Source organism: Furipterus horrens, unplaced genomic scaffold (genome assembly GCF_987537825.1).
Source record: "Furipterus horrens unplaced genomic scaffold, mFurHor1.1.pri manual_scaffold_2, whole genome shotgun sequence".
Classification (NCBI taxonomy): domain Eukaryota; kingdom Metazoa; phylum Chordata; class Mammalia; order Chiroptera; family Furipteridae; genus Furipterus; species Furipterus horrens.
This window is the reverse complement of record NW_028327172.1, coordinates 168,723,393-168,784,340: the sequence shown is the minus strand read 5'-3', so window position 1 is coordinate 168,784,340 and position 60,948 is coordinate 168,723,393. Positions and strand designations below refer to the sequence as shown.

The 60,948-nt window shown below is 36.9% G+C and overlaps 1 protein-coding gene and 1 pseudogene across 1 annotated transcript; both read right to left on the bottom strand.

The window, feature by feature from the left end:
- Positions 1-943: 943 nt before the first annotated feature.
- Positions 944-33,677, bottom strand: CCNI (cyclin I). Its single transcript, XM_090266734.1, has 7 exons — positions 33,146-33,677; positions 27,044-27,200; positions 13,310-13,438; positions 8,479-8,553; positions 8,187-8,327; positions 7,707-7,937; positions 944-2,545 (listed from the first exon to the last, which is right to left on the bottom strand). Exons 2-7 carry the CDS (start codon positions 27,155-27,157, stop codon positions 2,102-2,104), a joined length of 1,134 nt encoding a protein of 377 aa, XP_090122860.1. The 5' UTR covers positions 27,158-27,200; positions 33,146-33,677; the 3' UTR covers positions 944-2,101.
- A 23,974-nt stretch (positions 33,678-57,651) lies between these two features.
- Positions 57,652-58,698, bottom strand: LOC150019922 (TATA box-binding protein-associated factor RNA polymerase I subunit D-like; annotated as a pseudogene).
- Positions 58,699-60,948: the final 2,250 nt, after the last annotated feature.

Genomic DNA, 60,948 nt, shown 5'->3' with positions numbered 1-60,948 from the left:
AGCCAATACTCTCCAAGAGCCCAGGTTTATGGGAAAGTGCTCAGGAGGATCTGGTCTCCAAAGTACTATCACTTAATTGAACTGTGGATTAAATAAGCTTTGAGTCTTAACAGCTATCAGCCCAACCATCCCACTTCAGTTATCCATGAAAACAATAGTATATTCCAAACTGATTTACTAGCAATTTTTTATAAGATTAGAAAACCTCAAGATCAAGTAATTAAATTCTTCCTGTCACTCTAATTTCTATTTAATGTAGCTACTGAACTATGAATAAAATATTCTGAACCTGACTCAATTTTATCACTAGCTGTTTACCTAACAAAAATGTTAACTCATCTGTTAAGTGGAGGTGGGGGGAATTTAAGTGCCATTTACTTTACAGAAATGGTGACCATAAGTATTTTGTAAACTTCTTGAAGCTGCTACAATTCAGGAGAATTAAGAAACAGAACCAGAGGAAGATTAGGGAAAGTGGGGTATTTTTATGTATACCATTATCTTCATCCAAAAATAGTTCATTCTTTCATCTTCTCTCCTCACGTTACTTGCATATTAAGTAAAAGTTTTTGCTTTGATTGGACTGTAAAATCCTAAGTAGGTAGGTAGTAACTCTACACCCCAAGAATTTCAAGGAAGTCAAGTGCTGACCTGAGAATACTCTTCTACTGCTAAACTGGAACAAAATCAATAGGTTAAAATGCTGTATTACCTAGATGACTGCCCTCACAAAGAGTTCTACTAAGATGAGAATTTTCTGTTTGGAAGGTCCACAGTTCACCAGTGAGAAAATAACATAAAAGAAAAATTCTTTGTCAAAAACCTATATCCTTCACATTTAAATCCCCTTTCCTTCATGTTTTATTTTCTGTAAAGCATATTCTTAAAGAGTTCCTAAGCAATGAGGAACTTGTACCTCTTCACAAGCAGAAAAGAGACACAATAGGGTTAAGGACAACGTTTATTGCTACCAGAGGCTTTTCTCATCAGTACACCGTTGGTTCTGACAGCAGTACCTTCTTCAGACTGCACAGGGAGCTCAGATTCCACAGTCATTAAGAGAAACATAGGTAGGCTTGGGAGGCAGAGAGAATAACTTTTATCGAGAAAATACTAATAGCTTAACAACATAAAACTAGGGTACTGAATTTAGTTATTACATGTTACAGATCCAAATCATAGAGCAGCCCCAATATCTAAATAGTCTCTCCTACTGATTATAGAGTGAAAAAGTTAATCAGTCCCCCTCTGCAAAAAAAAAAAAAAAAAATCTAAATTTTAGTTATTACATTTTTCTTTGGTGAGCACCTAGACATATTTATCACAAATTTCTTATCCAAATGTCAAAAATGCTTTCAACAAATCTAACAGTGTCCTAATTACATGTCACTTTTAAGCTTCAGTTTAAGATAATCAAAAACAATTTTGTTTCCAAATCTTAAAAACTGAAACGAGACAAACACAAACATCAACATAGTAATGTGAGTCCTTTTTCTATTACCACCTTGATTCATATGGGGCAATTCTGAAGTATGTTTTTCAGATTAATTTGAATTTGAATCACAGATTAAATATGGCTGTCGAGCTGAAATAATTTGTTCACTAAATCACTAAAAAATAATTTTGAGGATTTCCTAATTAGTGGGAATCAGGCTATAGATCCACATGCATAAAATTAATTAAGTACCAAAACAAAAGCAAGCAAAAGCAAGAGGAAAATTAAGCCAGGACACTGGGGATAGGGCTTGCTACTATGAATTTGGAACTTTGAAAAGAAACAAACACTGAATGTGAATTTTTGACATGGGGGCAACCTATATTACATTTTAGCAGAATAAAGGCTGATACTGACAAATACTACAAAGAAATGTTTTATTTGAAAAATACTGTTTGATCTCTTCAATTTTATACTTTTTTTGGTCTTTAAGTGCTTAAATAATGTTGAATTTTAATTAGCCTCAATAATATATATTTTTTTCTTCCTGGCTCACTTCCAATCAGCCTGATTAGGTATACACCTTTATATAGCCTGTCCCTGTTTCCAATGTTCCTGTTCCCAGAGTAGTATACCTCTGTTTGCACTTCAAGGTAACACCTGAAACTACATGACAGACACGGGCTGCAAAGGTGGGCAAGGGGAAGCATGTCCCTCTTGCCTCGATAAATCAGTGCCACACACAGAACCCACATTTTCTGAAGCACTATCTTCATTGTAGAGCCGTTTGATTCCATCATAGAAGTCATCCACTTCCATCTCCTCTACCTTGCGTTTAGCAGAGGTATGCTTGCACCCACTGGCAGCTGGGGGGTGATGATAGAAGGCTGCTGTACTTCTGGCTGGCACTTCTGGTTTGCTGTTGTCCTTGGAGAAATCTGGGCCTGGGACAGAGGAGGAATGTAATCTGAACACTCCTTTGTCACAGGGCACCAGGGTGTGCTTGAGGGGACGGTAGACATAAACGGAATTTAGAGGCAGGGAAGACTGCAGAGTAGAAAGGTGATGTGCCACGAGCTCCCGACAGTGGATCAACTGGGAGCTATCCATCTGGGGCAAGGATTTAAAAAAAAAAAAAAAAAAGAAGAAAAAAAAGATGGATAATTTAATTATTGTAGGCTGCTCTATTATCTTTGCCGGCCACTTTTCCATCCTGTGCCCTCTGCAGCCTCAGCTTCCTTTCCTCATCCTGCATCTTCTAACCTCAAACTCATCTATTCCTCCAGCTTATTTGTCATCTTAGGAATTAGGTCCAAATCTGTATTTCTAATATAAATCTCTTTGGAATTTAAATTCTGTATTTGCTGAACATCTGTATGCTGGACATCTTCATGAAAGCAGAAACAATTCTCTTTTGTTCACTGATATATATCCAACATCTGTTTTTTGTTTAGTTCATTCCCCCTGAGTAGAAGGACCTTCACCCTACCCCCTTTGTCTCTTCTAATCTCTTCAGTGAAGGCCAACATACAGATAAAATTCATTAAGAATTTAAGGAAGAAGCCAGAGGCAAGAACAAATTTAAATTAAGAGATGGGAAAGGCTTTTGGGCAATAGACTAATTTAAATATTTTGTTTTGTTAAACAGTAAAAAAGAACTTTCAGTAAGTAATATTTTTGTAGAAAATAGCAGGCTTGACAATACTAGAAAGAAATGTTCTTGTTTAATTTGGGAGATACACAAATTCTTTCTTATCTTTTACGACAATTCAAATATCAGTCCTTTCTGATGCCACTCTTGACTCCCTCCAGCCTCCTACACACCCAAATTCTAGAACCATCTGTTTCTGTATCAATTTGTCATCAAACTTAACCTCATGTATTAGCGCAATCTATTTAAACATTTAGGCTGTTCCATTACAGATGACAAGATCCCAAGAGGCCAGCATTATATCATGTTCATTTTTTTCCTTAAGTTTCTAGCATGGAAGGCCTTCAAAGTCTTACCTTTGCTAAAGAGTCTGATTAGTTTCTTGGCCCTCCCTTCTTTGTATTTATAACTATAGTCAAAATAGTATTCCTCTAGCAACATAAATACCTCCCCTAGCCAAATTTCTTTAGTGGCACCCCAATGCCCCAAGCAATAAGCTAACCTCTTTAGTTTGGTATTAATAATACTCTCTACAACCTGACCCCAAACTTCTTTTCCAGATGTATTTCCTAGCAATCCCAATTTGTGCTCTACATTGCTGCCAAATGGGACTGCTCTCTATTCTATACAAATCTTGCCCTTTCTTACTTTTTACCATTGCTCATCCTGTTTCTACTTGTTGAAATTATGTTAACCTAACCTACTACCTTCCAGGTCTGGCTAATTACCACCACCCTCCTGAAAGACTATCTTGATCATTCTCCAGTCTTGTGTATTTCATAAGCATTTTTAGACATATCTTAACCAAGTCTTATTCAGACCTATAACCTGTAGCACACAAGCCTGTTTGCAATACCACAGAAAAAATAAAGGAAAATAGCATACTCTGCAAGAACACATTCTGTCACAAGTTATATTCATCTCTAAATACATTCATTACTTGTTACCTAGGAAAACAGTGTAACAAAGCACACAGAAGAGAGATGGGATTTCAAAATTCTTTAAGGCAATTGATAACCCTTAGCCAATATTCAGGAAGCCTTCAAAAGAGAGGTAATAGAAATAAAAGAAATTGGGAAATGAAAAAAGGCTATAACATATAAATTATTTCTAAAAAGTAAGTACCCAGTTTAATAAACTGTGCTTTAGCAAATAAATACTTTGTGGCCTCGAGAAGTGAAAGAACAAATATTCTACTGCCTTGATCATTAGGCATAACACCACAGCAGAATCTTGAAGAGATGAATTTCAAGTAAAAGAAAGACTATATCACTATAATCTTTCTCCGTTGAAAAAGTAAGTAAATAGGTAAGTTGTATTGTAGAGGTGAGGACAAGCAGAAAATGGTAGAGCTAGAAAGACATTAGAGATTAAACATTGGAAGTTTACAGGGCAGACATCCCTGTAAATAGGTTACTGCTAGAAAGGGGAACAGAACAGCAGGACAAAAGTGATAGGTTGAGATGGACTCGGGTTCACTGCACAGCATGAAGCACTGAAAAATCCTGCCACAATAGTCTGACCTTAGACACCTTCAGGAGAACTGGAAGACTCTGGTAAGGAGGGTCTGCTTCTTTAACTCACTACTCTAATTTTAAACTACACCACAGCAGGGAACACCTACTTTGACTACTGTGTGGCTAGTGACAAGGGAGACCACCACACTAATTCGGGTGGAGTTTAACATCCTAAGATTATCAAGGAGGGGAGGAGCACATCAGTTAGAAAAGGGAGGACACTGAGTACAGCCACAGAATTAAGAGAAATGAGAGAAAGGGTAAGAAGAGAAAACGGTTTAGCCATCCCAGAATGGTGACCAACAGGTAGCATAAAGGCTCATCGGGGTGGGGGAACTAGTAGCAACAGAGGAAACTTGCCTCTCTAACCAGGAAACACTCACTGCACTTTGAAGTACAGAGGGAACCCAAAGACAGAGCTAGTGATGGTGGTCCCCACACAGCAAGAAATGTCTCTGACGGACCACTCGCAGCCCTCTCAAACCAGGACAGCGGGAAACATGTCAGAAGTAATTCTGGCATGATCTCGCCAATCTGATGCAAGAATTTCCTATACTAGAATCAGAACTCCAGGAAGAATACCTGATTTTACTATAGCCTTGTCATAGGTCTAATCACAAAAATTTTAGACCTAGTATTCCTACCTAAAAGGGGGTGAACATAGCAAAAACAGAACTGAGTCTTAAAGAACCAGAGCCATCGGGTTTGGGCCACAATGGTTGGCCACCAGTCCAAGATGGTTTTAGAAAACTGCTAAGACCAAATCCCAAAGTCTCTAAAGTTTTCTGATCTTACTTGTTTTTAACTATCTCCCCCATTATAACTTGAATACTACATGGAGCAGAAATTTCCTTTTTAGAATCACTGTATCTCCAGTGCCTAGATTACAGATTTTCAAACTGTCCAAACAGCTTACGGAAGAGAGGTCATGTTGAGGAAGACTCTGGACCCAACAGGTCTCTGTCCCAAACATATATTACAAAGTAATACTTTTCTATTTTATTATTCTGGAATTGTGTATCTACAGATTCTATTGGGGGCGAGGAAAGGGTTCCAGTTCTAAAAGAAACTGAAAACCACTGGACTAGACTCCTTTAAGGTTTGTGTGGTACTGAAAAAGCACTAGTTTTTTGTCTACTTTACCGCTAAGAAGTCCTGAGTGTCCCCGAGAGAGCGCCATGTTCCCTGGACTGCAGGTGTGAAATAAAAGAGTTGAACAAAATGATTTCTAAGATTCCTTCAATTCCACATTTTTAATACTTCTCCAATAAAGGGGGAAACAAGTTTCCGTGAACACTTACTTCTTCTAGAACCCGAAGACTTATGAAAGAGAATAAGCAGATTCTCCAGTGTTCTTCAGTAGAGAACAAGCCTTCAAAATTACAAAATACACATGCTAGTCACAATATTCTTACTATTTATGCTTCAAAGTCTGTCCTTTCATGTGACAATAACACTTCATATAGCAAATTCTATGTGTGCTGGCTTGGGAATAGGGACAGAGACCAAGCAGGTGGCATTTAGATGTCATTTGTTTCAATAAAAAACTAAAAAATATACTATAGGTTATCCATTTCTGTCCCCCACACCCACCGCCTAACATAATGAAATATAATGTAATGATTAATATTCAACTACATTTTTCTAACACTATAGGTAGGCAAAATAGATTTTCTGTGCTACATTATTCATGTATATGGTGGTTTATAATAGTTTCTCAAAATTCTCATGAAAGAGCAACTATTTCCTAGGATTTATTTTCATTACAGCATTTATTTCAATGGAAATAAACACTGCTCAATTATTTCAATCTAATATATGCTATTAAAAGAACATATCTTGCTTGTAAAGAAGAAACAGCCTGTGTTACACTAACATCACATGTCCCAGGAATATAGAACAAGCTGAGCCATCCTAAAAACAGTGAAACAAAACACAAGAGGGATGGTACTCTAGCTAATATGTTGCTCTGATTATCATCTTTTTAATAAAAAGATTCTCAGCCTTTCTCTGCTCACAAACTAGGGCCTGAAATTCTCAAAGCTCAGAGGGAGCACAAAGGTACTAACTTTTACAGCTCACATATGTAACATCACCAGTTATAACGATCTTATACAGAACACCAAATTCAAGTATTAGTCTCTTGTTTTTCTTTTATAGTATTCTTTTATAAGTTTTATTAACTCAATAACTATAGCTCTTTGCTAAAATTAGTGTTTATATTAAAAATGTTTTTAAGCTCAAAATTTAAGTCTTTTCTCTAAATAAAATCTAATAAAACAAATCAGAGTAACTACTGCCAAATGAGAACAGGGACATATAAAGAGAAAGCAAGTTCATAAGTCTTATGGATTCAGTTGGCAGAGGAGTAAAGTTTGCAGACCTAAACTCGTAAATTCTATTTGGTGACATGAAGAGAACTAATAAAAATGATCTCAAAGTAATTGCTAATATATAGCACTATTACTAACTTTCCATTGGAATGAGAATTTTCTCCACTAAAACCTTGCATTTTATATAGACAATTGGTAAAAATTTAACTGACCCATAACATTTTACACCAATTTGCAGATATAAGTTAGGGACTAATATCAGACAGTAACAGGAACTAGCAGGATAAAACCTGTTTCAGAAAGACAGCTTCTACCTGCCACACTTGAATACAAACACTTCACTTTCTAGCCAACACTAAATTATGTGCTTGTTTAAAAAAACAAATTGTTACAATTTATGTTTTTGACATAATATGAGTGAAGTACTATAGAAATACTATAATGAAACCTACAAATGCAGCTAGGAAGGTTCTTCATACAAAACTAAAGGAGAATATATTACTGAAAATTTTATTAAAATTTTCAAGATTCTTCACAATTTTAATCCAGAAGAAAGGTTGAAAAAGACCAAGAAAATACTATATAAACTTTACAGGAGAAAAAAAACTACCCTTAAAGTGTAAATTACTTCACCCTTGTCTACTCTTAAAAAGGCTTTGCCATTACAAGATTAGAAATGTCTCTTAGTTTTATAACCATCTGGTAACCCTATTTATCTGAGTTAAGAGATGTACTTAAAATGAACATCATTTAATTAGACTGACACTTACCTGTGCTTTCTGAAGCAGTTCAATTGTAAGGGGAAGCCAATCGGGAATGAGTTTCTCCATTTCCAAGCTAACCATGGCCAGAGCAAGCATGGATCCTTTGAATTGCAGAAACTGGTTGCAGGCCATACAATGAAGTAGCTGCTTGGTTAGGATTGCCAAATGTTGAGACGGGCTCAGTCTGGGCCAACTGAAAAGTAACTGAGGCCTAGTTGACACTGCAATGGCATGGAACTGGGGGGGGTGGGGGGGGATCACAAGATCATCATTCCAGTTTTGTTTAAAAGTCTAAGAAAATTATGAACAGAAACTGATGAAACATTGGGTACTATCCAATTTTTAACGTTTAAGTTCAAAAGTTTAACTTCAATGATTTGACATATATCCTAATAAAAACAAATTAGCAGGCAATCAATCTACTTTTCTTATTGAACTAGGACTACATGTTCAAACAAGAAACTAAAAGACTTCAGGTATATTTACAATGTGAAGAAAATCCAATGGTGTGGCTGTGTGAAGGTCCCAATTCAATTTATCCAGAATAATCCTCTCCATCCTCAGGATTTCAGATGAAGAACATCCACAGAAACTGTCTCTTGCCAACACCTTCAGTACTGGAATTCTCTATCCAGATCCAAAGCAAAGGGAATAGGGGAGGGAAAAGAGGACAGAAAATATTTCATTTCAATTTTTATTTTAGTAAATAAAGAGCAAGTGAATAAATGAGAAATATTCAAAAAAGAGACATAACTAATCTTTAAAGGAAAATATTTACCTCATCTTCCTCGACAGTCTTGGCAGCTAGGAAAAAACAGCTGATTGCAATACAACTCAAGTATTTTGGATGGGCCTAAAATTGTGAAGAGGGAAAAAGTAATTTCAGTGATTCCTCAAAAAGTTATGAGTATTTTTAAAAACTATATACACAGATGAGACAAGTATGTATATTTTCAATGGAATGCAATTAATCTGATTCTCACCAACTGTTTTCTAAGATCAGAGTTAACTTTTAATTTTAATTCTTCTACCCATATGATATTCTGCAGAAATACTAGGATCATTTCCATGGCTGGAAGTTCAACCAGTGCTAGCTAGCTAAAGTTCATTTCTATACAGCACAAAAGAGCTTTATTTTAGAAGACAATTTTTAATTTAATAAATAAAATTCCCCAAATTAAAAATATATATTTGTGTGTTTTTGTATTTTTTAAGCTAGTTTTATTCCCTACCTATCATACCAGTAAAATCAACATATTAAGTGTTAGGGGAATTTAACAGAAGATAATATAAAAAAGTTATTAATACTGTTCAAATGCTTTTAAAAATTATAGAATGATAGATGACTAGAAATTTTCTAATTACCAATATCTGCACACATAAATTATATATTCAAGTTCCATGATAAGAATGAAAGGCTCCTAAATATATACAGAACCAATTAGTAGGTAAAATAAAAGTTCTTGGGTTCAAGCCCATAGTAGGCCTCAAATCTGTTTTCATTATCTATAATAAAGTTGGTCAACTTTCTACCTTACTGGCAGAATAAGGGCTTGCCAATCCAGTATCAGAATCTAGTTTTAAATAACCAAAACAATTTATTCCAGCTATATTGAATGACACAGAGGTAAGCGATATAACACAAAGAAAACCTGCATCAACATGTATTTTATACTTAAATACCACATTCATTTCCATAAGATTGGGGACAACTTCTGATGACCAGAGCATGGCCCTGATTAATTAAAATATTTAACAAAGATGCCAATGACCATTGCCTCAGTATAAGTGACATATACTCTCTAGGGATCTTAGAATTCTCTGCCTGTATGACATAATAAAAACTGGTTCAGCCCCGGCTGGTGTGGCTCAGTGGATTGAGTGCCAGCTTGCAAACCAAGGGGTCATCGGTTCGATTCCCAGTCAGGGCACACGCCTGGGTTGTGGGCCAGGTCCCCAGTTGGGGGCACACAAGAGGCAACCACACACTGATGTTTCTCAACTTTTCTCTCTCCCTTCCCCTCTCTCTTTAAAAATAAATAAATAAAATCTTAAAAATAAAAGCTGGTTCAATACTATCAAAATTTTAACCCTTTGAGTGCCATGTGTAATTGCTAAAATTCATGAGAAATGCCAGGCTGAGAAATGCAGAATTTATGAAAAATGTCTATAAAAACATTATTATTCATAATAATTTGCTGAAAACTTCATGACATAAACATAACTTCTTTTGTAAGCAGTGTTCTTTGGCACAATTTAGCAAAAAAATTTTGAGTTAAAATTACCTTATAACAATTATTTTAGAAAAAATAAATTATTTCCTTCAATCTGGCTTTTGAAGTATATGGCATAATATAAAACCTATGTTATAATTTGAAAAAAACACATAACAACATAGATAACAAGCAAGTAGTATGTCAACTACTGCATACATTTTTGGAAAAAAAACCTTCATAATGTACAAAAAAAATTAACACAAATGGCATTCACACTAGAGACATACATCAATAGATAGCAACAGTGAAAAACAGCTTATAAACAAAATGCTAATGTTATACCATGAAGCAATGAAAATGTCCATTAGCAAAAGCTTCCTTATCATGCACACTGCAGTTTTGACGATTATTGCAAAGATAAATGAAATTAAAAGGACCGTTTAAAATGTAAGTAAAAATTGTAAGAGAATTAATATGTCAGTAGTTGAAAAAGCAAAAAAAAATTTGAAATTTGGATCAACATGAAAAGAAGTTACATCAATATATAACCTGAGGTACAAAAAAAGAAAACAAAAGAATTATTCCATTGTTATTTACATTTATAGCCATTGAAAAAAAGAGTGGCTAGGAGCAACACGGGCACTCAAAGGGTTAAAATAATCATTAACACTAATCAATTAATACACTTCAGAAAGTATTTCCATAAATATTGTCATGTCTACTAAGTCTTCTTTCTACAGATGAGAAAACAGTCTCATAGGGTTAGGGACACCACACAAGTGATCTAGAAAGTGACTAAGACTTTGTTGTTAAGATAGTTTTCCAGGTTCCCTTATTTCCCCATGTATACAACATATCACACTTACATCCCTGAGGTAATCAGAGTTCAGTACAAAGAAAAGAACCCAACAGTCAACAACTCTGGGTAGGCAATGCAACCCCTGTATCAAGGGCATCAATAATAAATTTAGTAATAAAAATAATCCCAGCAGCAAATGTCATTTTATTTTTAATAAACAAACAGTAGTTCTCAGACCTGGCTGTACATCAGGATGTATTCTTTAAATAAAAACAAACTACCAGAGATTCAGAATCAGTAAGTCTGGGAGAGGGCTCAGAGGCCACACTTTTAAAGCACCTTATTCTACACAGCTAGGATTAGGGCTCCATTCATTATTACAACCCTTGTACAGTGTGTTTTAAGTGCCTTTATTTAAACTATGAATACATTTTAGACCATTTCAATATAGACTAACCATCTCTAAACAGCAGTATCTGATGCTATTAACATCATAGGGCCCATTAAATAAGAAATATGAAAAAGTGAGATTATACTTGGCAAAACTCTCTTAATTGTTTTAGCAACTTGCCCAAATTTATTGAAAATTACACTTGATCTTAGCCAAAAGGCCAAGCAGCAATGTTTAAAATATTTAATAAGGTCAATAATAATCTTTTCTGTAACAAAGCTACAATAAGTTCACTAATAATTTTTGAAGAAAAGACATTGACCTTAAACAACCCTTTCTCTGTGAAAGAGAGGTCAGTTGTTGTAGGGAGTTAGGGTGAAGGGATGGGGGACCTGATACTGAGATAAAAGTAGGCATCTCAGATAACCCAGACTTCAGGCAATTGGTATTATTATAATTAAGGGTTTGTTTGTTTTTTTAAGTGTCTTAAGAGTAGAAATTTAAAACATAAAAAGGCAACTGAATAGTCATCCAAATTCTATGACTTCTATTTTTTATATTTAGTACAAAAGGAACCTCAGTAAATGAATTCATAGTTCCTGCAGGTTACATATTCTTAGGCATACGAATAGCAACAATTGGCCCTGGCTGGTGTGGCTCAGTGGATTGAGTGCCAGCCTGCAAGCTGAAAGGTCACTGGTTTGATTCCCATCAGGGCACATGCCTGGGTTTGGGGTCAGGTCCCCAGTTAGGGGTGTGGGAGAAGCAATTAATTGTTTCTCTCACAAATCAGTGTTTCTCCCTCTCTTTCTCCCCCCCCCCAACTAAAAAAAGTAATAAATAAAATCTTCAAATAGCAACAACTGAAGTGCTTTTTTACTTTTTCAGGCCTTGCCATTAAATACATGCTAACTTCCTGCTTTAATTCTGTTGAGGGCCTATATGACTGATTTTGCATTATATAACCAAAGATATAGCAACAAGGACAATATCTAAAACTTACATGTATATTTTTTTAATCCTAATCCAAGGATATGTTTATTGACTTCAGAGAAAGAGGAAGAGGAGAGAGAGAGACACATTCATCAGTTGCCTCCCATAAGCGCCCCAACCAGGGACCAAACCCACAATCCAAGTATATGCACTAACTGAGGAATCAAACCTGCAACCCTCTGATGTATACAGAATGACACTCCAACCAACTGAGCAACTCAGCCAGGGCTCACTCATACATTTGTATGATGACATTCAACAAAAATACACCGTTATTTTATGACAGTTCAGTTCATCTTGTTATGCTCCAAATGTATACTTTTAGAAAGTAAGTATTCAGAAAAACACTCAATATTCAATAAACAAAAAGTGATGGAGAAAAATTTGCAATATGCTTATACTTTCCTGGTTAGTTATGTCCACATTAGTATACCAATGTGTCAAAAGGTGACTAAACACTCTGTCAATGCTATATGGTACTAAAAGCAGATCAAAAATTTCATAGGTTAAATATAAGTTAGAAATACTCGTAGCAAAAAAACTACAGAATATACCCTGACTGGTGTGGCTCAGTTGGTTGGGTGTCATTAGCTGGATCAATTCCCAGTGAGGGCATATGTCTGGGTTGCGGGTTCAATCTCCAGATGTGGTGTGTATGAGAGTCAATCGACAAATGTTTCTCTCACACATTAATGTTTCTCTCCCTCTTTCTCCCTTCCTTCCCTCTCTCTTAAAATAAATAAATAAAATCATTTTTTTAAACTAGAGATTTTATTTATTTTTAAAGAGAGGGGGAAGGAGGAACAGAGAGGGAGAGAAACATCGATGTGACAGAGAAACATCAATCGATTGCTTCTCACATGCCCCCAGCTGGGGACCTGGACTGCAACCCAGGTATATGCCCTGACTGGGAATCTAACTGGGCAACCTTTTGGTTTGTGGGATGATGCCCAACCCAGCAAGCTACACCAGTCAGGGCTAAAAATAAATAAAATCTTTTACAAAGAAATTTACAGGATATAATTAGAAACATTTCCGAAACTTTAAAGCAATAGAAAACATCATGTCTTCTTACAGGTACACATATCATGTCCATGAAGATTTTCCCATTCCTTTCCAACTTACAGAATGTTTACTAATAGCCCCTGGTTTAGCATATAAACCCTCAAACAAGAAATGGGGTTTAAGTGTATCTAAAATAATTAATTACCTTTACAGTGGCTAAAAACCTGTCCAAAAGACTGCTAGCCAGAGCAAATGTTTCTGGGTAAAGGTTGAATTGGTACTTGAGTTCGGCCAGCCACTGAATCACTTCATCTCTCTGGGAAGGAGAAACATTCTGTAAGGGAACAATTAAGACAAAAATTAAAATAAAAGGAAGCAAGTTTCAAGTTATCATCAAGAATATGTTTAGAATTATCTTTTAAAAGGTTAGCAAATGCTATAGAATAGTATTTGTATGTTTTTAAGTTTATTCAAAATCTACCAAATGAGATAAATGAAGATAAAACTTTATGCACTGGTTATAGCATTTAACATCAATATCTAATATTCTCATTCCTTACTAAATAAAATCGTCACTTTGTCACCTTACCATTTATACTTTAATTAAGTTGAAGTGTTCAGGTAATATAACATTTTGCAGTTTAACTAACACTGTTATGAATTGGTAGTAATTTTGGAATTAAGTTTTTCCAATTCTTAAAAATAAAATATAGTGAATTTCTAAGATAGCAAATAGGCATTAAACTATCTTAGGAAATATAAATAAGATTATGGTAACAGAATGAAAACCCCTTAAAAAGAAAGCTAAAGCCAACAGGAATAAATAAAAGATATGAGGGACAACAGTCAAATTACACATTTAAAAAGGACAAAAGAACACTAAAGGGAAATTCACCTGAACTAACTTACCACTTGAGAGATTATTACATAGAAACAAAACATATTATTGTTTTAATCCTCCTACATATTATTTTTAACTGCGGAGTATAGGCTTAATTTTAGAAGGCACACACTTTAAAGCAGTAATGAAATCCCTTTACTCTTGAGTTTTGCGGGCACCATAAAAATAAAAAACAAACTTAGTAATACTTAATCTACTAATAATAAATAAAACAGATCCATCTGAGCACTACTTCTGCCAGATAAACACAACGAAGTACAGAAATGACTCTGTGACTAGTAGAAATGAGTATTTTCAGTAAATGAGGGTTCCAAACAAGTAAAGGGTTAATCCAAGCCCTGCACTCAGAAACATTTGTTATGGAAAACTCGTTTAAAACATATTACTTATATTATTCCTCAGAAAGTACAGAGACCACAGCTTAAACCTTTTCCCTGATCACTAAAGGTCTTTATGAAATTAGTTCCTTTATCAAGAGAAGGGCATTAAGAACTAGTAAACAATGAAGGGCTGTGTATCTTGATAATGTAGCTCCTCAAACAAGTATTTCAATTGGACTTTCTTCTCTTTTTTTGGATTTCTTTAGTGTTATGAGGAATACATGATTTGGTGCTTGTTATAATCTCAGCCATTCCACTGCCTAATTTCTCTTCTCTTATTCTATTCCAACTCCTCTTTCTGTCACTTTTCAGCTTTGGCATTACAAAGTAAACTTTTTCTGTATTGGCCAAACCAAAACTAATCACACATTTAATTGTTACATCTGGTTCTAAACTCAGTCATAACTGGTATTTTATAGAAGGTTACCCGCCATGTACTCACCTACTGGTCAATTTGTCAAATAAGGACTTATCTTAGAATACTGCACAATTAATACTGAAAATGAGATATAGTTCACAACCTCTTTTTTAAATTTATTTATTGTTTTTCTATTACAGTTATCCCACTTTTTCCCCCAGTGCTCCCCTCCAGCCCACCCCTTCTCCCACAGTCAATCCCCACCCCACTGTACATGTCCATGGGTCATTTATACTAGTTCCTTGATACAGCCTCTTATATTAACATTTCACCATCAAGCTATTGTTAAAACTATGAACAACAATATGAAAATATCCAACAATCAACATTTTATTAAGTCCATATTAATAAACATTAAGGTCTATTATAAGTCCTGGGTATACAATAGTAGATGAAAACTCCTTGTTTAAACTTCAAAACTTAAAAGTCTCACGGTAAGGCAAACAATCAGAAAATGTGGGGTTGAAGGGGACCTATGGTAAATGTTCTAAGTGGTACGCACCGGGTGCTAGGGGTATGGACTGGAAGGCCACCTGGCCCAATGTGGGAGTAGAGTGAAAGCTTTTTAGAGGAGAGAGCAACTAAATAGTATAGTAAAAGTAAAGAAGGGGAGGGAATGATCATCTTGTAAGGCAAGGAAAAGAGCCACATGAACTTTTCTCGAAAGGACTGGAATGTCAATCTGGAGGCAATAAGCTATTGTTAGACTCCTCCACTTCCAAATAAAAAGGTTGAAAAAGACTGCTAAAACCGGTACTCTGATATTCAGTGATACAATTCCATGAATCAAAAAGAAATATAAAGATGTTAATGGGACTGAAGCTGTGGGCTTAACAGGTTCTGGGTGCATAGAATAACAGGGAAATTTATGTCCTACAGAGACTATTGTCCAACATGACAGAAAAAACCGGAATTGAGCTATTACAGCCAAGAGTAGGATTCTCTCTCCACAAAGAGAGTTTGAAAAAGGTGGCAAAACCCTACTGTCTGAAGCCATGGCTTCTCCAGGAAGGTCAAAGGAAACTAACACAGTCCTACAGCTAGGTCCTGGTTCAAGTAGCTATTCAGTAACGTATTGGTTCTACAATATCCCATTTTATGTAGAGCCCTGAGGTGCCCGCTACTTTAAAATCTAGTTCTGCACTAGGGGGCCCTAAAGGTCCCTGGAACCAAGTGAAGAGAATCACAAAACTTCTAAGTGGAAAAGGTTAAGCATTCAAGAAAAATTAAATTCCTACCAAGATGAGTTTTTATCTAAAATTACAAAATAGTAAGAAAAGTAATGTTAACTAAGCCATCCAAACAAATCAATGATAAGGAAGTAAAGTCACACAAGGAGTGATATAGAGTGGTAACCTAATGAAAGCGAAGACACTTATAGGGAGGCAAAAGAAGAATCATCTAGAATAGCAATGGGGAACAAGAACACCATGAATTCCACCTTCAGGTCAGAGATACATGGGGGTATAGGATGACAAACATTCCTAAATGACAGATTGTATTAGATAATGAGACCACCTGGTGTCTGACATCAAACAACACAAACATATAATTGTAAGAAGCGCTACAAAAGATGGATATAATGTGCTATTAGTGTATAATACAAGGGAACAGTTATATAAATATCCATAACATGGTTATAACTGTTAAAACTTACATAAAGTGCAAACATAGAATATAAAAAGCACTCAAGTATTATTTTGTCCTTTCCCACCTCTAAATATACTTGATGCTCTAATGATGCTAGAAAAAACAAATTTACAAAATATTACATATAAATAATAATGCAATTATAATTATTTACAGTTATGAAAGTGATCATGACAATATCTTTGAACTTTAATATACCTTATATCAAAATTCAAGAGTAGGGCCAAATACTCCATAAATTCATATGGAACCAAAAAAGACCCCGAATAGCAAAAGCAATCTTGAGACAGAAGAACACAGCAGGAGGAATCACAACACCAGATATCAAACAATACTACAAAGCCACTGTAATCAAAACAGTATGGTACTGGCATAAGAACAGACATATAGATCAGTGGAACAGAATAGAGAGTCCAGAAATAAACCCAGGCCTCTATGGTCAACTAATCTTTGATAAAGGAGGAAGGAACATAAAATGGAGTGAGAAGAGCCTCTTTAACAAATGGTGCTGGGAGAACTGGATAGGGACCTGCAAAAAAATGAAACTAGACCACCAACTTACACCACACACAAGAATAAACTCAAGATGGATCAAAGACTTAAATGTAAGCCGTGACACCATAAAAGTCCTAGAGGAAAACATAGGCAAGAAAATATCAGATATCTCACGTAACAATCTCTTCACAGATACATCTCCTACAGCAAGAGAAATAAAGGAAAAAATAAATAAATGGGATTACATCAAACTGAAGAGTTTCTGCTCAGCAAAAGAAAACATCAGCAAGATGAAAAGGAAACCAACCATATGGGAAAACATATTTGCCAATGACATCACAGACAGGGGACTGATTTCCAAAATATATAGAGCTGATACGACTAAACATCAAGAAAACAAACAACCCAATTAAAAAATGGGCAAGGGACCTGAACAAACACTTCTCCGAAGAGGACATACAGAAGGTCCATAGACACATGAAAAAATGCTCAACATCATTAGCCATCAGGGAGATGCAAATAAAAACCACAATGAGATACCATTTTACACCAGTCAGAATGGCCATCATCAACAAATCAACAAGCAACAAGTGCTGGCGAGGATGTGGAGAAACGGGAACCCTACTGCACTGTTGGTGGGAACGCAGACTGGTGCACCCACTATGGAGAACAGTATGGAATTACCTCAAAAGATTAAAAATGGAACTGCCTTTTGAACCAGCGACTCCACTACTAGGATTATACCCGAAGAATCTTGAAACACCAATTCAAAAGAACTTATGCACTCCTATGTTCATTGCAGCACTGTTTACAATAGCTAAGTGCTGGAAACAACCTAAGTGCCCATCTGTAGATGAGTGGATCAAAAAACTGTGGTACATCTACACAATGGAATACTATGTAGCAGAAAGAAAGAAGGAACTCCTGCCATTTGCAACAACATGGATGGAACTTGAGAGAATTATGCTTAGTGAAATAAGCCAGGCAAAGAAAGAAAAATACCATATGATATCACCTAATACAGGAAACTAAAGAACAACACAAACAAAGGAACTAAATAGAACAAAGAGCAGAATAGCAGTCAATAGGGGGGAGGGGAGAGAGAGAGAAGGGGGATAAGTAAGGGAAGGGATTAGTCAAAGAACCCGTATAAAAGACTCATGGACAGGGACAACGGGGAGGGATATGATTGCAGGAGAGGGGGTGGGTTGGGTGGGGGAGAGAAATTAGGGGAAAAGGGGACAACTGTAATTGAAAAACCAAAATAAAAAAAAGAAAAAAAAAAAAAAAAAAAGAGTAGGGCCAAGAAAGCATTTCTGCATAGCTAAATGCAGAGATCATTACTCGCCAAAACTAACAACAAAAACACACACAAAAGCTAACAGTTTGAAAAGACTCCCTCTTGTTGGGGCTATTATGAATAGCATCACTTAATTTTTTTAAAATTTTTAATATGCTTGTTTCTATATTTGGTATATAGAAACAAAATAATTTTTATATATTGACCAGGCAAAATTAGCTTACTAATAGTTTGCAGTTTTCAATTTTCTGTATACTATGCACCAGCAGTCCCCAATGTTTTTGGCACCAGGGACCAGTTTTTCTATGAAGGTGGGGGCGGAGGGGTAGTCAGGAGGCAGAGCTCAGGGCAGTGCCCACAGCCCTGGAGTGGGGAACCCTGCTATACACAGTCAAGTGATAATGATTCTGAGATCACTTTTTCAGATCAATTCAAATATGTACTTAGCACTAGTACAGATATATCTGTAGTATCAGAATACATTTACAAAACTTAAACTCAGCCTGCCCACCCACCTACGCTCACCAGATACTATTTCCTGTTCAAGGGATCTGTTTCCTCTTATACCAATTGCTCAATAGGGTTAAGATGGGTCACTGAGTTGGTTCAACAACTATTCCCAAAGAGAACTGATTCAACATGGTAAAACACAGGGCTTTTTGTTCTACATGCTGCTATTCTGATCATTAAAAGACAAATCATCCCATCCCAAGCCTAAACTCTAAAATATTCACCAGATTAAGTAGAATCCCACAGGCATGGCAGGCATACAAATCCCTCTATGACCTCACTCTCTAGTCTCATTCACCGTCCATCACTTTCTACCTTAAAATCCAAACTGTAAGAGTAGTACTTGTATTTATGGTTCTTCCTTGCTCCTGCCATGTTTTTACACCACTGTTCCTTTGTTCATACTGTTTCCTATGGTGGAACACACTCCCTTCTCTCTTTCACCTGTCTTATTATTTATCCTTCAAGAGCCATTTCAGTGGTGACTCCCCATGAGACACTTCCTGATAATTGAAGTTGGTCCAAGGATGTTCCTGTGCTCCCACAGATCTCTTGTCACACCTCTGAAGTTCAACATTTTTTTTTTTCTTAAAATTACATTTCTGCTTTTGGCTATGATGTAGTAGATAGTAGCAAACCTACACTCAAGCTGAGAAGAACTAGAAAAACTATTAATAACAACAAAAATATAGGCATCAGAACTGCTAAGACGACCAGGCTTTAAGGAGCCAAGATTCTGGAGAAGAGTTAAGAGGAGACGACTCAACATTCTGTAGTAGCTTTTCCTTCAAAGCATTTGCCCATCCTTTGAGTAAGGCAAGAGGCTGAGTTCGGGCAAAGAAACCAATAGGGCTTTTGGGAGTCTTACAAAGCTAGAGACAAAACAGGGGGAAGGCCAGAGATCTGAATGTGACAGCTGATTTTCTCCTTAATACATTTTCTGAATGAAATTCTGCAGTTGGGAAAGACAGGGATCTGAGAAACTTCTGAAAAGCACAAAAGAGTGCAGGGGACAGTTCAGCACCCTTCAGGAGTAAGGGCCCTAGGGAACACTCCCAGCTCTCAGCTGGAACCCTTGGCTACACTCCAGGAGCTGGGGCAAACCAAAGGTAGATGAGGCCATACCAACTGCAACCCAGCCTCCCGTCAACAGTCTCTTCACTGGATTAGAGATTAAGCTGAACCCTCCTGAAGAAAGATAACATCTAAAGCCTCTACAATTTTTAATAATATTCAGTGTCCAATCAAGAATTACCAGGCATAACAAGAGGAAAAAAAACCACGAGACCAAAACCAAGAGAAGGGAGTGGGGTGCAGGCAGCAACATCAACAAAAAAGAGATCTTTTGAGTTATCAGAGAAGGACTTAATAAATCAGAAAACAGAGGAATAGAAGGAAAATAGTTGTTTAGTAAGATGAGAATTTCACTAGAGAAATTTACCCTATAAAAAAATCCAAAGGGAAATTCTAAAACTGAAAAATATAATAACAAATTAAGAACCTAGTACATATGTGGATCTAACAACAATCAGACATGGTTGCACAGCTATGCACTGAAGAAATTTTACAGTTTTAAATGCATATATTAAAAAAAGCTGAAAAATCAATTTTTAAGCATCTCTAGATAAAAAGTCAAGTACACAATGACAGAAGCAAATAATGAAACTAAGAGCAAAACTTAAAAAACAAATGTACTATAGGAAAAAAATCAACAGAACTAAAAGATTAATTGACAGACCTCCAGACAAACTGATTAAAAATGAAAAAGCACAAATCAACTAAGAAATGAAAAAGACAACATCACTATGGACCCTTTATATGTTAAAATGATATTATGAATAACTACACAATTTAAAAATTTAGATGAAATGAATCAATTCCTTGAAAAAAAAACAATTTCTGAAACCGAAATAAAGTTCATAAAGACCTGACTGGTTTTATAATTATCAAAGAAACTGGATTAAATACTTTCCCCAAAACATATCTCTAGATCCCAGTGGCTTCCCCCTGTGAAATCTTCCAACATTTAACAAAGATATAAGTCCTAGCCAAGTGGCTCAGTTGGTTGAAGTGTTGTCCCATACACCAAAAGGTTGCAGGTTCGATCCCATGTAGGGGTGTGTACGGGACAAAACAGATCAATGTTTCTCTATCACTTTCTCCCCTTTGCTCTTTAAAATCAATAAACATATCCTTTAGAGAGAATTTGAAAAATTAAAAAAGATATAATATCTAAAGAACCTGAGTAGATTTAAAAAAGAAAAAGCAGAAATACTTCCCAATTCATTTTACAAAGCCAGCATAAATTTATTATGAAAACCTGACAAAGGCATTACGAACCAATCTCACCCATAAAACATATACACAAAAATCCTAAGCAAAATATTAACAAAATCTCATGACATGTAAAAATTCAACACCTGTTCATGAAAAAATCTCTTAGCAAACTAAGGCAGAGAAAGGATTTCTTAATCTGATAAAGACTAAGAAATATTTAGCAAATATTATACATAATGTGAAATATGGAAAGCTCTCCCCTCATATCATCGTTTATATTCAAAAGTGTTCTGGAGGCCCAAACTACTTCTACAGAATAAGAAAAATAATTCAAAAGTATAGGGAATGGAAAAAAAGAATAAAACCATAATTATTACTATTATTCAATAGTTAACATGACTGTATGTAATATACAGGAAATCCAAAATACTGTGCAAACTATTAGTAAGCAAATTTAGTCTGGTCAACATACAAAAATCAATTTTATGTCTATATACCAACACAAAACAAGGATACTAAAAAATAAAAAAATTTAAATGATACCATTTGTAATAGCCTCAACAACTCAAATATCTAAGAATAAAACTATATTACCAAACGTTATTAAAAGTAACTGAAGACCACCTTTAAAAAAGAAATATTTTGTTAATTGACTGAAATACTCATTATAAACATGTCAACCCCCCCATTAACCTATAGATTCAATAAAACCAAAACCCTCAAAATTATTTTATTTTAAAATACATATGAAAAAGCAAAGGTTTAAGAAAAGGCAAGACACCCTTGAAAAAAAGAACAAAGTTTATGCCACCAAAGAGTTATTATAATGCTATCATAATTAAGGCAGTACAGTATTGAAGAGACGCAAAGAGACCAATGATGAGAAAACAGTCACGAAACAAACCCACTAACACATCAACACACACAGAGCAGTCAAGACTTGATTTGTGCAGGGCAGTGGAGGAGAAATGTTTCTTTTTAATAAATGGTGCTGTTTTCTATATGGAGAAAAATGATTTTGACTCCTACTTCACAGCACACCAAAACAACTACAAAATTCCAACTGGAATGTAGATCTAAATGTAAAAGATTTTTAAAAATCAAGTTTCCAGAAGAAAATGGAGGAGAGTATCTTTATTACTTTGGGTTAGGCAAATATTTACTTAAAAGGATTAAACAAAAAGGGAAACAAGTGATAATTTGTGTCATTTAAAATTAAGAACTTCTGCCCTGGCTAGTGTGGCTCAGTGGATTGAACCCAGGCCTGTGAACAAAAAGGTTGCCTGTTCAGTTCCCAGTCAGAACACATGCCCGGGTTGTAAGCCAGGTCTCCAGTTGGGGGTGAGGCAACAAAGGGTATGCCTCTCCCACAACGATGTTTCTTTCTCTCTCCCCCCCTCTCTTTCTCTCTCCCTTCCACTCTCTCTGAAGGTAAATAAATAAAATATTTTTTAAAAAACGGTCTAGCCCTGGCTGGTGTGGCTCAGTAGATTGAATGCCAGCCAGTAAACCAAAAGGTCACTGGTTCAATTCCCAGTCAGGGCACATGCCTGGGTTGTGGGCCAGGTCCCCAGTTGGGGGAGTGAGTAAGGCAACAGGGCAATGCCTCTCTCACATATCGATGTTTCTCTCTTTCTCCCTCCCTTCCCATCTCTCTAAAAATAAATAAAATAAAATCAATGTTTTCAAAAAATATGAACTTTAATTCGTCAAAATATAGTTAAAAGATATCTGTAATACACAGAGCCTGCAAAAGAAAGAATGCCTACAAAATAATTAACAACTAAAGACAATTCAATAAAAGCCAGGTAAAAGATATGAACTGACATTTCACCCCAAAATAGAATATCTAATGGTCAATAAGTGCATGAAAAACTGCTGAACTTCATTAGTTATCCAAGAAATACAAATTAAAATCCAATGTGATATCAGATTAACTAAAAAGAAAAAGACAGACAACGCTAAGTGTTGACAAGGATGTAGAACAACTTGGGACTTTCATCCTCTCCCAAAAGGGGTAAATAAAAAAGTCGTAAATAGTGGTATAACAACCTTGAAAATACAATTAGTGATACCTACTAAACCTGAATATGTCCATTTTCTAGGTTCCAGCAATTCTATCCCTAGGAACATACTCAACGGAAATGTACACATATGTTCCCTAAAAGACATAAGAAAACAACTCTAATGTCCATCAATGAGAATAACTTAATTTATGGCTACATGAAGTAATGTGGATGAATCTTAAACACACACACAGAGCTAAAGAGGCCAGTACATACTCTATGATTCCACATATATAAAAAATGAACTCAAACTCAGAAAAAACTAATGTGTGATACTAGGATAGTAGTTTCTTGGTGGAGAGTAGACAGACACTAGTAACTACAAAATGACACAGAGGTGCTTCTGAGCTGCTGGTAATGTAAAATTTTAGTTGTACACTCATGATCTATATAGTTTCTTCTATATTACATATCCAAAAAAAATGTTTAAGAAAAACAAAAAGACATCAAGCCAGGGAGGAAACAGATTTATTTATTTACCAAATCCACAGATGGTACAAAAATGACAGTCATATATTAAATAACAATCATAATTTTAAAGTCAGAAAAATGGACCAGAGTAAACAATTTTAAACTTAATAAGAATAAATAAGAAATGCTGGCACCTAAATTAAAAATTAAAAAATTATATCTAGCATAAGGGAAGCTTTGTTTAAAAATTGAGACAGAATCAACAAGGTTTTAAAACTAAGTTTAATATAAGCCAACATGACATTGCTGCCAAAACAACACCCCCCCCAAATATTAGTGTTTGATGAATGAAATAATCAATCCTAGATAAAGTGAGGTAATAATTTCACTTTACTGCTCATTAATGGCAACAACTGAAATGTCTCAATTTAAGAAGCACACTAAAAAGAATGTATCTAGAGAAAAAAACCCTGGGATGGTAAAAAGAATCTCATCAAACAAAAAATGGTTAAAGAGGTGACTTCATGGGTTTAACACGTCTTTAACTAAAGGGCTATTGTTTAAAATAAGAAATGGCTCTATTCTGTATTGCTCCAGTGGCCAAAACTAGAACCTACCCAAGTACTCCGTAGAAAAAAGCAGCTTTAAGATTCAGTTTAGGAAAAACTTACCAATAATTTATACAGTTTTTCCACAGTGGAATGAATAAGTATCCAAAGCAGAAGATCTCTTATCAGAGGTGTTAGAACTTTTAAATTTTGTGGTTAGATTGAATCCACGTTTCCCAAATTGAACACCTATTAATAAAACCATGAAGCTTTTAAAAATACAAATGTCCACAACTGCCACCAGAAGCTCAGTGGGTGTGGGTGGGGCCTGAAAGCTCTAAAAAGCCTCTTAATAATTCTTATTTGCCTATGGCCCAGGAGTTTGAGATCCTATTATTTGAAAACCACATAATTAGATGGCTTTCAAGATTCCTTAGTTTTAAAATTCTAATAAGAACCATCTTAATAATAAACAGCTTAAAGCTGTTTTATCTTTGAATATGAAAAGCGCTTTTGAAAAAATAAATCGAGAATATCAAAAAGTACATGTCACTTTGACCAATCTTCAATTTTCCCCCCAAAATTCATGTAACAAAAATCATATATTTGAAAGTGCTATTATTATATAAAAGAACATCTCTAACCTGGATGAATGATAAAGAAACTATAATCAATGTTCATTTAATTAATATTTACTGTGAGCCTGTTACATGCCAGTAAACAAAAATGATAAAGCTCTCCCCCAAGAGAATTCAGTCAAATCACCAGGAACTATAACAGTGTCTCATAAGGAGAGTAAAGTGCTATGGGAGCACACAGAAGAGGAGTATAAGTCTATAACACTCTTGCATGACCACTCTGTCCTAAACGGGGGATAGGGAATGTAAATTAAAGAGAACTGTGAGAGAAGTTTGAAGTAGAATTTAAGTGGAGGAAGAGTAAAGTAGAAGGGAACTGGAGGGCAAAGCATAAAAGGAAGCTTAAAAATATTTTCTTTTTACCAGCACTTAAAAAAAAATTAGGAAAGTTGGACAAAGACACATGTATGGTTTAGAGCAGGGGTCCCCAACCCTCAGACCACGGACCTGAATCGGGACCTGTATCTGTGCCTGGAAGGAACTAAGTGCACAGCACGAGGGGAGCAGCAGGCAAAGCTTCATCCCCAAACACTTGCGATACTGCTTAAAGCTCCATCCCTCCACCCTGTCCATGGAAAAAATCGTCTTCCACGAAATTCCTCAAAACCAGCCCCTGGTGCCAAAAAGGTTGGGGACTGTTGGTTTAGAGACAAGACTGTGTTTCTCTCTTGTAAGGAATCAAGAAGGAAAATAATGGTTAGAAGCAATAGTGTAAAGGGAGGTAGAAAAGCCAATTCCCAAGAATGGCACAAGAAAATAAAAGAATTAGAACTAGAATAGAGAAGTAACCTTGGAGGCTACTTTAGCAAGCAGTTCAAGCCCCTATAGCTCTTTACTCCCCTGCCTATTACTACTATATCTCCTGTCCACACCAGACCAAGCCTGCCTGCACTTCACAAGAATTAAGATGACTGCTACTTGGCATTATTAAAGGCAAATTCTTAAGTAGATCCTTCTTAGAAGTTCTGATACTATTTTCTGGTATCATCTCAGTAATATTTGTTAAATTTCCTATAGAAATAGACCAGGTCAAGTGACAACATAACAGTATACTACAATCTTTGTATAATATTACCTTCAAAGACCATGTTGTGAAAGTATGTCATCGTTAGTTACACGCTGACTCAAGGAGATAGCAGAAGGAAGAAAGGAATGGTTCTTAAGGCAGCTGTAATAAAGCTTTGAGGCTCACTAGAATGGGCAAGAATTTCTATTTATCTTACTGTTGTATATCCCCAATGCCTAGAATAGTGTTCACAATGTAGCAGATATGTAACAAGCTGAACCTCAAACTAAACTAAAAATCATACAAGCACACAGAAATGGAAAATGAAAAAAAGAGAAGGAAGAAAACTTCCTCAGGTCCAAAGTATAACTCTTACTAGTTATTAGCTTAAGTCTTGAACAAATTGGAACTACTGTCTATTTCAAAAGATTAAGTAAGATATTAAATGTGACAGCACATGTAAATGCTCCTAGCATAAAAGATACTGCTTCAAGTTAACAAACCTTCAATTTGCTAAACTATACATAAGTAACAGGAAATGTAAAACATATTTCTTCAGCCTGTGGAAAAGAATAATAGAAGTAGGTTGAACTTTTAAAAGCATATAGATTTTAATAACCTACGAGCAAAGGTTAACCTAAACCACTGATTTCAACAGGTGTGCCACAGCACAATTGCTGACCTAAATAAACCAACACAGGAGGAACTCAGATATTGGCTATTCATTCACATCAAAATATTCTTGGTCACTATTCTTTATCCCAAGCACAATGCTAGTTAGTAGGGGTAAAAAGATGAATGTGTAAGAACTTCATAGTTATTTGTAAAAAACAACTGATGTAATTATATGATAGAAGTACAGACTTTTTAAAAAGAAAGGGCATATAACCAACAGTAATTGAGAGCTGGCTATCTCCCTAGAAGCTTCCAACATTGTATTACTTTAGTAGTTTATTTGAACTCCTTATAAATATTCAAGAAATATAGTGCAATTTTTTGGTACCCTGAAGACAATGATATATGTTCAGCTTCCATGGTTACTTATAATCTAGAAATAAAGGCAGCTTACTACTGTTAGTATTAAGTATAAGGGAAAAAAACAGACATACCTATCTTCCTAAAGCTATAACTCAGATAAAAACAAAACAAACAAGCAAACAAAAACAGTTCATTATTATTTTGTTTCAGAATAAAACAAGAAGATGTTTCTTGAATAAAAAAAAGAGTATATCCTTCACTGGTACATATTTCTCCACTCATGTCAAGATACTACATAGGACAGTAGTACACTTATTTATAATAAAAGTCATCTATCTAGAGTGAAGAGAAAAATCATTACCTGGTTTGTAGGCATTTTCGGCACGTTTACTTTCCACATCTGGGCTTCCCTAGAGATTGCCTTTTCCAAAAGGAAAGACAATCTCTGGTTTTCCAAAGGCCCTGGAAACTTCATGATATCCTTTGGATCTGCCTGCCTCCCAGCTTGATGTAGCTACCTATAAAATCAAATATAAAACAATACTCTTTATGTAATTACAGAATAAATATAGCATTGTATAAATACATTGGCTCTTATTAAGCAGTTCATAAAACAAAGTAAGAATGTTATGAAGCAGTATAAGATTTTATAGCTCTTGAAAATATTATATTAAAATGTTACAATGATAGCTATCAAATAATTCTCACTTTAAATTAGAAACACAGTTATAAAGAAAATAAAAACATGGCTTTATAACTGACAAAAACCATTGGACTCTGGGTAAAATATATTGTTACTGTGTCAAATTGTGTCAAAAGATTTTAAGTCATGAGCTTTTTATACTAAGAATCCTTAGTTGTCCCAAATATTCTTCTTAAAAATCTAATCAAATGAGGGCTGCTAACCTTTTTCATTAAAAAGTTACACAACTACATTAAATCACACCCATTCCCACTTAATCCATCGCTTTAAGTATGTCACTATCTTTTTTCATTTTAAAACAATTAGTTTTATTTGATTTTTTCATGGTTCAAAAATACAAACAGTATAAAAGGGCAGTATGAAACCATGTTGAATTGAGCTTCCAATCCATTGTCCACTAGTTTCACAAGTGGATATTTTAAATCAGATATAACTCCTCAGTCTAGCCCCATTTCAAGTGCTCAATAACTACAAGAGACTAGTAAATACTGCACTAGACAGGGAACAGTACAGAAAGGGAACATTTGTATCAATGCAGTAAGTTCTATTGGACAGCAGCAAAGTGACTGACAATCTAAAACGAGCAGCAAGTCTGAAGAGCCACAGTCTAGATCAGTGCAGGGTAAATGAAAGTCAAGAGATATCTAAAAAAAGGGAAACTATAGATTTGAGAGGTATTACTATGTGTAGAAAACTGAATTGAAAATTGTTGGAGAATGTGAAAAGATATGATGAAAGCTAAGCAACTGAGAAAGTAACCTCAGGAAAAAAAAAGGTTATGCAAGAAGGTAATGTGATAGTCGGCGGCGGCAGCCGTCCGTCTCGAGAGACGATGGTGTAGCTTCTTAAGAGTCTATCTGCACCGCCGAGAATGGCTGTGCAGTCCGACTCGGGAGTGACATGGTATCTGTCTCCTCCCGTGTTGAATCGACATCATGCGATGACGCTGAAGCTACAGAGCCTGGGCAGGGTAATATGGAGGGTCTGCTGTTGCCCATGCAGCAGACCCCCCCTCTCTTCGCAGCTGAAGGATCCAAGGGAAAGACGGAGTCGATACAGCTTGGGTTCAGGTGCGCCGCAGGAGTTGCCGGTGTTGACTACAACGTCAAACCGCCTTAGGGACTCCGGCTCCGGATTTTCTGTCGGGGTTTACTCCCTTAGCCTTTCCCCTGAAGAGGTATGCCGCAAGGCAGCGGAGGTTTTTTGGAGTCAGAGTTTTCCTTCTCTGATGTACCCTGACTGGAAGATCGAACCAGCGACACTTAGTTCGCAGGCCGACACTCAATCCACTGAGCTAAACCAGCCAGGGCAGAATGTAATAGTATACCACAGTATTTAATACCACAGTATTCACATAGCAGTAAGATCAGGTTCTAGATTCCTGTTCTCCAATCTCCTACAATTAAGGCCCTCAGTAAGACTTTCAAATATTTAGATGCTTTTAACAACTTTTTTAATACAAAGAAATCTGAGTCAAAGAGGACATCACAAGTGAAATTAGAAAATACTTTCAGATGAATGAAAAATACTACCTAACATAACAAAGTTTATGGGATGCAATGGAAGTGGTGCTTAGAAAGAAATTAATTCTTGTAAATGCCTAAATTAAAAATAAATCTCAAATCAATATCCTAACCTTCCACCTTAAGACACTGGAAAAAGTAAACTGTAACTAAAGAAAGCCAGAAGAAAGGAAAGAGCAAATATTGAGTGGAAATCAATAGAGAACAGGGGGGGGAAAAATCAGTGAAACCAAAAATGGTTCTTTGAAAAGATCATCAAAATGAGCAAATCTTTAGCTACACTGACCAAGAAAAAACAAAGGATAAAGTACTAGATCAGGAATAAAGCAACGGCATTACTACCTACATTACAGAAAAAAAGTGCATAAAAAATTTTATAAACTGTATACAATTGAACAATTTAGATGAAACAAGTACCCAGAACCACAAACTATCAAAACTGACTTAAGAAGAAAGAGAAAAGCAAAATAGCCATATAACAAGAAACAGAATGAGTAAACAAACTATTGCCAAAGAAAAGCTTATGCTCAAATGGCTTCACTGGTAAATTGTATCCCACATTTACATTACATAAAAATTAATACAAATTCTTCACCTACAGAAAGTAAAGAGGAGCACTTCTCAACTCATTTTATGAGGCCAGTTATTATCCTGCTACCAAAATTGAAGACAATAAATAGCACTAAAAAACTACAGATCAGTGCTTCTTCTAAATATACATACAGAACTCAACAAAATAGTAGTAAACTGAATCTCCCAACATAAAGAAAGATTATACACTATAACCAAATGTGATTTAGCCCAGGAATGCCTAGTTAGTTTAACATTCAGAAAACAATTAATGTAATACACCATATCAAGAGAAGAAAAAGAAATCATTCTTTGCTCACACTAGGGTATCAACAAAGGAAAAGAAAAGAGTTCAAATTCTCCTAAAAAAAGGGATAAATAATCCAAGTGAAAAACAAAAAAGATGGATGACACCTGTGGGGATGTTCCAGATTAAATGAGGCTAGAGAAAAATCAGATTGCAGTATCTGACCTTACACTAGCTCTTGTAGTGGAAGAGAGATAAATGCTAAAAATGTCATTATTGGGTCAACTGACATAATGGGAACATGGACAGATTAAAGCAAATATAACAAACTTAAACTTATCCAAATTGTGAACTTACTGTGATTCTGTAAGAGAATATCCCTAGTCTTAGGAAATACACACTAAAAAATTTAGGAGTAAGGGGCCATCATTCAACTTACACACACATATGCAGGGGGTGACAAATGATAAAACAAGTAACATAAAATGTTAAGGTGAATCCAGGTAAAGGGTTCCTTTTTGAAATTACTTATAAGAATGTAAAAAGGAAAAGACAGTTCATAAAAGTGCTTATATTATCAGGCTATTATTTACATTCCATTTTTAAGTCTCCAGTAAGATATGATACATTGGAGAAAGCATTGGCTTGAGTTTTACTACTTTTACTGGCAGAACACCACCTCTTTTCTTTTTTTAGATTTTATTTATTTTTAGAGAAGGGGGAAAGGAGGGAGAAAGAATAAAAGAGAAACATCAGTTGGTTGCCTCTCACACATCCCTAATAGGGGATGGGGCCCAAATCCCAGGTGTGTGCCCTGACCAGGAATGCCCCACCCCAACTGGGAATCAAACTAGCGACCCTTTGCTATGCAGGATGATGCTCAACCAACTGAGCCATGCTGGTCAGGGCCTATTTTCTAATATGTAAAACAGGTTATTTGAGTTAGATTAATAATGAATCCTGCTAAGAAATACAAACACTTAAAATACAATTTTACTATTTTAAATAATAGAACGTTATAGTTGTATCTTATTTTATGCCCACTGTTGGATATAGCCAGAATTTTGAATGCTCAGATAGAAGTCTCTAGGAACTGAAAAACAAAGGCTGTATTTTGGTTGGCATACTCCACACACTTCTAACTTCATGAGTAGATTCTTTCACATTTCTCCTCCGATTCTTTAAATTGCTACGTCTGCTCCTTTCTCCAGGTTTATCAAATAGCTTAATGTCTAAGTGAAGTTTATAAAATCCTTATTGTACAGCATAAACTATACAGGAAAACGACTGCATAGTGCCGGCTAAACAACAGAAATAACTTCATTAATATGGAATTATTTTACTTATTATCATCATAACATCTCTTATTAATAATTCTGTACTGATGCTGACTTCTAGATCTTAAGTTCCTCTTCTAAATATGATGAGTTTATTAATGTGACCATACAAGAACCTCATGTTCTAATATGACCTCCTTGACTTTATGCTCCTAACTTAATGAGTAACTACAGGTAGTACTTTTAATTCCAAAATAGGATGCTCTCTTTCCCAATCTCCATGCTTTTCCACACAGTTCTAACCTGAAATGTCCTTCTGTAGCTCACACTCCCCTTCCTACAGTTTACATTTGCATCAATCTGTGACTGAACACCGCCTTCCTTCCTACATCTCTATTTGTACATAACTCTACTTTTGCATTTAATTGCTTTGTGATTATTTGCAGATTTGTCTCTGATACTGAGTTCCTTGAAGGCAAACAGTCTCCAGAGTTTAGCACTGTACCTAATACACAATATAGTTTACACTTCCTAAGGGATTAACAAGTAAAAGCAGTGCTAGTTGGCCAAATATTCTTCAAAGTATTATGCCATATTAACTGATTTAATCCTCACCTAACCTTATTAAATTGGTATTATTAAAGCCACTTTAAAGATAAAGAAACATGCAAAGAGTGAATACTTTCCATTTCTAAAGTATTATACAATCAGAATAAAACATGTATACACACTCTCAGCTTCCAATCTTGATCAAAAAACGTTTTCGAGTTCCATTCTACCTACTAGGATGTCACACTGACACACAAATTCAACTTTCTGCAACTGCAAATCATCTTTATTATACCTCCCAACACACACTAATTCTACTGGTTTGCTCATTAGTATTCAGATTTTCCTGGTCCAGAAACTCAGACTCTCCCATCCTTCTGGTCCCAGACTAGTGAATCTAAATCCTGTGCACTCTCTACTAATCTACTGGTATTCATCCATTCCCTTCTATTTGGTCTGCCACAAAAGACCCGAAAAGCTAGAAGCTGGTAACATTACCATTAACCTTTTCAACAGGAACCAAGACTATGTAGCATATTCAGATTGCTGGGATTTGAACTTGGCCACCAGGTTCTAGCTGTGTCATCTAAGGAGGAAACTACTGAATTTTGTGGAGCCTCAGTTTTTCTCATCTGTGAAGTGAGACTCCTCCCTGAAACCTGCCTCCCGGAGTACTTGAGGATTAAATGAGTTGCAAACCACTTAAAATAACTGTCTGATAATGAGCCTTGAAAAGTGTTAATGCGGTCATACTACTGTTCGAATGTTAAGTGACTCCCCAATAACAAAACAAAGGCTAAATAAATACTCGCGCTTGGCATTCAGAGATTTCCAGTCTGATTCTGTCCTGCCTCCAGAGATGCCTTCCCCTATGCTGCTACCCAATTCTCAACTCCTGCCAATCAGCAGTGGAACCTAAAGCGTAGCAGAGGCCCTTCTTCCCTTCAAAATTTCGCTATTTTTACCTGCCCTTCAGGGTGCAACTCCTATCTCCCCCGCTCCCCAATTTCCCCCACCCACACCCTGGATAACGTTCCCCTTCCCGGGTCCCGCAGCACCAGCGGTTCGCCCCACTCGTTTGGCCGGCACACTCACTGCTTGCCAACGTAAATCCCCTTCCTTTGGCTCCCGGGGGAGCATCGAAGTCTAACGGTGGGAGTGCGTCCCCTTTGTGTATTACCCAGGCTTGGGAAGCCTAGAAAATGCACTCCAGTGTAGGTAATCTGCAGTTCCCACGAAAAAAGTTACTCGGTGACAGAAAAAAAATGGCACGAAAGGGAACAGAGCAGAGCTGTTGGCACACTGGGCAGGTGCTGAGTTGTTCTTGTATGGAGGGGTGGAGGGGGCGAGGGAACGTCCGAAAAGGCCCCCTTGGAAGCGGAGGCGAAGGGGATGAGTGGAAGGGGATGTAGTAGAGGTGGGGGGATGTGGCTGGGGGAGGACTGGTGAAGGCGGAGGGGTGGGAGGTGACCAGGGACTGGGTGGGGGTGGGGGTCGGAGGCGCTTCGCGGGGAGTGCGGGTCCGGGTGCTTCTCTGTGGGCTGCGCGGGCGGGGCGGTGGAGACTCGTCGAACCCCCGCCCCCGTCCGCTCACCTTCTCCTCCTCTTCCTCCTCCCTGGCAGAGATATAGGTCTCACGGTGGTGACGCGGGGTCATCCGGGGGTCCGCTACCACCTCATTTTCCCCAGCGCGCGGCTGCGGGGCGCGCAAGACAAGGACTGGGCCGACTGAGGAGGGAGAAGAGGGGGAACCGGGCCGGAGGATTCGGGTACTGGCACTCGAACAGGACACACGGCTGCGGCCGTGGGTCGGTCAACGAATTAGTTCCATGACGATCCTGGACCTGAGGCTGCCACCGCCGGTCTCGCTCCTCCAACCGCCGCAGCTAGTGCCCGGGTGGGGAGGGGGCTCCCTCTCTCCATAGGGCGGCGGGGGCCGGGGAGAGGCGGGGGTTGAGACCGGCTCTGCCCCTGCCCGGGGGAAGCGCCTCCAAGGGGAAATGGTGAAAGGGAGGAAGGGGGAAAAAGAAGAAAAAAAAAGAAAAAAAAAAAGGAAGGGGAAGGGGGAAAATAAGAAAAAGCGAGACAGAGGCGCTGCCGCGTCCGCTCGCTGGGAAGGCACAGGAGGGAGGGGATGGAAAGAAGCGCCGGCCTCCTCGGCCCCGCCCTCGCGGACCGATACCTAAACAGATCACTCCTTGTAAACAACACCGAAATGATCTCTCACGCCAACCCCCTTCCTGGTTCAAAGAACATACAGAGAAATCCGGGGAAGAAAAGCTGTACCGCGGGGGAGGAGCTGGTAAAACAAGAAAGGAGGTTCTTTTTGTGGGGTAAGAAAAACCAAAGTGCGTGGACTCGTTTCCTTTGGAGGAGCGGAAGGGTCCTTTATGGACCGCACGGTGACGTAAGCGCCCCCTCCAGCTCGCCTGGAAGAGGCGTGTGGTGGCCAGAGAGTGCGCTGCGCATGCGTCCCGGCGAAGAAAGAAGCGGCTGAGCGCTCCGCTTGGGGGTGGGGTTCTGTTGGGATGCTACTGTGTCCCAATCTAGAGTTACCTAGACTTATCCAACCGAGCTTGTCTCTAGGACTGGTAGGAGAATATATATTGGGGAGGGACTGGTGCTCTGTTGTGGAAAGGCGCTGTATTTCTGTTGATCTCGGAAAAAATTGTGTTCTCATCGTTGAATTGCAGTGCCCCACCCCAACCCCGACACATCCTGGGTGGAGGTAGATTCTAAAGTGCTTTAGAAATCAGGAAATTTGAAGAATCATGTCCTTAAGCACCATTTTGCCTAAGGCCTCTTTTAAAACGGTGAATTGTATACTCCTGAAGGCCAGGAACCTGCTTGGTAACACGCCAAGGAAATTCCATCCACTTAACCAACACATCTGGGTATTGCAGACTAGATTTTATTGCCAAGTGTTTAAGGAGTGTGTGGTGACATATAAATGTGTTTTTTGGAGGGGTTCTTTTACGCACCTATAGTAATTTTTGCTCACCTTTTAATTATTTTAATTATAGAAATATGTAGAATTATAGAAAGTTTTGAAAAAGAAAAGGGGGAAAAAACCTCAAACTCAATTATCTACCGAAGTAGTCTCCTTGTGTTCTTCATATGTCGTTATATGTCTATTTTAAGTCATAGAAAAAAATTGTGTTGAGCTTATTCAGCAGGCCAGGCTCAACCTTAAGTTCTACCACAGTGGAAGTAACCAAGACAGAAATAGCTCCTGCCTTCGTGGTATTTACAATCCAGATGATAAACACTGAGATAATTATCATTATCTAAAATTACCCAGGACATTGATTTGTTTATTTGTACATTGTATTCCCTCTCTACAATAGAGAGAGGAAGGAAGGGAGAAAGAGATGGAGAGAAACACCATGTGTGAGAGGGACATTGATCGCACACCCCGACTGGGGACTGGCCCCCAACCCAGGCTTGTGCCCTGACCAGGAATCGAACTGGCAACCTTTTGGTTTGTGGGAGGATGCTCAACCCACTGAGGCACACCAGCCAGGGTGGAATCCTCCATGTGTTTGTTTCACTCTGTGTCCCTGCATGTAAAAGGCTCTCAGTATTTGATTACTGACTGAATAAAGGATTGCAAGTATCAAAAGTATTAAGATGGAAAATTGTAAGCTGCTATGGAAACACTTAACCCTAGCCTAGTTAGGGATATCAGAGAGGGTTTCTTTGAGGAAGTGACATTTAAGATGAGACTTGAAACCACTGGGCAAAGAAATGGGGAAAGAGTGATAGGAGCAGAGGACACTTGCAAAGACTCTGAAGCTGAGATAGTCTAAAAATCTCCAAAAGATGGTATGTAGCTGGCCCTCAGAGAACTGACGGGGAGAGAGCTGAGGTGCATAGGGCCATAGGGCAGAGCAAGGAATGGGAAGCCCAGGAAGGATTTTAAGTGGGTGGTGTCCTGCTTTTTTTCACACTGTGTGGCCTTTCTCCATATTAATGTGGATTTCCTTCTACAGAGCCAAGATTCTTCTACATAATTCTCTTGGGAATGTAGCATTTGTGCATAATACCTTTGAAAATGTAACATAATTACAGTGTTGGATCATGATTTTAACTGCAGTAAGTATAATATAAATTACACTTCTAGGTATGTAGCCAAGAGAAATGAAAACACGTGCACATAAAAAGTTGAACATGAGCGTTCACAACAGCATTATTCATAATAGTCAAAAGGTGAAACAACACAAATGTCTACCAGCTGATGAGTGTGTAAGTTAAATGTAGTATATCTATACAATTGAATATTATCTGACCATAAAAAGGAGATACTGATACGTGGTGTAACGTGGATGACCCTTGAAAACATATATATGCATTCTTTTGTGACTGGCTTCTTTTGCTTAGCTAGCATAATGATTCCATTTTTACGAAATGTCCAGAATAGGCAAACCTGTAGTGATAGAAACTAGGTAAGTACTTAGGACTGGGGACAGAAATGGGATGGGGAATGATAGCTAAAGGGTGATGTGTTTCTTTTTGAAGAAAATATTCTCAAGTCGATTGTGGTGATGGTTGCATGATTCTGAATATACCATACCATTGGGTTATACACTTTAAATGGGTGAATTGTATGAAATGTCAATTATATATCAATAATGCTTTTACCCCCAAAATGAAGAAAAAACAAAACAAAAATATGCAATTTATATCTTCACATATAACCTTTTTGGATTATTCCTGGGTCCAGTGGTATTTACAGTTTTAAGGCTTTTGATGACTACCAGTTTGCCAAATTGTTTGGCAGAAGGGTTGAACCAATCAAAATGTATCTGGGAACATTCAAGAGCTCCCACTTCATTATATGCTTATCCTTTTTGAAGTTTAGGTTTATTAAACTGTCTTACTGTCTGTGAGATTGCCAGTGAATATGTAATGTACAATACTATAAGTATAATTACAAGTAATTAATAGGTGGTAAGGAACAAGTTCCAGTTGTCCTAACAAAAAATATGGACATTCTTTTTCTTCACTAGTCATTCATAAGATCTTATTTTTAATAAACATCTTTTTTCTTAATAACTGTAATAGTGCTTTTACAATGAATTGTAGTTGTAAAAAAAACAGAAAGTCTGTGAAATTTCCTCAGAATATAAATGAGATATATAAAGAAAACATTAATATCCTATATCGGTAAGGAATTTATATTTTTTCACCTAAAAATATCTTTAGGCATATTTCCCTTATGTCCTGTATAGTAAAAATAGACTACATTTTTACATGGCATTTGAGAATAATAATAACTAAAAATATATTGATAACTCCCTATGCACCAGGCATCACACTTTTATTGCTTTCTCTCATTTTTATCCCCACAAAACTCCTCTACTGGAAGTATTTTTGTTGTCCCCACTTTACAGAAGATAAAGAGGTCGAGTAAATCCACAAGATGAGTCACACAGCTTGGAGAAGCACAGCCAGGATTCAAACCCAGCTTGTCTGATTCCAGACCCTGCTGTGCTCTCAATTTCTACCTACCCTTGACTGCCTCACCTTGTGGGTATTTCTGGCTTACATTAAATCTTCGAACAAAAATATTCACCCTATGGTTATTTAATCTTAGAACAAATATTAAAAAAAAAAACCTACATTTTTATCAAGTTAATATTTGTGTAGCTAGAGAGTTTATTTTTGCTTGAAAGGGGGTTATTAAAATTTTAGACATGTTTTTATTTCATGACTGAAATATTTAATATTGAAGTCTAAACATGCCTTCCTTCAACTGCAGAGTGGTAGAGTAAGGAAGCACCTAAGCTGTCATAATAAAGGCTCTGTTCTGAAATGCAAAACTGTAAAGTGAGACCCCTTCAGAAGTCTAGGACAGCTGAAGGGAATCAAGTTGTTGAGCACAAAGTGTTTTGCTAGCCTTAATCTTTCAAGAAACATTATTAGAAATGTACTCCTTACTTTTTTGTGATTATAGAAGACCAGGCTATTTAATCTTTAATAACAGAAATTTCTAGTCTTGTTGGTCTTAAATGAAATTTTCACAGTAGTGTTTCCAACAGACAATTTATGAAGGTACTGTCTTGTAGGATAAATAATAAGGCCTACAGGAACAAAGGAAATGACTTATTATCATTATAGTCACTTATCTTTAGCATCTGCCAACACTTAATGATCCTTCTTTCAGCTTTCAAAATATTTGTTTTCATTAATCTCTACAGAAATAGAATATAAGAGGAATAAGTCTCACAAATAGATATCAAGAGAAAAGGAGTCCCCATTCACCAAATAATATAAAGACCCACTACTTTCTATTAAGTGGGGAGGAAATTGCCAGAAAAAAACAAGTAAAAAATGATGAGATAGGAAATCTCAAACTGCTTTCCAGACTCTGGCCATCTCTGAATGTAATCTGGCTTTAGGCTTCTCATATTTAGATACTTATTTAGAAAGACCTCACAAGGAGGGATCCTTAGTCACATGTTTTATTAAGAGGCTCCCCAGAAGTGGAATAGCAGCCACCTGTTTGATATTTGTAAATCTAAGGGCTTCAGTAGAAACATTTCTCTTTTTTTTTTTTTTTTTTTTTTGGTGCTGTTAGAAGAAAAGTACACCATTAAAAGAACACTATTTACTCTTTCACAAACTGTTTTGCCTCTTGAACTACCAAATTTAGTATGTTAAGGAAAAAAAAAAAAAACCTTTTTTATACATTTTATGTAATCAAACTACCAACACTATTTCTTGTGAAGCATTTATGGAGAAGGTGTGGAGAGAAAGGTACACATCTTCCTAAGTGTAGTTTTAGTCTCTTCACAACTTATGTTTACTGTAACTGGTTTTTTATTCTTAGCAAAGGAAAAGAATTATGTTTTGGGAATCAATTTAAATTATCTACAATCAATGTTTCCAAGACTTCTTTCTAACATAATTAAGCTGCTTTTATCACCAGCCAGTTATTTAGTGAATATTTGAGTCCCGTTGGCATTCTGGGCTAGGCACAGTAAGATTCTAAGGTGAGTCATATGTGCTCCTGTTTATAGGAGACTTATTCATTCATTAATTCTTTAATTCAGCAACATTTACTAGTTGTGAGACCATAATCAAATTAACCAGCTTCTCTATAACTCGACCTCAGTTTCACCATCTGTAAAATGGGGGTAATATATGTGCTAGGTTTTTATGAGGATTAAATAGGTTAATACTTACAAAAAGCTTAGACCAACATTTAACATACAGGAAACACTAATTGTTACCTGAACTATTGTATGAGTTCTCTATGTGCCAGGCTTGAGATTTTTGTTTTGTTTTTCACTTAATACAGTTAACGATGGACCACCTTCAAGCAGCTCTCAGCCTTGCAAGGAAGACAAACACATAATAAAAAACATTGTTAGTATAACATGAAAAGTTTTATAATAGTTTTATGCAAAATGCTGTGGGGAAACCCAGAAAGGAGACATTCTGTGTGTTGGTGAGGAAAGTGTTTTATACACTTGAAATGAATGTGGCATTAATTATTTACTGTTCAATAAATTGCCAAAACTTAAGCTGTGGAAGAGAACAAATATTTACTATATCACAGTTCCCGAGGCTCAAGATCTGTACCTTAGCTGGGTGGTTCTTGTTTGGGATTTCTCATGAGGTTACAATGAAGTTGTTGGCTGGAGCTGAAGTCATGAAGGTTCTAGAGAATCTGCTTCCAGGTTCAGTCATGTGGCTGGATGCAGGAGGCTTCAGTTCCTTGCTGCTGGGACTCTCCATAGAGCTGCTTGTGACCAGGCAGCTGGCTCCTTCATAATAAGTGATGGAAGAGAGAGAGAATGGGAAATGATGATGTACTCTCACGTTGGCCATATATTATTCATTACAAGCAATTCACTAAGTCCAGCCTATATTGAAGGGAGGGCAATTCAACTTGAAAGAATGACTACCAAAGAACTTGTGAACATATTTTTAAAACCACCACAGCTATGAAAAAAAAGTAAAGTTTAGGTAGAAAGGACCAAATTTATGACCAGCAAAGGAATAACAGAAACAAATAAATAGAAATAGTAGATTAGATGGCATGCAATCTGACATGGCTGGAGAATTGTTATACACATTTGAAAGGTAAGGAAATGAAGGTTTAGAGAGAGAAAGTAACTTTTCCAACACTTATAGTTAGTAAAGGGCAGATCCAGGTCCTGACCCCATATTTCTGATTATAGAATCTATATTATGAATACCTATATTAGGCAGGGTTGTCCAGAGAAATACAATTAACAGGATGCATCTATATCTATATCCATATCTATTTGTGGAGAGAGGAGATTTACTATAAGGAATTGGCTCACATGATTATGGATGCTTGGTAAATCCAAAATCTTCAGAACAGGATGACAGACTGGAGACAAATGGAAGAGTTGCAGTTTGAGTCCAGATGCAGTCTGCTGACAGAATTCCTTCTCGTTTGTGGGAAGTCAGTCTTTGTTATATGAAGGTATTCAATTGATTGGGTGAGGCCAACCCACATTATGAAGTGTAATGAACTTTACTAAACAACCACCAACTTAAATCTCATTTATTTAAAAAAAGCCTTCACAGAAACATCCAAAGTAATTATTGACCAAATAGCTGAGCACCTGGCCTAGCCAAGCATAAGACACAAAATTAACCATTATACTACCCTATACAATAGTGATAAGTTGAGGGTCAGATTGCGGAGGACCATGAATGCAACATATTGGAGTTATGAAAATTAACCAGTGACCCTGGCTGGTGTAGTTCAGTGTACTGAGTGCCAGGCTGTGAACCAAAAGGTCGTTGCCAGTTTGATTCCCCATCAGGGCACATGCCTGGGTTGCAGGCCAGGTCCCAGTTGGGGCTGTGTAAAGGCAACCAATCAATGTATCCCTCCCTGCCCCTTGCTCTAAAAAATAAATAATTAAAAAACAATTTTTATTTCAAAAGAAAACCAGTAGCTCTGAGAGACATGACCTTGAATATATGATATCGGCGGAGATATCTCCAGAGTATTTTATTTTTTTACAGAAAGTATCTTGGAATATTTATCTATTATGCTTGATGTTCAGTTCTTTTTTGACAAATGACAAATCTGAATTTTATTAACATTATATTTTCTAGTTTCAATATTTTCCTTTTCAGTCCATACATTTTCAGTAATTATCCTTTGATGTGTTTCAAAATAATGTTTAATTTCAAAAATATTTTTCTCTATTATTATCCTCTTATATTTGGACCTTTTACTCTACTTTTTCTTTCACTTTGATGCCTTATTTCAAGGTTTCTTTTTAGTCATGCCTCCTACCAGAGTGAAATGTGAAATTAGGAAGGAAGACAAAACTGTAGATGGGAAAAAGAACCCAGTTTGTAGGCCAGCTGGACTTGGTGATTTCAAAGGGATAAATATTGCTTAAGCATAATCTCTTTGCAGACAGTACATAAAAGAAAAGCTTTTGCAACCTTGCTGGTGGAGATCTTTCTCTTTGTAGCTAACAGCAGGAATTCCTTAACACTTTTCTTGGAGTCTCAGAATTTAAAGTTGCAATGGTTCCAGCCTGTTTTTTGGCTGTCTCTCCATTGAAGACAAGACACAGATTAGAGGCTGGCTGCAGTGTGTTGTGAGACCCCTCAAAAGTTATCTGGATGCTAAGTCTATGGATACACCCTACCAGGGGAAAGCAGGAAGCTAAATTTAGAAAACCAGTAGAGCAAAAGGTGGAACAAGCTGGAAAGGAAAGGAGAACTGGACTTGCAGCAAAAATAGGGGCTGAAAACTGGTGGTAAATCATAAAGTAAGAGAGTTAGGGTGCTAAGTCTATGGATATAGAAATAAACTAACAAAATCTCCTCTACATCATTGACATAATATTTGTGTTTAGAAAGTAAAAACAACTGCCCTGGCTGGTATGACTCAGAGGATTTGAGTGCCCTTTTCAGCTTTCCCTCTTAAGAACGGCAAGATAAAATTTGTGAGTTTCAAAGCACCCATGGGGTGCATAACACCACTAGGTGGTTTGGTGAGTTCTATTAGATGAGGAGATTTTGTGGGTGAGCAGACATCCAACACCATTCAAAGGAAATGCAGTTTTCTTTTAAAAAGAGCATTTAATGCATCAATGCTGTTGTGTGTTCCTTTCTCTATTTCCCCCGTTGCTACACTGATCATCCTGCAATTACAATTATGTGTGATTTTCATCTTTAGTACTATAGGGAAAGGGCTCCATTTATAACATAAAGGCATAAATATAGGCTTTGCAAAAATTAGTTTCTTTTAAAATAATTTTTTAAAGATTTTATGTATTTACTTTTAGAGAGAGGGGAAGGGAGGGAGAAAGAGAGGAAGAGAAACATCAATGTATGAGATACACTGATCAGTTGACTCTCACATACCCCCAGCTGGTGACATGGTTCTCAACCCAGGTATGTATCCTCATTGGGAATCAAATCAGTGACTTTTTGGTTCATAGGCTGGCTCTCAAATCCACTGAGTCACACCAGCCAGAGCAGTTGTTTTTATTTTCTGACAACACAAATATTATGTCAATGATATAGAGGATATTTTGTTTATTTTTCTTTCTGTCTTTAATAAAATTAAACCTAAACCATCTTGGAAAAATAGTTTTCCTAATTTACCTTGAAAGATTGTCAATAGGGGTATTCTTATAAATTCCCTATGTAATTCATTCCAAAGAAATACTCTCCTCTTTTTAATTGTGTTTCTTTGCATATTTCAGAAAGCTATTCTTAATATGTTACTCATTTGAACTGTGCGATAGCAGAACTAAGACTCAAAGATCTAACCATAAAAAATATTTTTTGAATCAACTCACATAGAAAATTATCAGCTAATTTTGAACTAAGTCTATTTATACTTATAACAACTTGTATTTTATTTTTTAATTTTTATTTATTGACTTTAGAGAGAGAAAGGGAAGAGAAACGAAAACATCTACTTGTTGTTCTGCTTATTTATTCATTTATTGGTTGATTCTTGTATGTGCCCTGACCAGGGATTGAACCTGCAACCTTGGCATAGCAGGGCATTACTCTAACCAACTAAGCTACCTGGCCAGGGCCTACCCACTTGCATTTTAAAGCCAAAAAAAAAAAAAAAAAAAAAAAAATTCATACCTGAAATCCACAACTCTAAAGCATAAGGTAATTTCCATTCCTGAATCCGAAATGTCTTCTGAATGCTTTGAGGATAAGGTTCGGTAAGGAGGAAAAATAATGCTGGAGAATTATGGTAAAAGGAATCACCTTTATGCTAAAGAAACTGCAGTATTTTATAGGACCTCCTCTTCCTCCCACAATACCTGACATCTTCTATCATGCCTCTCAGAGAGGGCCACTGATCAATTTTTATAGGTCCACTGAAACTTGCCCTCCTGACCACTATCAGGAACTTGCAATATACATATAAATAGGTAATGAATATTAAAAGACTGACTTGAACATTAAGTCAGTTACTTTCACCCAGAGAACTGTTAAATAGAACAGACTTCCTTTGACAGCTACTCCCACATATATTATAATATACAGGGTAGGGCAGAAGTAGGTTTATAGTTTTGAATATGTGAAACAGTTTATTATTGTATTATTTATTATAATTATTGTATTATTTTTCATATGAACAGCTGTAAACCTACCTTTGCCCCACCCTGTATGGACCATATTCCTTACTGTAGAAGGTCACTGTTAAGGTATCACTGTATCTTATCCATATGGAAAAAAGGCTATGTTACTAATAGTATTACTTTTATATGTATACATAATGTCTTGCTATTTGCCTTTCCCTTTAAAATATATATTACTGCTTTAGTTTCTGAAACCATTCAAAAGCTAAGTAGGTCACTAAGTTGTCATTTGTTACTGAATGAAAATTGAATTTATAAAAATGATAATGTCAGACTTCAGGCCAAGATGGAGGCCTAGATAGACATGCTGCATCTCCTTCCACAGCTAAGAAAGAATAAAACTACCTCAAAACTGGAGACAATCAGAAGTTCCAGAAAATCAAGCTGCATGGAAGTCCAACAAACAAAGATATAAAGAAGAAATACTCACCCAGACAGGTAAGAGGGGTGGAGCCAGGGAAGAGAGGAAGCAGCATGGCAGTGGCAGTAGAAGCAGCAGGCCTGCGGAAAGTGCAGTCACAAGTTTTAAAAAGTAGGGAGGCACACCTGTGGAGCACTCCCAGCACCAGACCAGACCATGCAGTTCACGGTTCCAGTGCCGAGGAAAATCAAGCCTCATTGCTTCTGACTGTGCAAACCAGTGGGGGTTGGGGTGGAGGAAGAAACTGCCTGTCTCTCAGCAGAGTCTACTTGTTTAAAGGGCCCACGTGGTTTTAGAACATCTACAGACCCACCCACTCTGGGAACGATGGCCAGGGCAACAGTTAGAGGGGTGCCAATCCCATATGGAAAGTGGGAGAAGTGCTTGGAAAAGGAGTGAGTGCTGAGCAAGTGACATTGTTCCCTCTCAGACCTCTCCCCCACATACAGTGCCACAACATGGTGAAACAGGTTGCCCTGTACTGAATACCTAAGGCTCCATCCCTTACAATGTAACAGCTGTGACAGCTCTACCTAAGACACAGAGGCAAGGAAACACAGGAGCCTGTCAAGATGAGGAGACAGAGAAGTATAGCCCAAAAGGGGGAACGAATCAAGGTTCCAGTGATAGAACTAAGTGACAAGGAGACAACCAACCTAACAGACATAGAGTTCAAAACACTTGTATTAAAGATGCCCATAGACTTGACAGATATGCTTAAGTTTGGCAAACACATAAGAGAAGAAGTGAAGGCTATGCTAAGTGAAAAGAAGGAAAATCTACACAAAACCAATGGCGAGGGGAAGGAATCAGGGTTCAAATAAATGATTTGGAACATAAGGAAGAAAAAAACAACCAGTACAGAATGAGGAAACAAGAATTGAAAAAAATGAGGAGAGGATTAGGAATCTGTGGGACAACTTTAAATGTGCCAACATCCGAATCATAGGGGTGCCAGAAGGAGAAGAGGAAGAACAAGAAATTGAAAGCTTATGTGAAAAAATAATGAAGGAAAACTCCCTGAATTTTGTGAATAAAATAGACATACATGTCCAGGAAGCACAGAGAGTTCCAAAGAAGCTAGACCCAAAGAGGACCACACCAAGACACATCATAATTAAAATGCCAAAAGCTAAAGATAGAGAACTTTAAAAGCAGCAAGAGAAAATCAGAGTTACCTACAAAGGGGTGCCTATAAGACTATCAGCTGATTTCTCAAAAGAAACTTTGCAAGCAAGAAGGGACTGGCAAGAAGTATTCAATGTAATGAAAAGCAAGGACCTACAACCAAGATTACTCTATCCAGCAAAGCTATCATTTAGAATGGAAGGGAAAATAAAGTGCTTCCTAGACAAGGTAAAGCTAAAGGAGTTCATCATTACCAAGCCATTATTGTATGAAATATTAAAATGATTTATTTAAGAAAAAGAAGATCAAAACTATGGACAGTAAAATGGCAACAAACACAACTATCAACAACTGAATCTAAAAAATAAAAATAAAAACAAAATCCAACTAAGCAAACCAGAATAAGAACAGAATCAGAGGTAAGAGGATCATATGGAGGGTTATCAGCTGGGAAGCAGAAGGGGGAGAAAGGAGGAAATGGTGCAGGGATTAAGAAGCATAATTGGTTGGTACAAAATAGACATGGGGACATTAAGAATAATATAGGAAAGGGTGAAGCCAAAGAACTTATATGCACAATCCATGGACATGAACTAAGGGGGGTGGGATTGCTCGAGGGAAGGGGATACTGGGCAGAGGAGAGCAAAGGGAAAAGAAATTGTGATAACTGTAACAACATCATCAATCAAATACACTTAAAAAGTGATAATGTCAAGCAGTACCGATTGACTTTTATAAGTTTGATATACATTAAATAGAGCCAGGACAAAATATAGTTTTTTATGGTACCAAAGCTAGGACCTTTTATCATAATACTAAAGTTATTCCTAGTGTTAGGAGTTAAATTAGAATAAAAGCCAACATTAGGAAAGTTTTTCAAAAGAATTTTTTGAGTAGAGGGTCTTCTTTGTATTGAGTTAACCATTTTACATTTAAAATTTTAGTAAAGTTTTCTTTACTGCATATCCTTACCTTCCACAGCAGCTGGGGGTTGGGGGGAAGGGTTACAAGCCACTTTTGCTAGTAAAAGCTGGAGTTACATGAGACTCTTTCTGACTCAATAAATATCCAAATATTTATTGAGCATCAACTGTGTACAAGGCCTTGGGCTAAATTAAAATATCAAGCTGACAACAAAACCGCGAAATAACATTACAAAGATAAGTATATCTATTGGGAAATATGCAATGATCATAATTGTAAGAAAAAATTGGGAACAACTATGCAACTATTTTATGTAACAAAGTTAGAAATTTCTGTATACATCTGGAATGAAATTACTCATGAAGTCATAGAGCTCTTAATTCAGAGGATATTTTTTAAATCTATGACAATATCAGATTGGGTTTGTGCTTAATACTCTGCAGGATTGGACTAAATCAGATGGAAAGGAAGCAAATGCCCCAAAACTCATAGGCTAATCTACCATTTTCAGTGGTCTGATATGAAATTTTTCTGACATAAGTAGAGCAGATGCTTCCAATTGCTTTTTAAATAACTAGGATCTTGGCCTTTATGCTATACTAGTTTTTACATTTTTGGCGAAGGCCCCCCCAAAATTATTTCTTCCCCAAGGTAAAAAACAAAACGCCATCATCATTGGAAAACTGTCTCTTGTCAACTATTTTGTGCTTTTATTCTCTTTATTTCCCCAAACATTGAATTTAAAATTATACCTCTCCTCACACTTCCCTAGGTGTTCTAAGGAATATTTAGAGTTCCCGTTTTCCTACATATACTTAAATGCTCTCGTTTATTCTAAGATCTTAGTAAGGTATTAGTGAATCTAGCTCACCTCCAAGATCTCTGTTTATTGCCCCTGGTATAGGTTCACTGTGCAGTGGTATATCTATCACTTCTCTAAATATGTTCTGTATTCTTCTCCTAAATTTGTGCCAGGTTTCAACATTTGTGGAGAGAATCTGAAAGGTCTGCATAATTATGGTATTATTTAGGATATTGGCTAGGTTGTTGAAACCACAGAGATACCAAAGGGGTGGTTTGTAGAGAATCCAGCTCCTTGTCTTGCTTTCACATCCTTAGAGAGTTGGCTTCATTTTTGTGCCTGAAAATGGCTCAAATCCTAAGTCCAGCCCACTTGAATGGAAAAGAGTGAAGGAAGCACCTGACCCACAAATTGCATACATCACTTCTGCTTACATTCCACTTACTATGCTATATTTGGATCCAGCTTAAACTGTTACTAGTATGAAAGATAAAGGTCATGGAGAGGACAGTTAGCACATTCTTTTAAAAACGTTTTTAAAAAGTAACAACTAATAGTTGGTGCTTTGGCTGATGTATCACTTCCATCCCAGTTAACTTAATTCTTACTAATATTTGGAATAGTGGGTAGAAAAAAGTAAAGAAAAGCTTTTAGATTTTATCTCAGTTCACTGAACAGTGGTATATTTGTACTGATTGTCACAGTAAAAAGTGTGAGCTCTGCAAAGAGTATCACAAAGAGCCAAATGATTACTCTTTCATAACCATACCTTGAATGTACATTAACACATAACATGTTAAAGATATAATTTACACAAGTAGGACTGTGAAACTGAATGTACCCCTTTCCTCTGTGGCTAAAATCACAATAATTTGAGTGCCTTTCACTTTATACTTTGTAGGTAGGGAATCTTGTTTGGGGCCCTCATCACCCTAGCTTCATGTCCTGTTGACCCTCAACCTCCTGCTTCTTTGATGCCCCCAGGCTGAGCTTCAACACTACTTGCATCCCACAGGAAGCCCTGTACAGTCTTTAGCACATTCCACAGGATGTGCTTCCTTCCTTAACTATTCTCACTACTGTGGCTGGTAAGTACACTATTATCTTGTTTAGGGATCTCTGCTGATGGAAACAGAAACTACCCCAACTCCGCTCTGTGGGTGTAGGTGGAAGGATATTTGTTAAAGGGATTCCAGGGATATCAGGGAATCTAATTTCAGATATAGAGTCCTATTTCATAGGAAATGGAGTCATTTGACAGCTACTCTTTCTGGGGCCAATCAGAAGATCTCTCATCTCTGTTTCTCTGGTATGTTCATTTGTTTTTTCTCCACTAGACCATCCATTTCTGACCTTTCCAAGGCTTTTGAGGTTGACTCAGTTCTCACCTGAGGCTTTCATTTGCCATGGTGTCATGTTTGCCATAATGGTCCCAGAGCTGAGAGCTCCTCTGCCTAATATGAACAGCCTGGATCTCTGTATTTTGGTTCATCTTCTGAAACAAAAACACCAAATTGGCTCAATCTGAATTAGGTGTTTACTCTGGTTCAACCAATTGCAGCCAAGAGAGTGGAGTCACCTGAGGAGTGTATAACCAAAGGGTAAAAGGCAGATTCTCTTAGAATGGGTTGTGAACTTTGTTGGGAAAACTGGATTTCATGTGCACAAAAATAAAACTATACCCCTGTCTTACACTATACACAAAAATCAACTCAAAATGGATTAAAAAAAACCAACTTGAACCTAAGACCTGAAACTCTAAAACTCCTAGAAGAAAACATAAAGGAAAGCTCCTTGACAATGGTCTTTGAAATTTTTTTGAATCAACACCCAAAGTAAAAGTGACAAAAGCAAAAATAGACAAGTGAGACTACATTAAATGAATGAGCTTCTGCACAAGAAAAAAGTCAACAAAATGAAATGGCAACCTATAGAATGGGAGAAAATATTTACAAAGCATATATTCAATAAGGAGTTAATATCCAAAATACACAATGAATTCAACTCAATAGTGGAACAACAAATAACCAAATTTAAAAATGGGCAAAGGACTCAAATAGACATTTTTTCCAAAGAAAACATGCAGATGGCCAACAGATACATGAAAAGGTGTTCAACATCACTAATCATCAGGGAAATGCAAATCAAAATCACAATGAGATATCATCTTACAGCTCTAACAATATCTATTATCAAAAAGACAAGATAATAAATACTGGTGAGATGTGGAGGAAAGAGAACACTTGTACATGGTTGGTTGGACTGTAAATTAATACAGCTACTATGTAAAGTACAATGTAGATTCCTCAAGAATTTAAAAATAGAAATACCATATCATTCAGCAATCCCACTTCTGAACATATATCCAAAGGAAATGAAATCATTATCTCAAGGAGATATGTGTACTCCCATATTCATTGCAGCATTATTTACAACAGCCAATGTATGGAAACAACATGTACCCATTCATATAAGATCGATACAGAAAATGTGGTCTTTATATGCAATGGAATATTCTTTGGCCTTAAAAAAGAAGGAAATCCTGCCATTTGCAACATGGATAAACCTGGAGGACATTATGCTAAGTGAAATAAGCCAGACAAACACAGCCTGGTATCAATTATATGTGCAATCTAAAAAAAAAAGTCAAACCCATGGAAAGAGTAAAATGATAGTTGCCAGTGGCTGAGGAGTGTGGGAAGTAGAGAGAGGTATAAAATGGTATAAACTTTCAGTTATAAGATGATTAAGTCTGAGAATATAATCTATCACATGATCACCATAGTTGATAATACAGTTTTGTATAACTGAAATTTGATGAGAGAGTAAACTTGTGTTCTCACACACACACACACACACACAAAAGGGTAAATATCTGAGGTGATGGATGTGTTAATTAACTCAAGTGTATGTTTAATTATATCAAATCATATTATACATTTTAAATATTTTATAATTTTACTTCTCAGTGATACTTCAGTAAAGCTTAAAAACCCCAGACATGTAAAAAAATATTTGTAAGAGTGCTACTTGCTTGTTACATTGAAAAACAAAAAACAAAACATTCTTGGGTCTACTCCTGACTTACTAAACCAGGATATCTGAAGTGAAGTCCTGAACCTGCATTTTAGAACCTGCATCCTCAGGTAGTCTAAAGACTACAGTTTGAGATAAACTAAGTGACCATTGTAGTGAATTAATGTTATTTTAATGATATGTTTTTGTAAGTTTACTAAGAATTCCAATTATTATCACTGTGTGAAAGAAAGAATATAAATTATGTATACAAACTTTAAGGGGAATATGTCATCAACTTGTATTTTTATTTAGCTGTTTTATAACCAGAAAGAACAAGCTAATGAAGAGGGGGGAAACAGAAACTTTAAAAGATAATAATGAATATCATAATATTTCACAGGACATTTATATTAATTGGGGGAGAAAATGCCCTATGGATATCATTTTTCCATATCATAAAACAAGAAATAAGTACATGAATACTAGTCACTTTTTAAAAAGTGAGATTTTTAAAAATTACTCCAAATACCACACTGATTGTATTTTATAATGTATTTCATATTAGTTTTATTATACATGCTTATGGCACATGTATAATGCACATACACACAGAGATTATACTATTATTGATAGTATAAATAATCTCTGGCCATTTCTTTTTCCTTTTTTAAAAGAATTTATTTATTTATTTTTAGAGAGAGGGAAGGGAGGGAGAAAGAGAAGAAGAGAAACATCAGTGTGGTTGCCATTTGCACACCCCCAACTGGGGACCTGGCCAGCAACACCAGCATGTGCCCTGACTAGGAATTGAACCAGTAACCCTTTGGTTCACAGGCTGTTACTCAACCCACTGAACCACCAGCCAGGGCATGGTCAATCTTTTGACTTAAAAATATTTTTTGGAGGACTTCTGACCAGGATGGAGGCATAGGTAGACATGCTTCACCTCCCTGCACAACCATAAAAATGATCACAACTAACTTCAAAACAAAAAACAACCAGAACTGCCAGAAAATCAAACTGTATGAAGTCTGACAACCAAGGATTTAAAGAAAAATATTCATCCAGATGGCACTGAAACAGGTTGCCTGGCACTGACAAAACCTAAGGCTCTGCCCCTTACAATGTAACTGGCGTGCCAAGACAGGGTGTCAAACAGCTCTACCTAATACACAGAAACAAACACAGGGAGGCTGCCAAATTGAGAAGACGAAGAAATATGGCTCAAATGAAAGAACAGATTAAAACTCCAGAAAAAGAACTAAGCGAAATGGAGATAGCCAACCTATCAAATTAAGAGGTCAAAACTCTGGTGATAAAAATGCTCAGAGAAATGATGGAGTACAGCAAACAAAAAAGGGAAAAAAATGAAGGCTACAGTAAGTGAAATAAAGTAAAATCCACAGGGAATCAAATAGTGAAGGGAAGGAAGCCAGGGTTCAAACCAATGAGTTGGAACATAAGAAAGAAATAAACAGTCAACCAGTACAAAATGAAGAAACAAGAATTCAAAAAAACAAAGAGAGAATAAGAAGACACTGGGACATCTCCCTAAGTGCCAACATCCAAATCATAGGAGTGCCAGAAGGAGAAGAAGAGCAAGAAATTGAAAACCTATTTGAAAAAATAATGAAAGAAAACTTCCCTAATTTGGTGAAGAAAATAGACATATAAGTCCAGGAAACAAAGTCCAAAAGAAGTTGGACCCAAAGAGGACCACACCAAGACATATTATAATTAAAATGTCAAAGGTTAAAAAAGATAAAGAGAGAATCTTAAAAGCAGCAAGAGAAAAGAAGAGGTTACCTACTTAGGAGTTCCCATAAGACTATCAGCTGATTTCTCAGAAGAAACTTTGCAGGCAAAAAGGGAGTGGCAAGAAGTATTCAAAGTGATGAAAATCAAGGACCTACAACCAAGATTAGTCTACCCAACAAAGCTATCATTTAGAATGGAAGGGCAAATAAAATGCTTCCCAGACAAGGTAAAGCTAAAGGAGTTCATCATCATCAAGCCATTATTATAAGAAATGTTAAAATAACTTATTTAAGAAAAAGAAGATCAAAACTATGGACAGTAAAATGACAACAAACTCACAACTATCAACAACTGAATCTAAAAAACAACAAACTAAGGAAACAACTAGAACAGGTACAGAATCATAGATATGGAGATTATATGGAGGGTTATCACTGGGGAGGAGGAAGGGGAAGAATGAGGGAAAAGGTATAGGGATTAAGAAGCATAATTGGTAGTTACAAAATAGACAGGGAGATGTTAAGAACAGTATAGGAAATGGAGAAGCTAAAGAATTTACATGCATGACCCATGGACATGAAGTAAGGGGGATATTGCTGGAGGGAAGGTGGGTACTGGGTGGAGGGGGCAAAGGGAAAGAAATTGGGAAAACTGCAATAACACAATTAATAAAATATACTCAAAAAAGTAGTTTTGAGTGAATTAATGATCATATTAACTTATTGCTAATATGCATAAAGTTCAAAGCATACATATCTGAAGAGATTGCCTACATATTCATCTGTGATAGAAAAAAATCAGTTAACAGAGTTTATTGAATTAAATTACAAAACTAATTTGAAGCCTAGATTGTAGCAAAATCTTTGTGGAATTCATAATTACAATTAAACATTCCTGAGTTAAGAAAAAAAAAAAGCCTAATTCTATAGGTTTAGGGAAATACTGTTAAGGAAATTTAGGGGACTTCCACTGGTGGCAATATGAGGTGGGGAAAACCACAGAATAATCACTTTCCTGATAACTGGAGCTCAAACTCTTGGGACATAGCCACATCAGAGACTGGTTCCTCCAGAGGGACCAGGTCCTCCTGAACCTTAAAAATAAAGGGCAAAAGTATCATCTCAGAGTTGGGAATCAGAAATCAGATTCTAAGGGGGGTTGGGAGGTGTAAGTCAGCCAAGGATACAGAATTTTCTAGAATGGAGCTTTCTTGGGACATGAGTCATGTTTATTTTAGACACAAAACTTTCTAGCCCCAAATGGAAAGAAAAAAAAATAATTCTTACTTTATTTTTTAAAAAAAGTCTCTCTGCCAGTATGTTAGGCAACAACTGTGCTGACCAAACCCTGAAGTTCAGTGGCTTATTTGCAAAGTTTCCGGCTTCATCTGCTATCAGTGCCTCCCTGGCCCTGGGCCAGGCCAGTTCTCAGTCCTACCATTGTGCTAAGAACAAAAACACTTCTGGAGTGTGTAGGCTGCATTCTCCAGTGAGTTTGATTACCTACTCCAGGTAAGTTAGTATGTCCCAAGAGAATCCTGGAACACAGAAAGCATATTGTGCCCAACAAATGCAGCCCTGTAGTAGGCCTGCTTCAAAACCTGTCATTAGACAATACCATAACTCTCTGCCTCCTGGAAAGGTTCCTGCAAGAGTGTTAAAGCTATAACACGATTTACAACTTTATTAATTTTAGTGACAAACTTGAGCACCTACAGAATGCTCTATTTAAACCACTAATAAACCTATGTATGCTACACTGAGTGGGATTACTATCATTTGTGCAGTTGGACTTTTCCATAGTATGGTAAAGTGAAATTCTGTGCTCTCAAGTAAAAATTTCCCAGTGTGGTGCCTATTCCTGTGGGGCTTCATTTAGACAGTACCCATATATAAATATTTATTTGCCACTATCATTTTTAAGTTTCCAATAGAGTTTGAGGCTCTGAATCTACAGTAGTCTGATTTATCTTCTAAGGCATAGAAACACATGGTAGCCTACATATAGAATAGGGTTTCTCAATTTAGGGCTGAGTAATTCTTTGTTGAAATAATTGTCTTGTGTATTGAAGGATGTGTATCAGCATCTCTGATTCCCTTGAGGCCTAAAGCTTCCTAAATGCTATAGTCCAAACAAGCAGTCAACACATCCACCCTCAAGCAGTAAGAGCTGGTCTCTGGCCCTTTCCCTTAAATGGAATGATTTGAACCCATTTTCTCTTTAGGAGCTCTAATCTAATCATTGGCAACTTCTGAATCTGAGCTCTCAGTAGGCCATCAGCTTCAACCCACTCCTTTACATTTCTGCCTTTTATTCTAGCCTGTGAGCTACCCCATAGCCTTCTAATGAATTCATTTTACACTACTGACTTTTCCCCCAGTTCAGTAAATAGCAACTCAATTCTTGCAGTTGCTCAGAAGAGAAACTTTGGAGTAATCTTTGATTCCTCATTTGTCTCACATCCTTTGTCACTCAGGGTCTTGACAGGATACAGATAGCACACCAAAAGTGTATTTGCGGAAAACTCAATGTGTTATCTACAAATGTGTGGTCAGGTTAAGGGAAACTAATAAGAAACAGTGAAGCATCCAAGAGATAGTCACAGTGGGAAGCCATTATTACCTGTAAACTGGAAGGAGGCAAGGTGGGGAGGGTTTACCAAAACCAGCAAGAGCTGTAGTTATAGTAGAAAGGGGCAGCCATTCCCAAGCTGTAGCTTGGCAGAGAAGGAGCCAGGAGAATATATATGCCAGTCTTATTCTCCCCTTACTTTTTAACCTCCTACTAGTTCATTTCATTGTCTGAACCCAACCAGAGGATAGGAGAATCCAGATATGTGGTCTGTGGAGGTCAGACTTCCAGCTATGGGAAGAAGAATGGATATGATGGGGAAATCAGAGGATCCCTGTGCGCCTGCATCAGGGAATCTGTCAGCTCTACCTTGAAATATATCCAGAGATCAACTCTTACTCACTACTTTCCTCATTACCTTCCTAGTCCAAGGCACTATTTTTCACCTGGACAATTGCTAATACAATTAGCACCTCTATCCCTTTACCCATCTTTATTGTTTATAGTACTTATGACCTCCTAAAATGTTACATGACTTACATATTTGCTTATTGGTTATCTCTCTTCACTGGAATGTACATTCCAAAAAAGTCACAAACCTAATGTGTTTTCTTTTTTTTTTCCAAGAAATAATAGTTTATTTCAAAGAAAAAAAAATACAGTCTGAAGTAAAATAATATTTAAAAGAAAATATTTTGTATTAATATAAGATAAAAATTAAAAATCCATTATTTACATGAAAAAAATGTAATGAATACAGCAGTGATTCCATAATTTATTATCAGATCTATGTATCAAATTGATTATACAGCATCTTCTCTTGGGTATCTACAGGTATCTGAACTTCAAATGCCCAAAACAAACTCTTGATTTCCTGAATCCTCAACCTGCATCACACCATGCTCTCCATCACAATAAATGGAACTCTTATTTATCCAGTTTTTCAAACAAAAACCTAGGGGTAAACCCTTATTCTTCTCTTCTCCTGACACTCCAAATATAATTCTTTTTTTCTTTTTTTTCTTTTTGGTTTTTCACTTACAGTTGTCCCATTTTTCCCCCATTTCTCTCCTCCACCCAGCCCACCGCTTCTCCCATAATCATATCCCTCCCCATTGTCCATGTCCATGAGTCATTTATACACATTCTTTGACTAGACCCTTCCCTTACTTATCCCCCTTCTCACCCTCCCCCCTAATGTGTTTTCTTAATGCTATAAAATTCCTAATACATTGTAGGCAGTTAATAAGTATTGTGTTAATTAAGATTTAAGCTGATCTGATTCAGGTGTCTTCTAAAGAAGCTTAGCAATTCTTTTTTCATCTCTTGGCTCCCCTTCCCTTTTCTCACTGTGGCCTTGCTGAACCTTTTCCACTCTTCTTAAGACTTGAGTTGGATTCATTCTCCACCTTCTCTACCCTGCTCTGTTCCTTGAGATGCTGATTATGAGATTGCGACAACCTGGCTCCCTTCCTCTCTCGCTTCCAGTTGGGTTTAACTAATGGCTTTAGAGGGCAAGAGGAGAGAAAGGTCAGATTACTTATTCCCCCAGCTCACTCCTTACCGGTTCCCTTCAGGTTGGCAATGTCCCTTTACCTAAAGGTCACAGTTCCTGTCAGGTAGTCCTCTCCAAAGAGCTTTCTCTGGGTTCCAGAAAGTACTCCTTCTTGCTTCTTCTGGCCTAGGGATGGCAATAGTCCCCTCTATTACCAGCCCTGTGGGAATGTACCATCTCTTGTTCTTCCTAGTCCTTGTTCACAACTCTCTAAACTCTTCTCAGATTATCCAATTCGAGTGTTCCATAACTTTTCTTCCCAGGTCCCAAGCATTCAACCCCATCATCTTCCCTTCTCATTGTGCTTAGTTGTCACGTCTCTTTAGTCTTCAGTTTGGAACAGTTCCTCATTCTTCCCTTGACTTTCATTTCTGTGATCCTTTTGAAAATTACAAGTTACTTATTTTGTAAAATGCCCCACGCTGTAGATTTGTTGGCTATTTCCTCACGGCTGGATTCAAGTCATGCATCTTTAGTAGGTATATTAGAGAAGGGATGCTGTGTTCTTTTCATTGCGATGCATGATTTCATTTTGTCCCACCACTGGTGATGTTAACTTTGATCACTTTATTAAGGTGGTGTCTGCCAGGCTTTCTCACTGCATGGTTACTCTTTTCCACTGCACAGTTACTCTTTTCCACCCTTATAATTTATAAATATTTTGTGGGGAGATAGTTGGGGACTATGTAAATATTCTTTCCTTTTCAAATTGTCAATTAATCCATTTTTTAATATGTGGGTGAGTATGGGCTAATGTTATTCTATTTTAGTCATTTTGAGATGCTCCCATTATTTTCTGAACCCATCCTTACTTTCTGGCAAAGGTGCTCCAGCCTTATTGTACATTCCCAGCTCCAGCACTGGAATTAGCTCTTTTTCCAAAGAGCTCTGATTTCTTTTAGTGAAGAAGAATATTTAGAAACCAACATCTGGACACTAGTAGCTCATTGCTATTGGGGTGACACTGCTCCCAGACCCTCAGAATGAACATATATTTGTATAATACATCCATTTATATCTATGTTTACTTTTGTCTTCTTTATCTGTTTCTTCATATGAGTTCGCACCAGTATTCCAAATTCTAAGGCAATACCTCATTCTTATTTTCTCCCTTTCTATAATTGTAACTTGTTTCTTTGGCAGTGGGAAACCTGACTATCTTATCTTCAATATATTGTATTTACTTATGTGATCAATCTCCTGTGTGTAAGCAGTTCTAACTTTCACCATGCTCTCAACCTTGAAGATGCCCTCCTCACCTTGATTGGGCTATGACACCCTGTTCTGGGCTATCTATCTCCCTTCCCGCAGATGCTTTTCTCTCACTGCTGAGGCTCCTGCATCCTGAGCTCAGTCATTCCCAGACAGAGATGCCTTTCTCACTCCCGTAGTACTCTGCCATCCCACATGGACTGCCATGGTTCTTCCCCTACTCACCCATGGGGACACCCATCTTGCTGAGCTCCAATCTAACTGCTCAGGAAGTAAACAATTGAATGGAAGGGAGCAAGAGAAGGAAAGAAAAAAGGAGAAGATCATTCCTAATTTTTAAAAGAGATGTATTATCGATAATATTCCCTTTTTATACTTGAATCTTTATAATTAATTCAGGTTATTTTCAGGAATAGATTCCCAGAAATGGAACTGCTTGATCAAATGTTATAAACTAAATAACTTGTCTGAATTTGACTTCCACCAGCAGTACATGACAGTGTCTATTTTATCCTAGACAGCTCTAGATATATTAAAATTTTTTTTGCTAAATTTTATCTTTATTTCTTCCATAGAAGACACTAGAGAAACTTTAAGCTAAAAATATATTTTGACTTTCTACACAAAGTGTAAAGGGTGTTTTTAAACTATGTATAACATAGAAACAATTATTTAACATTAATAAATTTTTATCTAAGTACTTTCACATGTTATAATTTCTTCCACTGCCTTAGTTCCTCTCAAGTTTGAATCTTAATCCCTTTTTTGCTCAATCCAGTTGTCATGTAAGTCAGTTCACAATTCATTTAGTTGAGCTTCTTTGATCTCCACTTGAATATGGACATACTTCAAAATTTCCCCACCTATAATCACTGGGACCTAATTTCTTCAAGCAATTTACTTTAGAATCACTGTTAGGATCAGAGTAGATGGATCTGCTTGGTTTCTCAATTTTAGACACTTTATAAACATAAGTAAGGTCAAATCATATTCACTTCTAAGCTGTCACTCCCTAGAATAGTACAGGTCTTTGGGATATACAAATATCTTTAAGTCCAGACATGTGTCCTCAAGATAAAACCCTTGACATTTATATTCCCATCTCCTTTTCAGGCCATTCTGTCTTCTGTCCAGTGTTTTTGGACTTTGATACTCTCTTTTTAGACAAAGTAGCTTCTTCAGTATATTCTTGTTCTAAATATACATTCATTTTCTTTGGTAATTCAGAACTTATTATGAAATAGTTATTCTCCACCAATTTGATATCACATTAATCATCATGTTTGAGAATTGTTGCAACGTTGCAATGTCATCCTCTCCTGCTCACTCTTTAATAGGAGAAATAGATCCATCATCATCCAAGTATTTATATCTACAACTATCAAGGTCTTCTTTTTCTAAATCTTCACCAACATTCATCTGTTTCAAGGATTCAGTTTTTCAAGGTAGTTGAAAAATTCTCTCACCACTGCTTGCTCCAACCTTAAAAGATAATGGTTTTCTTCCTTTCTCTTCATTCTTTTTGACCTAGTGCTTTTCCTTCCTTTTGGTCTTTCCCTTGGTTTTCCTGTTGGCTTATATTTCCTCTTTTTACCTTTCTTTTTCTTGAGTCTTTCAAAAATAGCTTTAAAGTCATTGGTCTTGGTTCTAAAGACGAGTCACTGGATGAATCTCTGCTTGAACACTTTCAAGAAAATGAACAAATTTTTTAATAGAATCTCTTTGCCGCTGTTTAGGTGACGAACACATTGTGTTTTAAAGATTTTATTTATTATTTTAGAGAGAGGGGAAGGGAAGGAGAAACAGAGGGAGAGAAACATTGATGTGAAAGAGAAACATCAGTGGTTGCCTCTCCTATGCACCACCATAAGGACCGAGCCCACAACCCAGTCATGTGCCCTGATGGGGAATCAAACCTGTGAAATTTTGTTTTGCAGGACTGATATCCAACAAACTGAGCCACAGGGTCAGGGCAACATTGAGTTTTAAATAAGCTGCTGCCAGAAGAAGAGTTTAATAATCTTCAGAGAGAAATATAAATTTCACACTGGCAATCTTGTTCACTGCTAGAGGTTCCTCTTTGCTTTTCAATTTCCATAGCTGAATCAGATGCTGTTATGCAGTCCAGAGAATCCATTCCTGCCATGTATTCTCCAAGTCCCTCTCAAAATTGTTATTGTCACTTGTTCTTTTCTTTCACCAAATTTCTATCCAAGCAAACGTCTTACAACAACAAGTGCCAGCTTAGTTCTCTCTGCCTTCAACCCAGGCCTTGCAGGTCTGCATCCAGCAACCTCCCCACCCAACCCCAGCATGCCAAAAGTCAACAATGGCCTACCTCTGCAATATGCAGAAAAAAAGACCTATTATTTTTTATTTTAATTCTTTTGTTAATTTTATAGAGGAAAATAATTATTTTATTTTCTATTTCTTTGATTGCTAGTGAAGTTGAACATTTTTCTATTTATTTAGCCATTTTTAGCTTCTCTTTCATAAATTACTTTGTTGCCCTCTACATTTTGGAATTTTAGTATTTTTCTTAGATCGATATATTAATGATATTAACATTTAGTCATATTTAATGTTAAGACAGTTTAGTTTTCAAACCATTACTAGCTTCCTCTGTCAACCCTCTACATTTGTACTTGTCTTTCTCTGCTGCCAATCAATATCTTCTCAGGTAAATGAAACCTAAGGGTAATATGCTAAGAAAACATAAAATTAGGAAACTAAATGGCCTGTTATAAAGCCATTTAAATATATGGTGTACTTAAAAAAACAAACAAACTGTTACTTGCGGACAATTCTTATCTGCTTTGTAAAAAGGCTGTATATGCAAAATAGCTCCCAAATGCCAAAAAATGCCCAGAGGCCAGAGAAAGAAGCAAACAAGTCCAACTTGTCAGGTTTAAAGAGTTTCGATAAGTATCTTACAGAAAGGTAGGCCTGGCAAGGCAACAGGACCACATGGATCCCGCAACTCTGCCCTCCCTACCCCAGCCCCCACCCAACACCACCTGTTTTATATCCCATAACAAATGGACCAACTACTCCCAAAGGAATGCAGGGAGAATCCAGGAGAACAAAGGAACCAGATACATCCCTCTGGTGCCAGGGTGAGTTAAAAGGTTGATAACGTTGAGGGTGCCTTGCCCCAGAGGAAGGGCTAAATAGTGGAACGATGTTAACAATGGCAGTTCCTGATTCACCTGGAGCCTCTGAACACATTTCCTAGCCCACCCAGGGAAAAGGGCAAGGGTCAAGAGTTCTGGTGGGTTCGTTTCAAATGGAGTCAGCTTTTCAAGATGGTGTTAGCTCTCTCTGCACATCGTCTTCTTTACTCTATTAGTTTGATAGAGTTGTCTAATTTTATCAAGTTTTTTCACTTTATATAATTTGAGGCTACGGTAGTAGTGTTATATTGCTGGTGAAGTGAATATTCCATCATGTATCTCTTTTATCCTTAATACTGTTCTTTAATCTTAAGGTCTACTTTAGTATAGTGACATCAGTTTGGAGGGGTGGTATTTGTGTGGTACATGTATAACACTTCCAAACTTTTACTTTCAACATTTCAGTATTCTTGTATTTTAGGTGTGTCATCTGTTGTGAGTCAGGATCCTGGCAGGAAATAAATAGGCAGTGCTCTCAAAATGTTAACAGAAGAAATTCTTCAGAAAGGTATGGACAGCAATAAAAGAACCAATAAAAGGAGATGAAGTACTCAAGCACTAGAAACAGGAAAAAGCACTTATACTTTAGCCCTGAGGGGTGAGAGAGAGAGGGAGTGTTGTTGCTGGAACCCAGTATAAGCTGTTGCTGGGAGACCGGGCACCTGCAGATCTGTGGGTTTAAGGATAACGTAAACAATGAGAAAGCCCATAGATCCACGTAAAGTGGCCATCTGATGGTATTCTCGCCAAGAGCCTTAGCTGAAGTCCTAGCCAACAGCCTGCATCAACCACCAGATATGTGGTTAAGTTATTTTACAGGTTATTTCTGCTTCCAGCCCCAGAGTAGCCTCCTACTCTTTAAATTTTCTCAGGTAAGCACCAGACACCATACAGCACCAGACAAGTTCTCTTTGTTGTGTACTTTCCAAATTCTTGGCCCACACGATCCATGAATATAATATATTCTTGTTGTTTTATAATACTGAGTCTGGAGGAGCATGGGTTCTTATTCAGCAACTAATAATCAGGATACTTCTTCCAGATACCTAGGGACAAGACCAGCTTAAGACTGCTTGAAATTAAATTCCAGGCTTTAGGGTTTTTTGGGCCACAAACGTGTATAAATTCAGGCTACAAACCTACTTGAAGCTGGTTTATAGCTATGAATTATTAGACGAGATTCCCCCCCCCCCCCAATCCTCTTGTTCACAAGT

Coding starts and splice junctions, on each gene's coding strand:
- CCNI (XM_090266734.1), bottom strand. CDS start 27,157: ATGAAGTTTCCAGGGCCTTTGGAAAACCAGAGATTGTCTTTCCTTTTG. Junction 13,439..27,043: donor CGAAAATGCCTACAAACCAG/GTAATGATTTTT, acceptor GTTCCCTTACAG/AATGTTTCTCCTTCCCAGAG. Junction 8,328..8,478: donor AGACTGTCGAGGAAGATGAG/GTAAATATTTTC, acceptor GGATCTGGATAG/AGAATTCCAGTACTGAAGGT.